Source organism: Protomyctophum parallelum (genome assembly GCF_964188405.1).
Source record: "Protomyctophum parallelum genome assembly, chromosome: 3".
Lineage (NCBI taxonomy): Eukaryota > Metazoa > Chordata > Actinopteri > Myctophiformes > Myctophidae > Protomyctophum > Protomyctophum parallelum.
Genome location: NC_139698.1, coordinates 48,935,630 through 49,007,490, shown reverse-complemented (window position 1 = coordinate 49,007,490; position 71,861 = coordinate 48,935,630). Strand labels below are relative to the sequence as shown.

The 71,861-nt window shown below is 42.5% G+C and overlaps 6 protein-coding genes across 8 annotated transcripts; 2 read left to right on the top strand and 4 right to left on the bottom strand.

Moving 5' to 3' along the window:
• Positions 1-15,570: 15,570 nt before the first annotated feature.
• On the bottom strand, positions 15,571-22,247 carry LOC310855661 (E3 ubiquitin-protein ligase TRIM35-like). Its single transcript, XM_083760760.1, has 6 exons — positions 21,577-22,247; positions 20,671-20,766; positions 19,155-19,385; positions 18,683-18,705; positions 17,995-18,113; positions 15,571-16,952 (listed from the first exon to the last, which is right to left on the bottom strand). The coding sequence occupies exons 1-6, from the start codon at positions 22,030-22,032 to the stop codon at positions 16,408-16,410; spliced, it is 1,470 nt and encodes a 489-aa protein (XP_083616886.1). The 5' UTR covers positions 22,033-22,247; the 3' UTR covers positions 15,571-16,407.
• Positions 22,248-22,784: 537 nt separating this feature from the next.
• On the bottom strand, positions 22,785-27,453 carry trim35-28 (tripartite motif containing 35-28). Of its 2 annotated transcripts, none has more exons than XM_083760351.1 (6): positions 26,748-27,453; positions 26,248-26,393; positions 25,425-25,655; positions 24,902-24,924; positions 24,232-24,350; positions 22,785-24,059 (listed from the first exon to the last, which is right to left on the bottom strand). In XM_083760351.1, the coding sequence occupies exons 1-6, from the start codon at positions 27,217-27,219 to the stop codon at positions 23,515-23,517; spliced, it is 1,536 nt and encodes a 511-aa protein (XP_083616477.1). In that variant the 5' UTR covers positions 27,220-27,453; the 3' UTR covers positions 22,785-23,514. The 2 variants fall into 2 exon arrangements, with proteins under 2 accessions (XP_083616477.1, XP_083616478.1); XM_083760352.1 differs by having other exon boundaries at positions 26,248-26,343; positions 26,788-27,453.
• A 10,360-nt stretch (positions 27,454-37,813) lies between these two features.
• On the top strand, positions 37,814-39,396 carry LOC310855500 (C-X-C chemokine receptor type 3-like; the record flags this gene model as incomplete). The annotated part of the gene is made up of 2 exons (XM_083760524.1): positions 37,814-38,101; positions 38,656-39,396. Exons 1-2 carry the CDS (start codon positions 37,844-37,846, stop codon positions 39,394-39,396), a joined length of 999 nt encoding a protein of 332 aa, XP_083616650.1. The 5' UTR covers positions 37,814-37,843.
• A 9,783-nt stretch (positions 39,397-49,179) lies between these two features.
• LOC310855499 (C-X-C chemokine receptor type 3-like) lies at positions 49,180-50,667 on the top strand (the record flags this gene model as incomplete). The annotated part of the gene is made up of 2 exons (XM_083760523.1): positions 49,180-49,437; positions 49,845-50,667. 2 exons carry the CDS (start codon positions 49,180-49,182, stop codon positions 50,604-50,606), a joined length of 1,020 nt encoding a protein of 339 aa, XP_083616649.1. The 3' UTR covers positions 50,607-50,667.
• A 7,892-nt stretch (positions 50,668-58,559) lies between these two features.
• Positions 58,560-63,167, bottom strand: LOC310855459 (C-X-C chemokine receptor type 3-like). 2 transcript variants are annotated; one of them, XM_083760478.1, is made up of 3 exons: positions 62,728-63,167; positions 61,421-61,777; positions 58,560-60,501 (listed from the first exon to the last, which is right to left on the bottom strand). In XM_083760478.1, the coding sequence occupies exons 1-3, from the start codon at positions 62,746-62,748 to the stop codon at positions 59,710-59,712; spliced, it is 1,170 nt and encodes a 389-aa protein (XP_083616604.1). In that variant the 5' UTR covers positions 62,749-63,167; the 3' UTR covers positions 58,560-59,709. The 2 variants fall into 2 exon arrangements, with proteins under 2 accessions (XP_083616604.1, XP_083616605.1); XM_083760479.1 differs by having other exon boundaries at positions 61,421-61,582.
• Positions 63,168-65,504: 2,337 nt separating this feature from the next.
• On the bottom strand, positions 65,505-68,056 carry cxcr3.2 (chemokine (C-X-C motif) receptor 3, tandem duplicate 2). The gene is made up of 2 exons (XM_083760543.1): positions 67,838-68,056; positions 65,505-67,100 (listed from the first exon to the last, which is right to left on the bottom strand). The coding sequence occupies exons 1-2, from the start codon at positions 67,898-67,900 to the stop codon at positions 66,012-66,014; spliced, it is 1,152 nt and encodes a 383-aa protein (XP_083616669.1). The 5' UTR covers positions 67,901-68,056; the 3' UTR covers positions 65,505-66,011.
• Between the last annotated feature and the right edge of the window lie 3,805 nt (positions 68,057-71,861).

Sequence of the window (71,861 nt, the reverse complement as noted above, 5' to 3'; positions counted from 1 at the left end):
GATGACAACTGAACCATCGAAGTAGGTGTCAATGGTTTCAATTTATCTTGTACTACTTGTAGATGCAGTATACCCACGCGTTCGGGGAGATGTCCTGTACCACACCCCACTCTCCGCTAAGTGGGAGAGGTGTAAAATTCACGGCAGCAGACCTTCTACTGAGGTCAACGCTCAAAAAAGTGCTGTGCCTTGGGGCATTGACAATTATTTAATTAACGAATTAAATAACCTTATTTTATTCTGAAGGCAACCGGATGTCTTAAATTAGCTAGCTCTCAGACAGGAAGTTCTAAATTAGCTCATAAGACGGAGCCAAATATCTGTCTGAGAGTGGAGCCTGCCTGGCAAATGACATGGGGGGTCCTTTTTGTGGGCTTGGCCGAAAGTGGGCGTTACCAAAAGGTGGGCGTGGCCATGGCCGCCAGAAGTCTGTCAGATTTTGACAGCTTCAAATTAGTGTTAAACATAATATAACCCAATTGACTCCAGTCCTCTCTGTTTAATATATCTATAATGAAACTATATAAACTATGCATATACCATGAAGTGCTATGACTACTAGCTCTGGTCCATAGCTCTAATGCGTTTCATTTAGAGCTATGTTACTCTAAACTTCCCAGCTCGCATGAATGCAGACCAGCCTCTACTCTTTGGCGTAAATAAAAAGAACGTTTTTGCTACACATAAAAACAAAGGCGAGTTGTGTCATTAGAAAGCCTACTTTGGTAATTGGTTCTAGTTCTAGTGAACAGAAATAATAAATAAATAGACTTGGTAACCTAACTGTAGGGAGTGCAAACACATTAAAGAACCTGGGGGTTATCATCTATGAAAAGGCAACACAATGAGCAGAAAATAAAAATGAACCATGTAAATACAACAAATTGAGCAGAGCACTGCAGGGAGTTGAACCCCATTCCGGTAAACCAGAAGTACCACAACCAGTGCCTTGGTTTTTGTTTTGTTTTACGAGGTCCATTCGTTGAAATGTAAATTTTGCATTGCAACGGTAAAGTAATTTCACAATTGACATTGTAGGTAATAATTAATAACGGTATGGCACCAGGCCAAAGCCATGGGGATAGAGTATGTTTTGCACTCTGAGTGAGTGTGTGTGTGTGTGTGTCCGTCAGTTTGTTAACAGCTAATCTCCAGCACCATTAACCCGGTCGATGCCAAATTTTGCACACACACTCCCTGGATGCCAACGATGAACCTCTGTCCCAAATTTTCCAGAACGGCCTGTATAGCACCACACATTTTTGTATGCCCTCCGAGACTATGGACTATAGCCTTTCGCTTTTCCGCGATTTAACCTTTTTTCAAATCGTGAACAATGATGAAGAATCGCGCACTATAGCATGCCACTTAATGACCTTGGGGTCGTCAAGGTCATTGATATTGATCAATAACCTTGAGCAGTATAAATGACCTTCAATAAGACTAGTAAATGACCTTGACCAGTATAAATGACCTTGACAAGTACAAATGACCTTGACCAGTATAAATGACCGTGACCAGTATATGACTGACCAGTATAAATTACCTTCATGAGACTAGTAAATGACCTTGACCAGTATAAATGACCTTTAGAAGACTAGTAAATGATCTTCACCAGTATAAATGACCTTTAGAAGACTAGTAAATGATCTTCACCAGTATAAATGACCTTGACCAGTATGCGGTCCGTGACCATGGACTATAGCCTTTTGCTTTTCCTTGATTTTCACCTTTAAAAAATCCTCAACAATGATGAAGAATCGCACACTATAGCGTGCCGCTCAATGACCTGAGACCATGGACCAATGAATGAAATACAACACATTGAGCAGGGCACTGCAGGGAGTTGAACCCCGTTCCGGTAAACCAGAAGTCCGACACCAGTGCCTTAGTTTTTGTGTTGTTGTTCATTTAAAGGTCCAGGTGTGCATACGCATGTGCCCCTGTGTGTGTAGGTGCATGTGTGCATGTGTGTGCACGCTTCAATGACCACTGTTGGACCCAATGGCGATCAAGGACCTCAGGGAGCCACCCATAATTCACAACGGTCACAGCGAACTCTGTTGCATCACAACTGGTGGCCAACAGTCGTAACCAACACCGCCACGACCCACAGGAGAATACCATCGCACAGTGGTATCAGACCAACCACAATCAGCCAGCCCTCAAACCAAACCCTTCGACCTAGAAGAACTCAAAACTGCAATGGGAAAGTTGAAACCCGGAAAAGCAGCAGGGATTGATGACATACTGGCAGAAATTATACAGCACCTGGAACCTAACGCAAAGACCTGGCTCGTGGGGATGCTGAACACATGCATGGCACAGAAAACCATCCCTTCTGGAGAAAAGCCAAAGTGGTTGCAATCCCCAAACCTGGCAAAGACCCATCATCCTCAAAGAGCTACCGACCCATTTCCCTCCTCTGCATCACCTACAAGAGAGGCTGCTACTCCAACGCCTCATACCACTCATAGACACCAAGCTGACTAAAGACCAAGCTGGTTTCCGTCCCGTCCTGTGCTGGACAGAGCTCAACCTCACCCAACACATTGAGGATGGGTTTGAGGGAAAACAAATAACTGGAGCAGCAACTGGAGGGCGAAGCAAGCACGCAGGCAGCTTGTGCCTGCCTGCGTGCCTGCCTGCCTTCCTCATGTGGAAGCTGCATAGTTGAGTTTGTGTGTGTGTTTCTTTTTCTGTCTTTCTTTCTTAGGACGAAGATCAAGGTAGACGCCGTTGGAAGGCTCAACACAAGCCGATGCCCCTAGAGATCCATCCCAAAGCTTCCCTCAGGGAGTCCAGCAAGCCAGCTAGCCAGCAAGCCCGCCCAGTCAGCCAACGCAGCCAGCCAGCTCCGCCAGTCAGCCAGTGTAGAAAGTCAGGCTGCCAAGCCAGCGCACATCAGCCCTTGCAGTCAACCATTGTAGCCATACCAGCCTTGCTCAGTCAGCTCAGCCAGGCCTCTCTCGAGGCCTGGCTCTCTGTCTGCCTGGCCCGGTCTGCCCCGCCCTGCCTTGCAGCAACAGAACCAGCCTTGCTGGCAAGCCAGCCAGCTCAGAATACGAGCTCAGCAAGCCAGCGCAGCTGGCAAGCACGCAGTTAGTCTAAACCAGTTTCAGACTGGCAGGCCAAGGCAGACAGACAGGAAGACCGAGGCGCCTAGGCAGGCAGACAGGCCAGGAAGGCAACAAAGTGCAGGCAGGGGGACTGTCCGGCCTAAGGCTGCGCTGCAAGGGTTGGAGCCTGGCCAGCTCCTGCTGGTCTAGACTGAGTGGCTGTGGCTGCACAGTAAGGCTGCGGTAACCTAGTCTGGGCTTGCTGCTGCACTGGCTTGCTCAGCTCGCATTCTGAGCTGGCTGGCTTTCCAGAAAGGCTGGTTCTGTTGCTGCAAGGCAGGGCAGGGCAGACCGGGCCAGGCAGACAGAGAGCCAGGCCTCAAGAGAGGCCTGGCTGAGCTGACTGAGCAAGGCTGGTATGGCTGCAATGGCTGACTGCAAGGGCTGATATGCTCTGGCTTGGCAGCCTGACTTTCTACACTGGCTGACTGGCGGAGCTGACTGGCTGCGTTGGCTGACTGGGCAGGCTTGCTGGCTAGCTGGCTTGCTGTGCTCCCTGAGGGAAGCTTTGGGATGGATCTCTAGGGGCATCGGCTAGTGTTGAGCCTTCCTATGGCGTCTACCTTGATCTCCGTCCTAAGAAAGAAAGACAGAAAAAGAAAGACACACAAACCCAACTATGCAGCTTCCACCTGAGGAACCGAGACGCGAGAAAAGAACTGAGCGTCACTTGGGATGGTCACAAACTCTCCAACCATACCCACCCCATGTATCTTGGAGTTACACTGGACAGGACACTCCTCTTCAAAAAAACACCTGGAGAACACAAAAGCCACGGTCAACACCCACAATAACATCCTGTGAAAACTAGTGAACTCCCAAGTGGGGCGCAGACCCACAAAGAATCCGTGCAACTGCCATGGCCCTGTCTTTCTCTACAGCTGAGTATTCCTGCTCAAGCTGGAGCCGATCACGTCACACCAAATTGGTCGACACAGCCCTAAATGACACCTGTCGCATCATCACGGGATGGGTCAAGAAAACACCTGTCCCGTCCGTGCCTTTATGCGCTAGCCGGCACCTCCCCCCGCACATCAGACGACTGTGTAACGCTCAAGATGAATGGAAAACACAGGAGATAGACAGTGAAGTCTGGAATGAAATGATAGAGAACACCTCACACACACAGTTTCCTTTCGTGGCTGTTTACATTCGAGGGTCGCCGGTCCTCTCAAACGGAACAGTTTAACGTCATGCCCAGGACGAAAAGATATAGAGAACACCATAATGACAAATGACAAATAACAGCAGGAAGGCATGGGCCACAATCCACCGTCTTGGCAAAGACCACACCACCCATAATTCACAACGGTCACAGCAAATTCTGTTGCATCACAACTAGTGTAGGTATTGGATGGAGCCCGCACACCACAGGTATAAGAAAGACGTGATGCAGAGGAGGGAAATGGGTCGGTAGCTCTTCGGGGATAATGGGTCTTTGCCAGGTTTAGGGATTGCAACCACTTTGGCCTTTTTCCAGACAGAAGGGGTGGTTTTCTGTGCTGTGCATGTGTTCAGCATCCCCACAAGCCAGGGCCTTGAGTTAGGTCCCAGGTGCTGTATCATTTCTGCCAGTAGGTCATCAATCCCTGCTGCTTTTCCGGGTTTCAACTTTCCCATTGCAGTTTCAAGTTCTTCTAGGTCGAAGGGTTTGGTTTGAGTGATGGCTGATTATGGTTGGTCTGATACCACTGTGCGATGGTATTCTATGTGGGTCGGTGGCGGTGTTGGTTACAACTGTTGGCCACCAGTTGTGACCAAGACCGCCACCAACCCACAGGAGAATACCATCGCACAGTGGTATCAGACCAACCACAATCAGCCAGCCTTCAAACCAAACCCTTCGACCTAGAAGAACGTGAAACTGCAATGGGAAAGTTGAAACCCGGAAAAGCAGCAGGGATTGATGACCTACTAGCAGAAATGATACAGCACCTGGGACCTAACGGAAAGACCTGGCTTGTGGGGATGCTGAACACATGCATAGCACAGAAAACCATCCCTTCTGTCTGGAAAAAGGCCAAAGTGGTTGCAATCCCTAAACCTGGCAAAGACCCATTATCCCCAAAGAGCTACCGACCCATTTCCCTCCTCTGCATCACCTACAAGCCTATCCCGTCACACCAAATTGGTCGACACAGCCCTAAATGACACCTGTGGCATCATCATAGGATGCATCAAGACAACACCTGACCCTGTCCCAACACCTGTTTACATTCGAGGGTTGCCGGTCCTCTCGAACGGAACAGTTTAACGTCATGCCCAGGACGAAAAGATATAGAGAACACCAACATGACAAATAACAGCAGGAAGGCATGGGCCACAATCCACCGTCTTGGCAAAGACCACACCACCCATAATTCACAACGGTCACAGCAAACTCTATTGCATCACAACTGGTGTAGTTATTGGATGGAGCCCGCACACCACCAAAAAAAAGAAAAACATACTATAGTATGCCCTCCGTGACCATGGACTTTAGCCTTTCGCTTTTCTGCAATTTAACCTTTTTTCAAATCCTCAACAATGATGAAGAATCGCGCACTATAGCGTGCCACTTAATGACCTTGACCAATATCAATGACCTTGAGCAGTATAAATTACCTTCAATAAGACTAGTAAATGACCTTGACCAGTATAAATGACCTTGACAAGTACAAATGACCTTGACCAGTATAAATGACCTTCACCAGTAGAAATGACCGTGACCAGTATATGACTGTGACCAGTATAAATTACCTTCATGAGACTAGTAATTGACCTTGACCAGTATAAATGACCTTTAGAAGACTAGTAAATGATCTTCACCGGTATAAATGACCTTTAGAAGACTAGTAAATGATCTTCACCAGTATAAATGACCTTGACCAGTATGCGGTCCGTGACCATGGACTATAGCCTTTTGCTTTTCCTTGATTTTCACCTTTAAAAAATCCTCAACAATGATGAAGAATCGCACACTATAGCGCGCCGCTCAATGACCTGAGACCATGGACCAATGAATGAAATACAACACATTGAGCAGGGCACTGCAGGGAGTTGAACCCCGTTCCGGTAAACCAGAAGTCAGACACCAGTGCCTTAGTTTTTGTGTTGTTGTTCATTTAAAGGTCCAGGTGTGCATACGCATGTGCCCCTGTGTGTGTAGGTGCATGTGTGCATGTGTGTGCACGCTTCAATGACCACTGTTGGACCCAATGGCGATCAAGGACCTCAGGGAGCCACCCATAATTCACAACGGTCACAGCGAACTCTGTTGCATCACAACTGGTGGCCAACAGTCGTAACCAACACCGCCACGACCCACAGGAGAATACCATCGCACAGTGGTATCAGACCAACCACAATCAGCCAGCCCTCAAACCAAACCCTTCGACCTAGAAGAACTCAAAACTGCAATGGGAAAGTTGAAACCCGGAAAAGCAGCAGGGATTGATGACATACTGGCAGAAATTATACAGCACCTGGAACCTAACGCAAAGACCTGGCTCGTGGGGATGCTGAACACATGCATGGCACAGAAAACCATCCCTTCTGTCTGGAGAAAAGCCAAAGTGGTTGCAATCCCCAAACCTGGCAAAGACCCATCATCCTCAAAGAGCTACCGACCCATTTCCCTCCTCTGCATCACCTACAAGAGAGGCTGCTACTCCAACGCCTCATACCACTCATAGACACCAAGCTGACTAAAGACCAAGCTGGTTTCCGTCCCGTCCTGTGCTGGACAGAGCTCAACCTCACCCAACACATTGAGGATGGGTTTGAGGGAAAACAAATAACTGGAGCAGCAACTGGAGGGCGAAGCAAGCACGCAGGCAGCTTGTGCCTGCCTGCGTGCCTGCCTGCCTTCCTCATGTGGAAGCTGCATAGTTGAGTTTGTGTGTGTGTTTCTTTTTCTGTCTTTCTTTCTTAGGACGAAGATCAAGGTAGACGCCGTTGGAAGGCTCAACACAAGCCGATGCCCCTAGAGATCCATCCCAAAGCTTCCCTCAGGGAGTCCAGCAAGCCAGCTAGCCAGCAAGCCCGCCCAGTCAGCCAACGCAGCCAGCCAGCTCCGCCAGTCAGCCAGTGTAGAAAGTCAGGCTGCCAAGCCAGCGCACATCAGCCCTTGCAGTCAACCATTGTAGCCATACCAGCCTTGCTCAGTCAGCTCAGCCAGGCCTCTCTCGAGGCCTGGCTCTCTGTCTGCCTGGCCCGGTCTGCCCCGCCCTGCCTTGCAGCAACAGAACCAGCCTTGCTGGCAAGCCAGCCAGCTCAGAATACGAGCTCAGCAAGCCAGCGCAGCTGGCAAGCACGCAGTTAGTCTAAACCAGTTTCAGACTGGCAGGCCAAGGCAGACAGACAGGAAGACCGAGGCGCCTAGGCAGGCAGACAGGCCAGGAAGGCAACAAAGTGCAGGCAGGGGGACTGTCCGGCCTAAGGCTGCGCTGCAAGGGTTGGAGCCTGGCCAGCTCCTGCTGGTCTAGACTGAGTGGCTGTGGCTGCACAGTAAGGCTGCGGTAACCTAGTCTGGGCTTGCTGCTGCACTGGCTTGCTCAGCTCGCATTCTGAGCTGGCTGGCTTTCCAGAAAGGCTGGTTCTGTTGCTGCGAAGCAGGGCAGGGCAGACCGGGCCAGGCAGACAGAGAGCCAGGCCTCAAGAGAGGCCTGGCTGAGCTGACTGAGCAAGGCTGGTATGGCTGCAATGGCTGACTGCAAGGGCTGATATGCTCTGGCTTGGCAGCCTGACTTTCTACACTGGCTGACTGGCGGAGCTGACTGGCTGCGTTGGCTGACTGGGCAGGCTTGCTGGCTAGCTGGCTTGCTGTGCTCCCTGAGGGAAGCTTTGGGATGGATCTCTAGGGGCATCGGCTAGTGTTGAGCCTTCCTATGGCGTCTACCTTGATCTCCGTCCTAAGAAAGAAAGACAGAAAAAGAAAGACACACAAACCCAACTATGCAGCTTCCACCTGAGGAACCGAGACGCGAGAAAAGAACTGAGCGTCACTTGGGATGGTCACAAACTCTCCAACCATACCCACCCCATGTATCTTGGAGTTACACTGGACAGGACACTCTTCTTCAAAAAAACACCTGGAGAACACAAAAGCCACGGTCAACACCCACAATAACATCCTGTGAAAACTAGTGAACTCCCAAGTGGGACGCAGACCCACAAACAATCCGTGCAACTGCCATGGCCCTGTCTTTCTCTACAGCAGAGTATGCCTGCTCAAGCTGGAGCCGATCACGTCACACCAAATTGGTCGACACAGCCCTAAATGACACCTGTCGCATCATCACGGGATGGGTCAAGACAACACCTGTCCCGTCCGTGCCTTTATGCGCTAGCCGGCACCTCCCCCCGCACATCAGACGACTGTGTAACGCCCAAGATGAATGGAAAACACAGGAGATACAGTGAAGTCTGGAATGAAATGATAGAGAACACCTCACACACACAGTTTCCTTTCGTGGCCGTTTACATTCGAGGGTCGCCGGTCCTCTCGAACGGAACAGTTTAACGTCATGCCCAGGACGAAAAGATATAGAGAACACCATAATGACAAATAACAGCAGGAAGGCATGGGCCACAATCCACCGTCTTGGCAAAGACCACACCACCCATAATTCACAACGGTCACAGCAAACTCTGTTGCATCACAACTGGTGTAGGTATTGGATGGAGCCCGCACACCACAGGTATAAGAAAGACGTGATGCAGAGGAGGGAAATGGGTCGGTAGCTCTTCGGGGATAATGGGTCTTTGCCAGGTTTAGGGATTGCAACTACTCCAGCCTTTTTCCAAACAGAAGGGATGGTTTTCTGTGCTATGCATGTGTTCAGCATCCCCACAAGCCAGGTCCTTGCGATAGGTCCCAGGTGCTGTATCATTTCTGCAAGTATGCCATCAATCCCTGCTGCTTTTCCGGGTTTCAACTTTCCCATTGCAGTTTCACGTTCTTCTAAGTCGAAGGGTTTGGTTTGAGGGCTGGCTGATTGTGGTTGGTCTGATACCACTGTGCGATGGTATTCTATGTGGGTCGGTGGCGGTGTTGGTTACAACTGTTGGCCACCAGTTGTGACCAAGACCGCCACCGACCCACAGGAGAATACCATCGCACAGTGGTATCAGACCAACCACAATCAGCCAGCCCTCAAACCAAACCCTTCGACCTAGAAGAACTTGAAACTGCAATGGGAAAGTTGAAACCCGGAAAAGCAGCAGGGATTGATGACCTACTGGCAGAAATGTTACAGCACCTGGGACCCAACGCAAAGACCTGGCTTGTGGGGATGCTGAACACATGCATAGCACAGAAAACCATCCCTTCTGTCTGGGAAAAGGCCAAAGTGGTTGCAATCCCTAAACCTGGCAAAGACCCATTATCCACAAAGAGCTACCGACCCATTTCCCTCTGCATCACCTACAAGGCTATATGAGAAGCTGCTACTCCAACGCCTTGTTGCCACTCATAGATACCAAGCTGACTAAAGACCAAGCTGGTTTCCGTCCCAGCCGCTCCTGTGCTGGACAGAGCTCAACCTCACCCAACACATTGAGGATGGGTTTGAGGGGAAACAAATAACTGGAGCAGCATTCAGAGATCTCTCTGCTGCCTACGACACTGTCCAACACCGCACAATGGTCAGGAAAAGCCTCCTCAACAACAGGCGCTTCTATGTCCAGTTAAATGACCAGAGGAGTAAATGGAAAGCCCAAAAGAACGGCCTCCAACAAGGTAGCGTGCTCGCCCCCCTCCTTTTCAATATCTACACAAACGACCAGCCACTACCCAATGCCTAATGCCAGCGTTTCATCTACGCCGACAACCTCTGCATTACGACCCAACAAGCAGACTTCCAGAAGATTGAGTCTGTCCTTGAAAGTGCCCTCCAAGAAATGTCAAGCTACTACAATACAACCACCTGAAACCCAACCTATAGAGAACACCTCACACACATAATTTCCTTTCGTGGCCGTTTACATTCGAGGGTCGCTGGTCCTCTCGAACGGAACAGTTTAACGTCATGCCCAGGACGAAAAGATATAGAGAACACCAACATGTCAAATAACAGCAGGAAGGCATGGGCCACACCACCCATAATTCACAACGGTCACAGCAAACTCTGTTGCATCACAACTGGTGTAGGTATTGGATGGAGCCCGCACACCACAGGTATAAGAAAGACGTTCTTTGTTGAAATACTGACAGCGTTTCGATCCATTTGATCTTCATCAGGTCATGTGTACACAAAACATACACTTTTATACTAAGGGAGTGCCCCCATTAAACAATCAAAATACCACATTTTGGTGCCCCTCCCATCACTGCAGGTGTGACACGTCAACCCTGAGTGAGTAGGTGGGGACCCAGACATATTGATGTAAATATAGTCTGTTCAGAAATTGTAGTGCCTCTCATAGAGCTTGTAGGTGATGCAGAGGAGGGAAATGGGTCGGTAGCTCTTCGGGGATAATGGGTCTTTGCCAGGTTTAGGGATTGCAACTACTCCAGCCTTTTTCCAAACAGAAGGGATGGTTTTCTGTGCTATGCATGTGTTCAGCATCCCCACAAGCCAGGTCCTTGCGATAGGTCCCAGGTGCTGTATCATTTCTGCCAGTATGCCATCAATCCCTGCTGCTTTTCCGGGTTTCAACTTTCCCATTGCAGTTTCACGTTCTTCTAAGTCGAAGGGTTTGGTTTGAGGGCTGGCTGATTGTGGTTGGTCTGATACCACTGTGCGATGGTATTCTATGTGGGTCGGTGGCGGTGTTGGTTACAACTGTTGGCCACCAGTTGTGACCAAGACCGCCACCGACCCACAGGAGAATACCATCGCACAGTGGTATCAGACCAACCACAATCAGCCAGCCCTCAAACCAAACCCTTCGACCTAGAAGAACTTGAAACTGCAATGGGAAAGTTGAAACCCGGAAAAGCAGCAGGGATTGATGACCTACTGGCAGAAATGTTACAGCACCTGGGACCCAACGCAAAGACCTGGCTTGTGGGGATGCTGAACACATGCATAGCACAGAAAACCATCCCTTCTGTCTGGGAAAAGGCCAACGTGGTTGCAATCCCTAAACCTGGCATAGACCCATTATCCACAAAGAGCTACCGACCCATTTCCCTCTGCATCACCTACAAGGCTATATGAGAAGCTGCTACTCCAACGCCTTGTTGCCACTCATAGATACCAAGCTGACTAAAGACCAAGCTGGTTTCCGTCCCAGCCGCTCCTGTGCTGGACAGAGCTCAACCTCACCCAACACATTGAGGATGGGTTTGAGGGGAAACAAATAACTGGAGCAGCATTCAGAGATCTCTCTGCTGCCTACGACACTGTCCAACACCGCACAATGGTCAGGAAAAGCCTCCTCAACAACAGGCGCTTCTATGTTCAGTTAAATGACCAGAGGAGTAAATGGAAAGCCGAAAAGAACGGCCTCCCACAAGGTAGCGCGCTCGCCCCCCTCCTTTTCAATATCTAAACAAACGACCAGCCACTTGAAACCCAACCCATCAAAAACCCAACTATGCAGCTTCCACCTGAGGAACCGAGACGCAAAAAAAGAACTGAGCATCACAAACTCTCAAACCATACCCACCCCATGTAACTTGGAGTTACACTGGACAGTTTAACGTCATGCCCAGGACGAAAAGTTATAGAGAACACCAACATGACAAACCCTACACTTAAACCCTCTATATTTAATAAAAAACAATTCTGGACAGGAATCCTGTATTGCAGGGGTGCCCAAAAGGTACATCGTGATCTACCAGTAATCACAAAGGCTGTGCAGGTAGACCATATGGCATGCCCCTGTATATAATCTATCACTTGAATTAAGGTGACTTGACACCAGCTCAAATGTTGCACACAAACATCAGTAGCAAAAGTACAAAGTTATTGTGACAGTAATAATTGCTATAGTGTGTGTTCAGTAACAGGAATATTCCTGTCTCTCCAGCTCTTTAATAAATAGAAAAGGGTTTAATCAGGAGTTGTAGTAGCCACAGGATAATCTAAGCGGTGGATATTGCTCTTTTCTTCATGTCTTTATGTATGTAAATTGTCTTGTTGTTTGTGTTATGTCAAATGCGTGTATATGTGTTCTGCATATACTTGGCTGCTGTGTTGCAAGTTACTGAACACACTATAGCAATGATTACTGTCACACTATAGAGCTATTTAACACTGTTACTGAACACACACTATAGCAATGATTACTGTCACAATATAGAGCTATTTAACACTGTTACTGAACACACACACTATAGCAATGATTACTGTCACAATATAGAGCTATTTAACACTGTTACTGAACACACACACTATAGCAATGATTACTGTCACAAAATAGAGCTATTTAACACTGTTACTGAACACACACTATAGCAATGATTACTGTCACACTATAGAGCTATTTAACACTGTTACTGAACACACACTATAGCAATGATTACTGTCACAATACAGAGCAATTTAATTTAGGTAACCAAATTGACCCCAATAGTAGATCTTTACACTCTCAATAGTTCAATTGTTGTTAAGCATCTGCTTAATTTCCAAAAAAAACTACACAATTAGAGAATGTAGAAGATTGCTACTTTTGATCCTTTGATTATATAATGCTGATTGTAGCATAGTGGTTAGTGACTGAGCTTTGTTAACATGAGTGCCGGGATCGTTTCCCACCAATTTCAAAGAATGTTTGTTGCTTCGTGCCAATTTTCACAGAATGTTTGTCCTTTTACCTACCAAACAATACTATTTTCACCTCTAGTCGATTATTTATTCAGCGTTTGAGCCACGGACCACCATTTGAGGCCATCTAGTCTCTCAGACCCATTTGAGCCACTGACCACCATTGTGAGAGTCTATTAATGTGAAATGGTGGTCCGTGGCTCAAACATGTTATCACTTTTGAAGTTACTTGTTGTGTTTAGATATGTAAATACTACTCTTTAAAGCCGTGTTTCGGTAGTCGAGTGGGTACTGTCGACGGTTAGTAAACATTGAGGCCGGGCATAGTTGTTTATAAACCTTCGACACTAACCATTCGGCTACTGAAACACTGTTTTACAGTTTCGTACAAACATCATATATAAACATCATAACAAGTAACTTCAAGTGATAGACGTTTGAACACACAAACAACAACAGCGTTAAGTATTAAATAACATTTAATCACTTACTTGCTCCGAAGACGGACCCGCGATGGTGACGTGGCACGTTCCAAACAAACACTGACCAAACCTACCTCCACGCGTCTCTTCCGTATTTGAGGGCGGCGGCACTTCCTTCCGGTGTGAGGCCACGCCCGCGAGATTTAACCGCGAATCTATTGTAGTCCTCTTACGTTACATCCGGGTCCCTTGGTCCCATCCGCTTCTAATGCTAATTCTAATAGCTACATAGCGTGAATCTTTTTTTTTTTTTTTACAATAACGTTATTTGTCAGAAAGGAAGCCATTGAGGGTTAAAATGGGTCTTAATGCTTCCAACTCATATAACTGTCACCAACAACACTTTTAATGATATTACATGAAGCAGACAGCCCTGTGATGAAACCTTTAGCATTACACTGTGGTTAATAGGTTTTTATTCACAATGGAATGTTATTGTACTCTTAATATATCATGGTGTAGCACAGCACAGTAGATTCATATTTCAATCGATCTGGGATGTTAAAATTGTGCAAAACTCTGTTCAATGAATGGCCTCTTCTGCTACATTAAACATTACTAAACATTAAACGTTACTTATACCCGTTATTGAGACTCCTATAGAGCATGTTGACATGGATAGCTTGGTTAGTAGTATCTCTGTTAGTTAATGCAGTTTGATTGATTAAATTAATAGCCTATTTTATTGGACAAAAATGTAGAACAGTAGTGTCATAGAGTGGAAAATGCCATTTGGTTTAATGTCACAGAATGCAGTGCCACGTAGAGCAGCATGATAAATGGTTAACTTTATACCGTGAAAACTGAAAGAAAAACATATAATACATACATCAAAGATCAATAAACATTGCATCAATAACGTCACATATCAGTACATCATATATATAAGCAGTTTCATATATAAAAGTAAATCATATTTATGCATTGGCATTGCACATTTCCCATATATACACAGCCTACATTTCTAATAATCTACACAAAGCATCCATAATCATAAACCACCAGCCCACCATAACACATTACACAATAGATCAAGACCATAAAACTCAATATAACATTTATAATAAACTTCTAGGGAATTCAACAACAGTACAGACAAACAACAGTACAGAGTAGACATCCAAACAAAATACCTTTTTCCCCCTTCCAGCTAGGCGCTAAATCATTGAGATATGAACTGCTCGTCTCTCTCAAGGTCCATTCTTGTGTTCTCTCAAAGTTACATGTCCATGGGGATCGCACCAAACATGTCTAGTTTGTCATGCGATTCCCCATGCCGTCCGTCCATGCCAAACAATTCCTCTCCCTGCACATGCTAAGCTAGATTTAAATATCCCTCTCTGATGACAGCCGGAAGGAGCTGGCTGGCGCTTCCTGCCATACCCTTCAAAATAAAGTTCAGCCTTCTCGGGGTCCGTTACACGAGCGTATGCGCACAGCACAGACAAACAGTCTGGTGCCTGCTATCCCCCAAGAACACACAAGGCAGAGAGAGTCTCCTGTTAGTTCTGGCATGAGAGAAAGGACAATGGGCTGGTCGGCGGGGGGGTGCCCTGGGCGCGGCGGTCGCTGGGGTGTGGTCAGCACAGGTTTTGTGCACCCGGCTGGCAGGATTCTGCATTCTCTGTTGGCCGGGTGTGGCCAACACTGTAGCTGGTGCTGGTTGCGTCTCTGTGATGGTTGCGCCCAGGGCGCGCCTCCATGGATTCGTCTATAGCTGGAAGCCTGGAGGAGGGGGGCAGTGACTTGGCAAATTACTGCTGACCCGCCAACTGGAATGTAGTGGTTGTTGAGGGTTGAAACACTTTAATGTACGGTATGTAATGTAACACCCAATGTATGATTTAAGCAATATTACACGAGAGGGTTCTTTATCGTCATTAATGCATGCCTGCGCCCTGCGGTGCCGCAGGAGTTCCGAAAGAATGACGATAAAGAACACCCTTGAGTGTAATATTGCAATTATACAAGTTACCCTTAAAAAAAAAAAAAAAGACAGATGTAGCCACTACGACCACAAATGTCCCAAGAAACTAGGTAGCCTAGCCACCGAGTCTGCCGCACTCAGCACAGCTTAATTCTTTGTTTTGATTTAGCCGTTCCAAATTCAATATCGTGGTTAAAGCATGGCTGGAAAGCCGTTTCAACCAATCAGATTCCTTCCTCAAAACCATACAGATTGGACAAAACATTTTATTCACTATAAAAAAAGACATAACAAAGCTTTAAGTAGTGCCATGTTACCCGATTTGACACACTACCAAAAAGATTAGCTGTGATAAAGAAAACAATTTAATAACCTTTTATTAAAGAAAAGAGTCACCTTATACAGTGCACAAAATGTATCCAAAATAATCACAGGGATCAGAGACAAAATCAGCAGTCAACAAATACAGCAAAGGTAATGGAAACTGATTCTAGTTTCTGTCCTGTTCTGTCTGAGTACCTTGAAAAGCATTATATAAAAATTGTATGTTGTATTATTATTATTACTAGTCCTTACCAGCTCTGAATATATGAGCAAATTATGTTCGCTAGATGGGGCAGTAGAGAGTACTCTCTACTGCAGCATCTGGCGGAGTCAGGTTAATAATAAGGAAGTGTAGGCTACAGACAGAATGACTGACTGACAGACAGACATTTTTCGGTGCATTTATAGATACTGTAGATCCTGTTTGTTTTAAACCGTTTTGAAGATTTAATCCAGACCAAAGCTTGTTTTTCCTGTGCATCCTGCATTTTCTTCATGTCTTCCTGGTCAGACGACCTAGCATGGTTTAATGTCCTGAGGTTGTCTAGTGTAGTATTTCCAAAATAAAGTAAAAGTATATGTATGTATGTATGTATGTATGTATGTACGTTCGTTCACTGGCTACAAACAATACTATTTAACTGGAATATAGAAACATGATCCATAATCACCAGATCGGAAAATTAGCTAATTGCAATTAATTTGATTTTTCCATTTATTTGTAATATTCTGTATACACAGCTGGATTAAATTAACAGAAATGAAATATTTCATTATTTATAATATATATTATTCATATATTCAGATGCTCACATCAATATCAGACTCAGGCCCCAACAAACACTGAGCATGATGTTTCTTCATGAGGTATGAATAGAGATCTTTCCTGGTGCCAGAACCATAGGTGTGCTATGGATCCCAGGGCCAAACAGTGGGAATACTTTTTCATTGAACTGACAAGTCAAGGTACACAGATGCTTCGACGTCTCACCATCCCAAAATGACACCTCGCTCTTATCCATATTCAAGCTGACCCGGACACGCTCTGGCGGTTTCTCTACCTTCAGTTCCTTACGCTCTGGGGTCATGATACTGTATATCCCCTCACTGTGGCTGATGGCCCACACACCACGCTTTGTGGACACAGTGAAGGTCTTCTTTCTGATCAGTGACTCTTTGCACACACCAAGGATCCACTTGGGATTGTCGCCAACAATTACATCCCATTTGTGCCTGCCGGCAGTGAAGCCCTCGTTACCCAGGACAAAGGGGATCAAACAGGGATCAAACCGTTCAGGGTTGGCGGGTGCCACTGCCACCTCCTCCTGGATTCCTTTGAGACTAGTCAGGTTAGGGTCCAAAGCCAACCAGGGAGAACTTGTGTTGGGGTCGAACACCACTGGGTCTGTAAAGAATGAAAAAGGTATGAGCATGTTTGGTACCTTTCATGGTTTCATGTGTGTGAATGTAATGGCCGTTTGTATAAAAGGCACTATATGAATGCGCCATTTACCAAGAGAGGAAGGGAAACCCAACACTCACGTTTGGTAAACTTGACTGATAACTACCCCCAGCGCAGTGTAATCTCCAAATTCCATGCAGGTGCTTAAGGAACTATCGGTATCCTTGTCAGAATTGAGATTCCCAAATAAAGGCAGTAACTACATTTAACCGTTATGGTTTTCTTATAACCTTATTCTCAGTAAAACTAAATAAAGAATACAAGAACCGGAGTACCGGGCGGTTGGCGGAAAAAAACGAGGACGAGATGGATTATGGGGCGATGGTACCCGTTACCGTTAGGGATGGGTATCGTTAGGACTTTTGTGAGTCCGGTGCCGATTCCGGTTCTGCTTATCGATTCCGGTTCTTAACGGTTCCCTATTTCGGTTCAAAAATTGTATAAAATAACTTAAATACTGATAACTTAAATACTGATGACAGTCAGGTTCAGAGCCTCAGAACGGAAAGGGCACTTTTCTCCAATGGTCAAAAAGGCAGTGGCTAAAGCGCCCTTTCATAAGCAACACATTGATGAACAACAAAACAAGCTGATGTTTTCAGCAGGAGGAGTAGACAGTAGACACAGGAGAGCAGGTACCAGAATGTTTTTTTTCCCTCCTTTTTGGGAGGGGGGGGGGGGGGCGCGCACCGCCCGCCGCGCGATAATTGTGCTGAAAACCTTGACCCATCCGCCCGCCCTGCCAAGGTTTTCGCGCCCGCGCATCCGCATTCCGGCCCACGCATCACTAGCAGTTAGGCTTCGTATTGTGGGCTAAAACTACTATGTGCAAGTTTGACTAATATAATACATTAGCACCCACTTCAAATGACAACAAATATTACATCTCTCTTCCCCTCTATTTGAGGTACTAAACATTATTTTCAGATCTATGCCCAGCTGTCACAATCTACAAGCTTCACCCTCAACAAAGGACTATACTCACTATAATTGATATGAGTCTGCATGTCCTTCCAGATCTTGAAGCCCAGAGAGCCAACATGTTTTGCCATGTCCAGGAGAGTGTCCTTAGGGTGCTGTGGCTTTTCCCACGTTAATTGTGCCCTAATGCAAGATAAAGTAAAACTTTGTGAAGATGGGGAGTGTATGCAGCACACAGACACACAATTTCCTTTTAATGCACACATTATTGTATTTTATAACCCATGGGGTGCCATTTGATTTAGGAATTTCCTTGAATCGATGTCAAAGTATCTAAGTGTTGTCACTTCTGTACGTGCCAGTCAGTGAGTGTACGTTAAAATGACCTTCTATTAGCCTGGTTCTAGTGTTGCAACCTAAGTTTCCTGTTGCACAATCAAGATTTTAACTGAATTGTACAGAAGTCATGTTTATAAGGAGATCGACGAATCGAAAGATAGGCTACATAAAAACCTGGGAATGGAAGTTTGAATGCATTTGATAGCGTGCATTCCAAAAGGAGCATGGATTGGATATTAGGAACAAGCTTAAATAAGACACTATTTCACCATTTCAGCATCATTGTATATTTCATGTTTCTAATGCCTGTCCAGTAGACTAGACTAGTCTCTAGTCTAGACTAGTGACTATACCAACTACACCACTGTGCAGGGTCTTTTGAAGTGCTATTGTCAATTTTTGTAACTGCTTACCTCATAGTTAAATCCGAATATTTCTGAAATACAGACACACAATTTTAAGTTAGTAGCATATGGTAGAAGAAAAAACTAAGAATGTTTCACATTGCAATGAAAAACAAACAAAATAATCGAATGTCTCTCGTTGCATCATAATAAATAAATGTATTGTGGTTTTGGGGAGTTGTTTAGTCTAATTGTTACAAGTTCACTATGTCACTTTTACATTTTTCAACTGCCTTGAGAGTCCCATTTTCTATGACATTCTAATTCACACTGAAGTTATGTATTAAATGGATAATACAATAGTGCTCATCCTGTTCCAGTTGAATGTGTTGAGCATGTAACTTGCTCTGGCCACTGTTACAACTATTTATGTTCTCTTGCAAATAAAGAGATATTCTCTCTAGAGTAAGAAAGAAACCCTACTACTGGTATTGCAGAACGGCACACAATGTCTTATTCTTACCATTTTTACTGAACTTACCTTTAAGAACAGTATATCCTTATCCCCCATTTCCTTCTTGATGGTGTCGATGTTATCTGACATGGCCTGGATGTCGTTGCTAATTTTTGCTATCATGTTGTCCAAGGCCAAGATCTTCTTCCTCTCCTCGTCAGCCAGGACCTTGAGACGGACGGCCTCTTCTGTCTCAAGGACTTTATGGAGTCTCTCAAACTCTGCCTTGATCATCTTCTCTGCCTCGCTGGCCTGGTGCTGTGGTGGGAGGATAGAGAGAAAAAGCTGAAACAATGCACATAGACTGACTAAGCTTGGCATTTGCTTTGTCATAGCTGTGTTCTGGTTTTTTAGCACATTCCATTCCATAGTTTCCAATAAGTAAAAGGTATCAGAACCGAGCTACAGATGATAAACTTAGGATACGCACATACAATTTTAAGACAGGGGCTTAAATCAGGCTTAATTTTTTTAAATGCCGAGTCAACCCCCGTCCGCATGCACAGTACTGCTTCCGTAAGATTTCATGGGAAAACATGGTACTGGCTGACTTCATAAGCTTTGTAAGTGGTTGTTTCACCCCTATCTTCAGAATTGTACAGTAAGTGCCTATTTTAAGATTATCATCTGTAGCTCAGTTCTGATACCTTTAATTTTCAACCGCCGACAATAGCAGCAACTACTATTCTAGAATGTCTGTGAAGACTGTGATCATTCATATACTTCGTAAATTCTGGTTGCACCCGCTCCTGGTAGAAATGAAACATGCGTGGCATAAATGTGATAAATGCTTCGTTTGTACTCACCCATTAAATAATTCCAAAGACGTGGAGTGAAATATTGTCCTCTAGTTTCATATCCATGTGAAAGTTCTGGCACAAAACCTGTATTTAGTCAAATATCTCCACTTTTTCACGAGCTGCACCCGGACGGCTTTCTCTCCAGGCGAGGGGCCCGGAATGATCGATGGACTGAATTTACCAACAATTACTGTTGATTACCACAAACGCCATCACAAATGTTTGGGGCACACAATTGGCAGGTGGTGTGATTAATTACCCAGCACCTATCGCAAGGCACCTGCCAATTGTGTGCCCCAAACATTTGTGCTTCCCTGGTCAATAGGTGCTGATGTTTGTGATGATCAGAGGAAGTTTTGATTAATTCAGTCCAGCTGTCATTCCGGGCCCCTCGCCCGGAGAGAAAGCCGGGTGCAGCTCGTGAAAAAGTGGTGATATTTTACTAAATACAAGTTTTGTGCCAGAACTTTCACATGGATGTGAAACTAGAGGACAATACCTCACTCCACGTCTTTGGAATTATTTAATGGGTGAGTACAAACGGAGCATTTAAATCACATTATGCCAATGTTCTACCACTGCAACCGAAAGTCATGACACTGATCTATGGCTCCTGTATGTGGAATACAGTACCAACTGTATGTAACAACAAAGGCATTCTAGGGCTACTGCTATTCCTGCCAATAACAATAATGCAATACTATACAAACCATAACCATACAAACTTGACAAGACAACATTACCTTGATGCATTCTACCGTGTTACAGAAATTATTTTTCGTTTTCATGAAAGAATCCAGTTTGCTTTCAAAAACCTGGACTTTATGTCCCAGCTCCTCCTGCAAAGTAGAATAAAAACAGTAATAATCAAAAAGGATTGCAATTTCTTTTTTGCAAAATAAACAGTACAATAATTTCTATTTGTAACTGAGAATCCAATCCAATGTAGGTAGGCTGTAGCCTGTAGTATATTATGTATGTAGGCAAAAAAAATGTAACCAAGTCATAAGTATCTAAGTGTTGTCACTTCTGTACGTGTCAGTCAGTGAGTGTACGTTAAAATGACCTTCTATTAGCCTGGTTCTAGTGTTGCAACCTAAGTTTCCTGTTGCACAATCAAGATTTTAACTGAATTGTACAGAAGTCATAGGTAGGCTGTAGCCTGTAGCCTGTAGTACTAGTATATTATGCATGTAGGCAAAAAAAATGTAACCAAGTCATAGGAAGGAAGAGAGAATTTCAGAGCAAAAACGGCATCTGCGCCAAATGAAAATTCTTCCACGTTTCCGTTGTCTCCTATAGTCCTATAGCAGTTTTATTCATCTTTGAAACATCTCGCCACCGTGCACTTCGGCCTGAACGGAGTGTATGTACAGCTGTCTACCATGGAGAGTGGAAGAAATGCTAAGGGACCCTATGGGTGAACGACGAAAAGAGCTCAACCGAGGGGGTTCCGAGAGGGGCTAGGTCCCAGGGAGAACAACACAAATATTGTATGGGATAATGGGAATCCCTGGCTGGCACAAACTATATTTTCAGACGGGGGGGGGGGGGGGGGGTCCACCGTCCACGTCCATATTTTAGGGACTCCTCGACTGTCGACATGTAAAAGTTTGAGAACCAACCCGTCATAATAACATACGTCTCACCTTACAGAAGGACGCCGCAGTCGGGATCGGCAGGAGCTCGTGTGAGCCGCTGCCATGCTGTGCTACACATTGTACACAGATGGGCTGTGTACAATGTGTCAGACAGAACAGGGTGAGCTTCAGGCGGTGCTGGGGACAGTCCTCGGCGGTTTCCAACGGTTGTTTGGGCGCTGGTTTATACAAGACCTTCTCCTTCAGGAAGGACTCACAGGCATAGTTGAGCGCCCTGTTGGTGATGGGCTGCTGTTCTATGCAGTCCACCCTGCATACAGGACACTTCTGCCTCTGCTGCAAGCTTCTCTCCAGACATTCTCGGCAGAAGCTGTGACTGCAAGGCAGGAGCACCGGATCCCTAAAGACGTCTTTGCAGATGGGACAAGTTAAGTCCTCCTGGAGCGGAAAATTCCCCTCTGACATAGTGTCATCGAAATCAGAAGTGTCCATGCGCTCAGCCATGATGGCTCTAGTCAGAAGTCAGGAAATGCCTGTTTACTTTCGCTCTCTTAACAAAATGGCTAACTTCTCGAAGAGAAAACTGTGACAAAGTATACGCGCACCCAGCCACCGGTCTCATTGATTTCCTAGACTATGTTCCTTGTCAAGACAAATCTAAATATGAATTTGTTTGCCAAAACGCAACGTTTTGGAGAGCGCTACCTTGCTATAAGTAGTAAGTACTACTGTACTCCTCTACTCTAGTAGTTCCCCGTACGACGTGTTTGTTATGTATGAGCTATGAGTCACGTGACTCGCTTCCGGCCCGGTGGTCGCAGAAGTTTTGAAAATCGAGACAAACGAGAAATACAAGCAAAGTGATTATCAACTGCGCAGACTTGGTTGTAGCCTTAAATCTCGGCGACTCGCTCACCCAGACTCGCTCACTCCAGCATGGTGGTTACGGTGAAATATGTGACCCTCTTGCGGAGTTCACAAAACTTACATGGAGGTCTTAAGGGGCGCGTTCGGAAATAGCGCACTGGTGCTCCGGACCGGTGCGGTATTTCCGAACGCGCCCTAAATATGTGGCCTAATTACCGCTAGGTAGAACTCTGAACAAACCAATTATTTACACTCTCTCTGACTGACGTTATGGGACGCCCCTGGAGTCAGAGGACAAAGGAATACTTGCTGTCACAATACTAGATAGTTAATAGCAGGTAATAACAGGTTTACCAAACAAGAAATAAATACACCAAAACACCAGACAATGCCATATACAACCCATTGTGCTTTATTTCCAAACAAATTATATATGTTAATCCATAAATATTTCATGAGATCAATTGATGATGATTACATATGTATGTACACAACAGCATTGAGTAATTTATTTTATTTGATGACAGAGAATACCTTTTAAGGGATTATAGACTTTGCTTTCATCTAGAACCTTTCAAAACCCTTGATATCCTCAAGATTTAGTTTTTGAGTGACCAGATTTTCTTTTCATGTCAGTAGAATTTGTGTTCATGGAATAGTTACATATGTTTGGGGGTTACAAGATGTCCTGATAGAACCTTTCAAAACCCTTGATATCCTCAAGATTTAGTTTTTGAGTGACCAGATTTTCTTTTCATGTCAGTAGAATTTGTGTTCATGGAATAGTTACATATGTTTGGGGGTTACAAGATGTCCTGATACTATGTCAAATCAATCATGTTGATCTAGAAAACAAACAATACATTTCATATGCATTATTTTGGGGTGCATCTTATTTAGGAGAAACATGGGGAAGCCTGATTTAAACCTATGCTTTTGGAAATAGATTTTATTTCACAAAACCATCCCTTGACTCCGTCCACACACACACACACGCGTGTATGTTGTATATGACATAGTCTAAGAGACTCGAAAGAGTATAGTTAACTAGAGTCCCTTTCAAGAATATATACAATATCTGGCTCAGACACAACTAACACTGAGCACTATGCTTCCCTTTCATACGTGGTGGACATGCATCTTTCCTGGTGCCAGAACCATGGGTGTGCTATAGAGACCTGGGCCAAAAAGAGGAAATATTTTGCCATCAAACTGATTGGTCAAGGTAGTCAAGGAACACAGATGTTTTGCCGTCCCACCGTCCCAAAATGACACCTCTCCCTTCTCCATATCTAGCTTGATCCTGATGCGCTCTGGCCGCCTCTCCAGCTTTAGTTGCATCCGCTCTGGGGTCATGACGTTGTAGACACCCTTGCTCAGGCTGATGGCCCAAACGCCACGCCTTGTGGAAACCGTAAACTTCTTCTTTCTGATCAGTGACTCTGCACACACACCCAGGATCCACTTGGGATTGTCACCGACAATTATATCCCATTTGTGCCTGCCAGTAGTGTAACCCTCATGACCCATGATGAAGACACAGGGATCAAATCTCTCAGGGTTAGCAGGTGCCACCTGCCTCTCCTGGCTTTCTTTGAGGCTAGTCAGGTCATGGGCCAAAGACAACCAGGGAGAAGCCGTGTTGGGGTCGAATATCACTGGGTCTGGAGTGAAAGTAATTGGAGAAATAGGAAGATGGAGCAAAAAAGAGACAGATATAGAAGAATGGGTAGGGAAGAAGAGAACCACCATGTATTATAAAGGTGCTAAACATTATTTTGTGATACAAATCACAATTTTCGCTTCAACCACAATCTGACAAGGGACTACACTCACTATATTTGATATTCATCTGCATTTTCGTCCATATCTTGAAGCCCAGAGAGCCAACATGCTTTCCCATGTCCAGGAGAATGTCATTGGGGAGTTCAGGGTCATCCGCTGTCCACTGGGCCCTAATGCAAGGTGGCAAACAGTAAAAACTGCAGTCAAGCTGGGGAGATTGAAAAGTGTACTGGTGTAAACCAGGCACAATTAACCACTTAAACCCTATTCACTGTGTTGCACGTCCAATAGTGAAATTAGCTGATCTACAAGCTAACACGTTGCATGGTGAAGTGAGCTTGTAGATCTGCCATTTCAGCATAATGTTCAATTATAATGACATGACTAAAATAGAGGGATGCAAGGCATAGTGAGAAACATGAAGCCCCTTGGATGAGTTTAAAACAATGCTCTCTGGATGCTACAGTGCTTACACTACATTAAATTATTCATAATTGTGAGTCTTTATGACAACTCTTAGTTTTGCCCTCAGTAATGTCTGCCTTTACTTGAGTGTAAAGTAAAGGCTTATCACTTTCCATTGTGGCATCTTTATTTAAAATCACTTTGCAATTGAAGTTTCCTGTGTATTTAAATTGAATTGTTGTACAGACATTTACAATAGCAGATTCTACATGCTCACAATGTTTCACGTGGCAATGCGTTGTGAGCTTGAACTTACCGAACTTTTAAATCTCGAAATTTCTGAAAAACAGACATAAATAATAGTTACTGAATGGTAGCAGAAAAGAAAACAAGTTTTACATAGCAATTTCTGAAATATAAATGGATTTAGCAAGCAAAAATGTATTGGACAGTATTATGAAACATTTAGTGTTGGTAGAGTATTTGTGTAGGTAAGTGTAGATAGTCAATTAACTAACAATACACCAGACCAGGTAATACCTTATTCATGTATATCCTATATTAATTTGTATTTGCTACTGGGAGGGCTGGCAAGCAGACCACGGCGCTGACATAACCATTCTTACAATGTACTTGCTGTATATAATATTTAGAACCAATGAACACATCACCTAATAAAAGGCACTTCTCAGTGTGCAATTGTTATTACTCATCATTATGGTACTATATATATTAGTCATTTCTACTTACTATTATACTTGTATATGGAATGTAAGAAATACAAATCTGTCATGCAGGATGTAAGAAATACAAATCTCTGGAATGCAAACTGAATTTACTTTCAAGAATGACAGATTCTCATTTTCCATTTGCCTCTTGAAGTCTGTAATTTCCTTCGACAGAAAGGTGATGTCATCATTCAAGTGTTCTAACATGCGCTCCATGGTGGCGAGCTTCTCCTGCTCCTCGTGAGCCAGGACCCTGAGACGGAGGACCTCCTCTGTGACGAGCACCTCGTGGAGCCTCTTGAATTCCGCCTTAATCATCTTCTCTGCATGGCTGGCCTGGTGCTGTGATAACAGGATAGAAAGAAAGAATGACAGGGATGCAGACAAAGTGAGTGCATAAAATAAGGATTTAGGTTACGTTACAGAACATTGTTATACCCATTTCGATATGTTAGGCGATATGTTAGGCGTTTCAGTGTGTGTGCCACATTGCTTCTCTAGCACATTTCAAAGTCACTCCTAACTGCCATGTCTGACCAGACAGGTTTTTCAAAAGACTGTGGGCGGCAAACCACTCCCTGTACTCTCTTAGTGAGTAGACAGTTCCTGGGATCAATTCGCTTTGCAGGTTGCTGATCCGATCTGGGTCTAGGACAAGAGCGGATACAGAAATGGTGCATCCATGTGTGTGTAAATTACCAGATACAGTAGCGTAGGCAAGCTCTAGACCGGATCAGAGCACTGTATTAAATACAAGCCTGCTGCGGAAAGCAGCAGGCAGGCAGCAGTTAGCATGAGCTAACCTCATGCCACAAATGTGGCATGAGGTTAGCTACAGGAAGGAGGTTTACGACAGTTTAGATTAGATGAATGAACCTTGTGAAATTCATCCAAGGTGCTACGAGACAACCCATCAACACTATATATTCATTACCTTGATGTACTCTACAGTGTTGTTGTAGTTAATTTCCGTGTTCTGGAACGTCTTCAATTTGCCTTCAAAAATCTTGACTTTAAACTCCAACTCCGCCTGCAGTGTAAAGAAAACACAAAGTGAGGGGGGGGTCACACACACACACGCTCACTGTCCTGACATTATAGCCTACCTTCTGGAGACCAAATACATTTATTCATGACACACACACACACACACACACACACACACACACACACACACACACACACACACACACACACACACACACACACACACACACACACACACACACACACACACACACACACACACACACACACACACACACACACACACACACACACACACACACACACACACACACACAAACAAAAGAATCAACAACAAAAACCCAGTGCTATTTAAACGGGTTCATTAGGAGCAGGTGTAGCTCACTGTCCTGACATTATAGCCTACCTTCTGGAGACCAAATACATTTATTCATGACACACACAGACACACACAGACACACACACACACACACACACACACACACACCTTGCAGTAGGGCGCCCCCTCGGGGATAGTCAGCAACCCGTGTCCACGGTGGAGAGCCACACATTCAACACAGATCGGCGTCTCGTCCTTCAGGCAGAAGAGGTTGAGATCCAGGCGGTGCAAGGGACAGTGGTTCTCTCCCAGTTCGGTGTTGGGTGGTCGCCAGCCCCGATCCTTCAGGAAGGTCTCACAGGCGCCGTTGAGCGCACGGTTGGGAATGAGCGGCTCGTCCCCCGCCTCCTTCCTGCATAGTGGACACCTCTTGTTCCGCAGCTGCCAACTCTTGTTCAAGCAGTCTCGGCAAAAGCTGTGGGTGCATGACAGCAGTATGGGATCACGAAAGATCCCTGCGCAGACGGGACAGGTTAATTCCTCCTGCAGAAGACTCACGCCGTCGAGAAACGCAGGGGACGTGTCCATGCTCCCAGCCATGACTCCGCGCGACTGTCACAGGCGGCCCTTCCAGGAAGTGCGTTTTTTACTTTCGCTTTTAACAAAACAAAACCTAAGCTTCGTCGAGGAATGTCAGGAGGTCGTGTTCTCAAGCTTGTGCTTTCCAAATATAACCAGGTTTTCTTCAAACACACTTTTAAGATCAGATGCAGGGAGAGGCGCACGAAGTTGAGTTAAACCGCTCCAAGTTCCTCTTCTTCAAACTCAAAACCGTGTATAGCCTACTATAAAAAATAGTCTAGCAATCTCGCGATCTATTCGCTTGACGCTTCCAGACGCTTCAACAGGCTGATGCTATTGGTCAGCGGGTCAGACCGGCCCGACCTATGAGCATTGAACACGGGAAGAGAAGATATGCTGTATGTTATTATTTTCCACAGGGGAAGTATATTAAAAGTGTGTACACTGTCTGGACATTGGACAACATAGCTGCATTTTTATAGACTAGTTCCTCTCTATAATAACGTTATAATGTTTGATATTTCTTTAGTTTTTGTACTCCTCGGCTCCAGCCCAGGTGAATGGGATTGGATGCAAATTTGAGAGATACTGAAACAATGAAAGCACAATGACAGCCTCTGCTCCCCAATTATATTGGTATTACAGTCAGGTTAGGTTAGGATTTATCAGTGGTGGAAAATGTACTAAATTGTTTTACTTAAGTAAAAGTACCAATACTGCAATTTAGAACTACTTTGTAAAGTAAAAGTACGGAATTGAAAATGTACAGACAGAGTAAAAGTACAAAAGTATCGGCATCAAAATGTACTTAAAGTACTAAAAGTACTCATTGTGCAGAATGTGCCTTTTCACAAGTTCAAAATGTATAGAAAATCTATTGAAAATAGCAGATCTACAAGCTCACAATGTGTCGCATTGCGACGCATTGTGAGCTTGTGAATCGTCTATTTTCAATTTGCCAAAATGTATAGCGTTGAAGTGGTTAATGTATGTTTTCTAATCAAAATAAAAAATAAATAAAAATCTCCAAAGTAACTAGTAACTAAAAATTTCAAATATTGTAGTGAAGTAAAAGTACAAATTTTGGCTCTGAGATGTAGTGAAGTAAAAGTACTGGAAATTGGAAATACTCAAGTAAAGTACAAATACCTCAACATTGTACTTAAGTACAGTACTTAAGTAAAAGTACTTGGTTACTTTCCATCACTGGGATTTATGTTCTGTCAATGCAGGCTCCGAATCTGCAGCTACAAGGTTGAATTATAGTAGTAGCACATAACCATCCAGATGTCACACATTTGAATCTGACAACAGAGGGAGCCAGAGCAGTATTCTTTATTGACCAGTTCCTTGTGATGCTTCCAGGAACACACACCATCTCCACCTCCAGGAGCAGGACTGGGTGGAGGCTTATGACAACTGGAAGACATCACATGTTGCTCCCCAAGTGTACCCTGATACCAAGCTTGTGTGTGAGGCCTTTGTAGTTTAAACACAGAAAGAAATGTGTAGTTGTACCAATGACAAGAAATTCATTTATGACCTTTACTTAATTCTAGGGCAATTCCTCTCACTACTACTTCACCCTTCTTAACTGAAGAGGATTGTGTGCGTTTGTGAATCAGAATGCTTACCAGGGGGCCAACTCTTTGGGTGGTGCAACGAAAGTTCCTATCAGTTCCCTTTTCTTTGAAAAACAAAACGATAGAGTTGAATATAGTTCTTAAAAAAACCCACATTAGCTACTGTTTTCACAATTATTGTCATTTCTGAATTCGTTTTTTACATGTATATTCTAAATTTCAACACAGCAACACATTGATAGGCCTAAATGTAAAATGTTGGTTTGTTGAATATTTACTTGAGTACCGGTATATATACTTTGTCCACCACTTCCTCTGATACGCTTGTTGTCAAATCCGCTTCTTTTCACCTGATAGTGAGGATTTATTTTCACCCAGAGAATGTAACACATGTGGTAGAACATGCTATTTTTTCTTTTTAAGCCAAAATGACCTAAAATTCATTCTGCTTTCAGTAGCATGTGACGTGTCAAACTAGCACAAGATAAAACTTGATTGATCCCCTCATACCCAGAGGAAAATGTGTCAAGGCTCATACATAGTCTGGACTTTCGGTGGTGAGGTGACCACCGAACTACAATGACGTCACGAGCCGCGGTGAAGAGCAAACCACCGCCACCACCCCAGCCCTTCTCTCTGTTTTTACTCACCACCGCTCAGTTATTTCAGCTCCGGTGGTCAGCTCACCACAGGAGCGGTGGTCACCTCACCACCGAAAATCCAATACTATGAATGAGCCTTCAGTGTGTCAGGTGGTGTCAAAGCAGCAACAGCAGTAGAATGAAAGACAGGAGGGGTATATGAATGAATCTATAGTCTAATAGTAATGACTTGTATACAGCATGACGATGAATTTCCATTCACAAGTTCACAACAATTGAAAGAATATGCAGATCATGTATCAGGGTACATTGGGTTTGACTATGATCAAACGAATACTGTAGAAAGCACACATACCGTAGTCCAATATTATATGTATTGACTTGACAACATTTCAAGCCTCAGCTCTTTGTCACACCAAACCTGAGAACTGGGCCTATGTTTTCACACACCATTATTAACCCAACTTCCAAAGAAGAAAGTATGTTGTACAACTTAAATACAGCTCACATCCAAAACCACCGTATGTTCTCACATACGGTGAGCAGGACATAATCAAACTGTTGTTTGATCATCAACTTTTATGAATATTTTATAATAGGGAGGCTTGCATTTTTAGCACATTTAAATGTGTAGCACTGTCTGTTCTGACGTGAACTGGGTTGGATTGGGAGGTCAAATCAACTAATCAAATGATTCCCAAGCACGGCACAGCTGCAGCTCACCGCTCCAAGAGATGGGTCAAATGCGGAGAACAAATTTCACTGCGGTAACGTGTGTGACAAATCGTACGACTTTGACTTTGACTTTGAACTGGCAGAAAAAGACTCGCTCTCGCAAGACTCCTTAGACAGAGAATAAATAGTATTTTATTTTAACATGCTCATAAAGTGCTCTGCTCAAAGTGTGGGGTGCAAAAAAGTAGCAGACAGTTCGGTCCTAGAACCTTCAGTGCAATATGACACTGAGGTTCTGAGGTGAAATTTCAGATTTCAGATTTTTATTGAAGGGACAGCCCCTTGAGATGCAGCATCTCATTTTCAAGAGGGACCCATAAAAAACAAAATACAGAAAAGCATACTGTACACAAATACACAAAATATGCAGTACACAGATACATACAGATATACAAATACATACATATATACACAAATAGCTTGCTCACCATCTTCCACCTACACCACCAACCACCACATAATACACAGTGTAGATAAGGTCACAGCGCAAATATTTCAAGGTCATTAAAGGTTACAGTCAGGTTAGAAGCATAGACAAGTTGAGTCTAGATGTGAATGTAAGGAGGTCCTGAAGCTACTATATGATGAGATGGATCTAAGATATAGAGGGAGGTTGTTCCAATCGAATGGGGCTTTGTAGCAGAAAGACCTCCGCCCAACCACATTGGATTAGTGGATAGGATGAGGTAGACTGAGTCAGGTACTGTTTTAAGTAAGCAGGGCATCTAAAATAAATGCATTTATAAGTGAAGAGATACCAGTGTAGTTGCCGTCTTGATTTAGGCTGCAGCCAATTTAGTGATTTGTACATGAGACAGTGGTGGGTATCATCAGTGTTGGCAAGTAACTTAAGTAATATACTACTTTCAGTAATATTATTACTTTTTTCCAGTAATATGTAACTTAACTAGTTACTTTCACATTTTGAGTAATAATATTACATTTACTTTTTTTCAAAAGTAATATTATTACTATTTTCACGAGCCTTGGTGGAACTGTGGGTTTGAGTGTTTATTTATAATGGTAGACTGGGTTGGGGTGGAGTTGCTTTGCAGACTGCTGATCCGCTCTAGATCTAGACTCTAGAGCGGATACGGAAACGATGCACACTCGTCGGTACGTATGTGTGAAGTATCGGATGCAGAAGGGCGGGCCTTAAACCGTCCGGAACACGGAACAACAACCTAAACTAGTGTGTGTAACTCGTTAGACTGCACTGTTAGAGAGAAGAGATGTAAATAAACTAACAATGGAGGAGGTGGAGGAGACAGAAACACCGGCACAACAAAGCGTTATAACATTCAATACTTGGAAGTATTCACATTATTTTGAGTATGTCCGTGATCAAGACGAGATGAACATTATTGTCCACTGCAAGTTGTGCATACGGAAGAAGCTATATTCCACGTCGAAATCTACTTCTAATCTATGTGTACAAATGGATCCGTCATCATGAGTTAAATAAACACTGCAGAATAGGGGAGGGGGGACTGCTAATGTTGAAAATGCAAAGTAAGACTTTTGGTGACAAAATATGCAATTACTGGGGGCGAGAGAAAAAGTAATAAGTAAAGTAATAAGTAACTAGTTACTTTTCTCAGGGAGTAATAAGTAGTGTAACTTTATTACTTTTTTTTAAAGTAATAAGTAATAAGTAGTATATTAGTGTTAAAGTAATATTTTGCCAACACTGGGTATCATATGGGCATCTCAATACAAACCTGCACAGGGAGTTGTATAAAACATTTAGAGGTTTAAGATGAGAGTCAGTCGTGTTCAGATACACAACATCTGCGTAGTCAATCATGGGAAGTATCACTTGAGCATAATTATTTTCCTAACATCAAAGGAGAAGCAATTAATAGAATGGTAAAGTGAGCTTAGGCAACCATAGGTTTTTTTAGTAACGTAGTCTATGTGTGGTTTGAAGGTAAGCTCTGGGTCGAGCCACACTCCAAGATATTTAAAGGAGTCAACTTTCTCAAGTTGAGAGCCATTTGAAAAATGAATGTCTATTCCAAGTGTGCTTGCTTGACTGTGTCGTGTGCCAAACACCATGCTGCAGGACTTCCTCTTATTCAACAGTAATTTGTTATTGTGGAGCCAGTTCTGAACAAGGTTGAAATCGGATTGTAAGGATGATTGAATATGAGTTAAGTCAGAGCCAGAATAATATATAACAGTGTCATCAGCATAGAGCTGAACTTGACTGTGTGAGCAAATGTCGGGTAAATCATTAATAAAAATAGAAAAAAGGAGTGGACCCAAGGTGGAACCTTGTGGGACACCTTTATCAATAATTGAATAATCGGATTGGGTACCTTGTGAAACAACATACTGGCGCCTATTATGGAGATAAGCATTAAACCAGAGAATGGCATTTCGCTGTAAGCCAATGGCATGGAGCTTGTCAAGAAGTAGATAATGGTCAACCACACCAAAGGCTTTGGATAAATCTATAAATATTGCTCCAGTAAGGAGGCCTTTACTGGAGGATAGGAGTACGTCACTGGTGAATTTTAGCAAGGCTGTAGTGATGGAAAAATGTGGTCTGAAACCTGATTGGACTGGGGACAGGATGTTGTGGAGACTCAGATAATGTGAGAGCTGATTATAGATTAGTTTTTAAAATATTCTTGCAGTGGTACAGATAATGGAAATGGGACGATAGTTATTGGGTTCAGCTTTTAAATGTTGCATGCTGCTATAGGTGCAAATGGTGATGTGAAAATGTGACAGGAAAAAGACAGGAAACCCACAAAGGTACAAGGGGGGAGGGGGGGTTGTACATTGATCCCCTTTACATAGTTGAGCCAAGTTCAACAAATGGTTGCATGATTCATACAGCATTTTTCAATAATTTGACTGCTAATGAATCTTTGAAAGATTGTTTTTTTCTAATTTGAGATTTGAGGTTTAAAACAACTGCTCATTCATAGTTTAAAGAGAATTGTACAGTACATCAGACATAATATGACATTGGCGGAATTTGTCAGAAAAAAACATTTAGCGCTGCACTCCAAAATAGCCATGACTTTGAGTTGCACCTTATGCACAAATTAATTGTTGCCATTAAAATAAAGCTGACATTTGAATATGATCAAGATTATTTATTTTGACTCCCTTTTGACCACCCTTTATTCTTATTAAAAAAGACCTGAGTTGCAACTGTACTTGGACCACTTTTTTCTGTCCATAAAACCAAATCCGATATATATATATATATATTTGTACACACGTTCAGTTATGGTCGGCCCATGTACGTTTGATGGTGTGGCTGTAGGTTGAGATTGTACAAATCTTCGCTATTGTGATGTTTCCAACTTTCCACTGTACCCATACAGGTCCCAGAACTGTAAGGAATCATTCAAGAAGGTGTGTGCTATTATACACATACGCAAACGTAATGGTGTACATTGTGTTATGTATGTTACCATTTAGCTACTTGTGTTGTTTTGGCCAAAGGCTTGTGCTGAATATGAGTTGTTTGGTTATACTGTAAACTGTGTGTGTTGTAATATAGCCTAAAATTGTGATGGTGAAGATACAGTAGTTGTTAAGATATTTGTGATAGTGACGATAGTTGTTGCCATGACTTATTCTGAGAATTACAATCATTAGTGATTATAATAGGATGTTTTGGTTGTTTCACTTCACCAAGACCAAGAAATGGAGAACATAGAGTTCCCAAAATAAACAGTAATTGGCTTGTGTGAAACTCTGTAGTTCCTATGGTGACATAAAAGAAAACATGCATTGGGGAAATAATATAATGAATAGCCTACAATTACCTGGCCATGCAAGAATATAACATTTCCATTTCCATTGTTCTTTTGTTGAAATAAAATATGAATACAAAGAGTATCCCAGAGCACCATGGCTGCCTTCAATTTCCAAGGATCTTTTTTATAACCTCTGAAAGGGGGCGGCAGTGACTCAGGGGTAGAGTGGCCGGTAGAGCAGCCGGATGTGAACCGTGAGGCTCCCAGTTCGATCCCGGGCTACCCCAGAATTAGTGTCGAAGTGTCCTTGAGTAAGGTGCAGGTTGGTGCCTTGCATGGTTTCCTCCGCCATTAGTGTGTCAAATGGGCAAATGTAATGCACAATCTATGTAAAGCGCTTTGGATAAAAAGCGCTATATAAATGCACCATTTACCACTACAACAGATAAATGCCAATTTTGTACTAATAATTTAGCACTGAAACAGTATTGATTGTAGGACAATCTAAATAAGATAAGGAATTATATGTGAATAACTATTCCCCAGACAGGGGAACTGTGTAGAGATTAGAGAATATATTTACAATGTGCACAGAAGTCCATTGTGAGGTCATTGCCAACTACTGTACCAGTAATAAGGTACAGTAGGGAAATCAACTAGAAGTGGCTCATGTAGCTTAGCAGCTGGGGCACACACATGCACTGAAACTCTTGTTTTTCAAGTGTCTGAACCTTTCATAAACCCTTCTGTGTTCTTTCTAAGACATATTTTTTGTATCTTCCTGCTATGTTTTCCAATAACAACAATGTGTGCTTGGGCGTATATGCACAAAGATGCGCATGTGCGTGTGCGTGTGCGCGCGCGTGTGTGTGTGTGTGTGTGTGATGGCTGATGACTAAAGGTGGAGCATGAAGGTGGCTCGTGGTTTCAACTCTTAAACATGCACGTGCTATTGCAAGCAATATTCAGGAAATGTGCCCACGCATGCACACGTGTGTCTTTTCTACTAAAGCATGGGTTTTGTTTTCAGTCAATAATGACATCTTTCTTGTATTTTGTATTTGTTATGTAATTTATTTGGTCGGTATTTATTTTATTTATTGTAGGACCACATTGGAAATAAAGTGTTTCATTACACTTTGCAATATATGGACATCCTGTTACTGTACCTATCCAATTTGTACCTTAAATGTGGCATAAGGCCTTATGTGTAATTCCTGGGTTGAAGTTAATTATGTTGAATTAACTTGTATTTCTATTTCTACCTAAATCAAATCAAATAAGCTTAATTATATATATTTATTTTTTTACGTTTTGCTTGCGTGTCGATGTTGATTTGTTCTTCCATCAGGGTTCTCATGCACCCTCGCTACAGACTGCATCTGCACCGGACGCTGCAGAGACACAAAAAAAGGTGTGAAGACAAAATAGTTACAGCGAAACTCAACTGAGGAAACAGCCACAGCCCACAGGTGTTTGAAAAACAGTCGGCTCTGTTTTTATAGCCCCCTCAATGTGGGACCCAAATTTGTGATAGTTCGGACATTGCATTCACCATTCATCATTTGTGTCATTTTTTGTAAAACCTCAGATAACTTATGTTAAGTAAGTGTGGGACCCAAATTTGTGATAATTCGGACATTCATTCATTCATAATTTAGGGTGCATATCTTTGGTCCGACATCCTAACAGTCTGACACGCAATAGTCTGACACCCTAACCTAGCCCTAACCTAACCATAACCGCACACGGAAGCCACGGGTGAGTCTTAACCGGCCACGTACTGTATGTGTCTTAACTGGCCACATATGTCGGTGCCACGGGTGAGTCTTAACCGGCCACGTATGTGTCTTAACCGGCCATGTATGTTGGTCATTGTCTCATGACTCACGTGTCCATTTATGCTTATTGTGATTGACAAAATGTTTTTATAACAAAAAGACATTATTGTAACATAAACATTAGTTTCACCAATGGGTGGAAGTGAAATTCAGATTTAGATTCAGATTCAGTTTATTTGTCACTTAGATGCACTTTGAAAATCTTAAGGCGGAAAGCTCCACTTAGGGGTCCCTTCAATGTGTGATGCAAATGTAGGGCAGATTGGACGCTGCCTACCTGTGGCATTTTGTTATACACTAAATGGGTCCTTCCCGTAAACTTTAGAAGGAACAGAAAATGAAACATTTTGATCCCATCGATCTTTGATCAAGAGATGTATACAGCAATTTGAGTACGTTTTGAAGTGTGTTGTGAAAAAAACATGGAAAGGACAGAAATCTAGTCAAGCAAGTGTAGTCTATATGGAGAGTTGCATAATGATCCAAGGAATCCAGTGGATGTTTATTTATTTATTACAAGCATTGGTTCAATAGTTATAGCCTTTTGTTATTAATTATTATAATTATTATTAAAAAATTGCTGGCATTTCAAGCTGTTGAGAAGGGTATTTAAGGATACTGTGCTGTGCATGTGTGCAGCTCATGCACATTTCCTTTTGGGGCTTTGTTCTGCTATCATATGTCATAAACGTCAGTTAATCTCTGTGCGGTACAGCTGCAACACCATGGACAAGGGAGCGATTGATTGGGTAAATCAGCACTTTTAAAACTTTGATTGGCTACCATATATAATCCATTGGTTTGAGTAGTAGAATTTGGTCCGAAATATTGGATTTGAGTCTTTTCTCATTTGTGTATGATATGTTATAAATGTTGATTCAAAGAGTGGTGTTGTTGATGATGAGGTTTTTATTTATTTAGCAGTATGCCATTTATTTTGCCAGGACAAAAAGGGGCAAATAGGGCTGGGACTCGATTATGTTTTTATATAGAGGCTTTGTAATGAATTAATCGTAATTAATCGCATATCAATATTTGACCTGAGAAGCTTTTATTTTTTCTGCTTCTTTTTCCCCATTCACTAGGCCTAGCAAAACGTTCTGAACAGCTTCTTCTCTCAATTCGTGCACTGGTTGTCTTCGGTGCGACTGAAACTGTAATTAATCCAAATGATTCGAGTCCCAGCCCTAAATAAATATATAAATGAAAGTATAACTTAAAATGGAATTTGCCAAAATGATAACATGCTTTTAACACTGTACCACAGTTTTAACACTGTCACCATTATAAGGACTCGAAAATATTCATAAAGCTTTATAACAACAATCATATAATACATCAATCACATTATAATAATGACTTATAAGGTCATGTATCAATTAATTACTCGCTCTCTCCATGTCTCTCTGTCTTCCACCCAGTTGTCGTGCTATGTGATTTCATGCCTTCTATGGGAATAACCAATTTGTATTTCATTTTTTTTAATGTTTTTATTTTGTGGCTTTCGCCTTTATTTTAGGGACAGACAGTAGGCTGACAGGAAATGGGGGAGAGAGATGGGGGAGTGACACGCAGTAAAGGCTGTCGGGATCGGGAGTCGAACCCGCGGCACACTGCCAGACTCAGAATACCGGCCAAGACATGTATTTTTTAGATTAGTTTTTTTCTCTTTCCATCTCGTTTGGATCTATCAGCCATCAGATACCAGAGCAATGATTAGTGCAGAGTGGATCGGATTTTGGGATGTATGGCTCGGGTCTCAGTTATTTTGACAGCACTAATTATAATACTTTCCTGACTTTCCTTTTGAACAGGATCATATAGTGTATTATAATTCTCATCGTTGTAATACATTATAATGATTTTATAATGCATTATAATCACTGTTATAATGCAATGTAGTGTGATTATAATTCACTATAAATATCTTTACTTAAAATAGACTGTACCATAATTTGACTGAACACTGAATGAACACATGCAGAAGGAAAATTAATTTGCAGCTTTGTTTTATTTTGGATTTGTTTTTGCAGAGTGAGCATACAGTGGCTGAAGACTTCTTTGATGAATACAATGAGAACAGTACTTTTAATTCTAGTGACACTGACATGGGATCTTATTATGGTGACCTTGGGACGGTATGTGACAGTAATGAGACCATGCATTTTGAGGCGGTGTTCATCCCAGTGCTGTACTACCTGGCTCTGGTAGTCGGTCTGCTGGGGAACGGACTGCTCCTGTGGGTTCTGGTAAAGCGGAGGCGGGACTGGAGCGTGACGGACACCTTCATTCTCCACCTGGCCGTGGCCGATACCCTGCTGCTGGTGACACTTCCCTTCTGGGCTGCGCAGTCCGCTCAGGAAAAGGGGTGGAGCTTTGGGACGCCCCTGTGCAAGGTCATCGGAGCAATATTCACGGTAATTGTATTGTACAAGTACAATGTACTGCTGCATATAACAGAAACAAGGCAGTTATGTGACAGAGATTATGAGATTGTTCAACGATGTCGATCATCGTCCACTGCGCCCCAACCCCCTCACTCTTCTATACACTTGATTCAATTTATATAATGGTGTCAACTGTTTAGCTGTGGGGAGAGTTCCTGTTTTAAGGGGTACAGTATATCCAATTATTTCCTAGTTAATTGGTGTGAGAGAAGAGGCGGCAGAGGACATGGTGAGATGGAGGCAGATGATTTGCTGTGGTGACCCCTGAAGGGAACAGCCAAAAAGAAAAGAAGATGTTATTATTTCCTGTCAAATCACAAGATAAACAGTAGACCAGGGTCCATGCACTTTATATGGTGATCTGTTAAGAGTTCACCACTGTAAAGATTATCTTTCCAACATGTGCACCTACATACTGTAGATGACTTTTCCACAATGAGCAATGCGCTTTGGTTTTGAAACACACCATAATATTTATCTTTATTTCACTACTCTGGTCTTTCTCTTCCTCATTTTTCCCCTAGATCAACTTCTACTGTGGGATCTTCCTTCTGGCCTGTATCAGTCTGGACCGCTACCTGTCCATCGTCCACGCTGCCCAGATGTTCTCTCGCAGGAAGGCCTGGTTGGTTCATTCCAGCTGCCTGTCGGTCTGGCTCCTCTCCCTGCTCCTCAGCATCCCCGACTGGGTCTTCCTGCGGGCCGTTGAAGATGATAGACGAGGAAACAGGATTGAGTGCATTCGCGACTACCAGCGCTTCTCTCAGTCACCGACTGAATGGCGTCTGAGCTCCCGTCTGCTCTACCACATCGTGGGCTTCCTGCTGCCATCAGCTGTCCTGATCTTCTGCTACACCAGAATCCTGCTGCAACTGCAGCGAGGCTCCCAGGGCCTCCAGAAACAGAGGGCTGTCAGGGTCATCCTGGCCCTGGTGGTGGTCTTCTTCCTCTGCTGGACACCATACAACATCACCCTCATGATGGACACACTTCAGTCCAACATCTCCTTGTCCACATTGACCTGCAGCAGCAGGACTTCTCTCGAAAAAGCAGTGACTGTTACTTCCACCCTGGGTTACATCCACTGCAGCCTCAACCCCGTGCTCTATGCCTTTGTGGGCATCAAGTTCCGCCGTCAGCTGCTGGGCATCCTGAGGTCTCTGGGCTGCAGGCTGAAAAGTAGTGTCACATTCCAGTCTACTGCCGGAAGGAGAAACTCCCTCTGGTCTGAGTCTGGGGACACCTCCAACTCCATCGCTATCTGAGACTGTGGAGTGGAGGGAAGGATGCTTATAGATACGCATGCAGACAGATGTGGACAATGACATGTAGACATGTGGACATGTAGACAGCAAGTAAGTCAGACAGACAATCATGGGAAGGCAGACCAACAGAAAGACAGACAGACCAACAGACTAGCGGACAGATGGCAGGCAAGCAGGCAGGCAGGCAGATCATCAGACAGAAATATATCAGGAATCAGGATCAAAAAGCTTCAACCCTTTTTTTTGGCGAGGAGAGCTGTGTGTCTTTTGTGTGTTTCTCTGAGGGATGCAGGGATATCATCTGCATTTGCGTCATCATGGAGCACGCAACATGGAGTGCAGTGGTGATCTAATCGCCTTCATCATGTGGCCGTTTCTGCATCTTGCAAGGGACTGGGGTGCATCAGGTGTCTCTTGCTACGTAGCGTCGATGAGTGGTCTTCTCACATTGGAGCAGTGCGATTTGGGGTCAGGATCAGCAAGGTGTCCCTTTAATCTTCCTGAGATCATTGATGTAAATGCACTTAAAGTTGGTTACTATATTTTAATTCATGAATTAATTTAAAGCAATCATGAATGCTACTCTTGGTACACATTTCATTTATATACCTATGTGTGGGGTTTGTTTTAATTTTAATTAGATTTTTTTGTAATTCTTGTTCAGTTCAGTCTAGTTTTAGTTAGTTTCCAGAGTGGGCGTGCTCATTTCAGTTTGGATTGGTTTTCAGTATTATTTTTTATTATTTTTATTATGTGAGGTAGTAAGCATGTGTGTCAGGGGCAAGATTTCAGAAGTTCAGAAAATAGATGACTCACCGTCATGTAGAAATCCCAGTCTCAATAAAAAACAATATGCTACAATGCCTCCTCATGCATGCTTAATTGTAACACACACACACACACACACACACACACACACACACACACACACACACACACACACACACACACACACACACACACACACACACACACACACACACACACACACACACACACACACACACACACACACACACACACACACACACACACACACACAGGCATAAAAGAATCAACAACAAAAACCCAGTGCTATTGAAACGGGTTCATTAGGAGCAGGTGTAGCTCACTGTCCTGAGATTATAGCCTACCTTCTGGAGACCAAATACATTTATTCATGAAATAAGTTTATCTTTCTATTATATATATAATATAAAATTGCTGTCTAATTTATAATGTTTACTTGCCCACAATTTCCCATTGCAGTACATTGAAAGGACATAAGAAATAACCAGGAGCGTCAAGACAATTTCAAGTGTTCCCGACAACACAATTACAACTCAGTTTTAAAATATGCCCACGCCTACGAGTAGTTTCAGTGGAACTATTATCTTCAACCATAACGGTCTGGCAGGAAATTAAGATAACATCTGTCGATGCCTCAAACACACGTGTTTAGGGCGTAGGCAACACAGTGTTAGGTAATACCAGAAGAGTTGAGTGCTAACAATAGTAACATATCTGTTATCTGTACATGATCATAATAAACATACAACCTCTTTAACCCAATATGGGATTGAATTACTGACCTGAGATGCATTCAGTTTACTTTAAGGACCAAAGGAATGTTTTATCCATTTAACAGATATCATATCTGTCAACTGTCAACTCAAAAGGATAAAACATGTCATCATGCATCATATGTATATTTGTACATATCTGAGATATGTACAAAATGTATGCTTATATGCATTTTGTCAATAAAGATGTAAAATGTCAACTCTGTTGGTTACATTCCAACTATGACAGATACAAAATAACCATAACATGATTAATCTGATAGGAACGCAGTGAGAGGAAGAGATAGAGGTGGTGGTAATAATGTCGTTAATGTCGTTAAAGGAAAGAAACAAAATGTTCTGAGATGTGTTGGTGAAAAATTACTGGCTAAAATAGACGATAAAACATAAAAACAACACATACATTAGGGTAACATTACACTCAAAGATAAACTAGAAAAAGTGCCCTTCTGGGCACAGGTCTCCACCAGGAGAATAGGAATGTTTAGGAGTAATATAAACATGTTTTTTGTTTGTTTGTTTGTTCCAATCTTTGCCAATGAGGATGGAATATGGGAAATGGTGCAGATCCGTGTTGATCGCACGCATGCACAATCCACCTGTTGGTGGCGCTATAACAGGCCAATGTGAAATGGGTGGGCTATATTCCTCAGCCTAGTAGGAAAGTGCGTGAAAGATTTCATAGGATGGAATATGAAATATCAGACACATCCGTCTTGAGCACATGACTATGGAGATACTGTGTAACGATTTGCGGGATTTTTGGACAAAATCTGTAGGTGTACTGTGCAAAAACTTGTTTTGCACAAAGCGGCCTCCTGGTGGCGCTATAACAGGCCGTTCTGGAAATTTTGGGGCAGAGGTTCATCGTTGGCATCCAGGGAGTGTGTGTGCAAAATGTGGCATCGACCGGGTTAACGGTGCCGGAGATTAGCTGCTCACGGACACACGGACGGACGGACGGACGGAGTGCAAAACATACTCTCCCCCCATGCCTTCGGCCTGGTGGAGACAATAATGGCGCTTCAGCAGACAGATAGTTGATAGTGTTGATTACCAAAAACACTGACCGTCTAAATTTATTTTTTTAAGTATTGTCACATGGGGTAGCTTAAATTCTGAACAATAATGTACATGGGTGTTTTACATAAGTACATAGATTAATTTATGCAGAAAGAAACATGCTAAACTAGACAAAGTGCCAATCGGCACAGGTCTCCACCAGGGCAGGTCAGGTTGTGGCCTCATGGTGGCGCTATAACAGGCCGTTGAGGAAGATTTGGGCCGGAGGTTCGTGTTCGAGGGATGCAGGTACAATGTTTTTCCATGTGTGCATACATAAGTTGTATACAGATCGATGCAGTTATAGCTAAAAACAGGAATTTGCCTGTTATAGCGCCACCGTGAGGCTGATTTTGAGGAAAAAATTGTGGCATGTCGTCCTCGGCCTAGTGAAAATGTGCGTGTATAATTTAACGGAAATTGCACACTGTGTTTGTGATTTGTGGCCTTTTTTCGAAATGGACGAATCGTGTGAGCTTTGGAAGCCAATCTTAGCCAATCAGGATGGAAGATGGGAAATGGTGCCGCTCCGTGTTGATCACATGACTATGGAGATAGTGTATACGGATTTGCGTGAAATGTGGATAAAATCTGAAGGAGTAATAATAGAAAATGTGTTTTACATATGTCGGCCTCCTGGTGGCGCTATAAAGAGCAGATGTGAAAAATTCCAGGCAAAGGTTTTTCCTTGGCCTCTAGGGAGTTGGCATACAAAGTTATCCACAGATCCGTGCAGTTAGAGGTAAAAACACTTTTCGGCCAGTTATAGCGCCACCTTGAGTCTGAGTTGAAATTGTTCATGTGGCATTTCGTCCTGGGCCTAGTGGGAATGTGGGTGCACAATTTCAGGGAAATCACGCGATGTGTTCATGATTTGCAGCATTTTGTTTGAAACTGAGCACTCCTGTGAACTTTGGAAGCCAATGTTAACCAATCAGGATGGAGTCTGAGAAATCTGAAAGACCGGTTTCGTTGAATGGCTCTAGAGAGACTGTGTACCAATTTGCGTGATGTTTGGACAAAATCTGTAGGTGTACTGTGCAAAAACTTGTTTTGCACAAAGCGGCCTCCTGGTGGCGCTATAACAGGCCGTCCTGGAAAGTTTGGGGCAGAGGTTCATCGTTGGCATCCAGGGAGTGTGTGTGCAAAATTTGGCATCGACCGGGTTAACGGTGGCCGAGATTAGCTGCTCACGGACACACGGACGGACGGACGGACGGACACACGGACGGACGGAGTGCAAAACATACTCTCCCCACATGCCTTCGGCCTGGTGGAGACAAAAACTAGTAAAGATCATATCTTCATCTCTTAAATGGTAAAGAAAGATGCATTTCCCTGTATGTAGAAATAATGACAAAGCTGGTCTTGTTCCCTCAAGTATCACAAGCTGATCAGAGATCTCATCTCTCTTCCCTCTCTGTACACTGAAGCCAGTAAATTCTAAACTGTTAGCCAACCTTCCTCTTTGCACAATTAATAGACAGCTCTCTTAAGAGTATTAACTACATTCAACTCATGGTCTACCTATTTTGGGCATGTCATGACAATCATGGGCAAAAATGACTACACATTGTGTCGGAACTTGGAAGTCAAACATTTTGGACTTAAGACTTAAGTATCCATTGCCAGAATTACAATAGCAGGACAATTCTCTGGTGAATAAGGCCTGATTTTGTCTATGCCAGCTGAAGGACAAAAACACTTGACACTAATGGGTCACTGATGTGATGTCCCCCTACAATGTAAATCCTTATTTTGAGTGCAGGTGTTGACTTATTTGTGCCTGATGTTTCTGCCCATGTGTGTTTTCTACTTTTCTTCTTAAAGAATTAATGTACGTAAACGTACAGTAACTGCCGCTATGTGGACCTAATGATGAGTTACCACTTTTGCATCAGATTTTTTTTAATTGCAGCCGCCCGTTTTACATTGACTTTGTATTCAGCGTAGTTATAGGGCAGTTGTAGAAAGAACATAAAGTACATAATTATGCGTTTTCCAGCTTTTTTCCTACATACAAATAATACAGACAAATAATCATAATTGAACTGGGTTCATAATTGAACCCCCACCCTGACAAGCACTTGGAATGGTAGGCATTACGTTTAGTTTGACATTGAGAATAAATTATGTTGTGTCTTGTCTTGTCTTGTCTTGTCTTGTTTTTGTTTCAAACTTGATTCAGGTTATGTGGTTTGTAACTATTAGTGTCATTTCCCTGTTAGCATAGGTCTATACAATTTATTTTTCTTTTATGCTACCACAATATTTTGCATATAGTGGTCATAACATTTATATGTACATCTCTTTGGTATGTTCCGTATGGGTGTGTCACATATATACTGTCATATTATTTGATTTACTGTATACCCTGAACTCTTGAATAAACAAAACTGTGAAAAGAAAAAGAAAGACATTGAGAATAAATGGTAAATAGTAAATGGTGCATTTATATAGCGCCTTTACCCAAGGCGCTTTACATAGATTGTGCATTACATTCACCCATTCACACACCGATGACAGCGGAAACCATGCAAGGCACCAACCAGCACATCGGGAGCAATTAGGGGTTCAGTGTCTTGCTCAAGGACACTTCGACAGTAACTCTGGAGGAGCCCGGGTTCGAACTGGCAACCTTGCGGTTCCCATCCAGGCTCTCTACCACTGAACCACCGCCGCCCCCAAGAGCTTGTAGATTGGCTATTTTCACAATGTTTGCCGCTTTCTTACATAATATGACAATTTGGCCAATCTAAAAGTCCTTAGATTGTACCCTTTGTTGCGACCCCAGGTCACATTACTATGAAAACGTGCATTTCCCATCAGTTAGTTAGTTAGTCCGTCACCCCCAGGCATGACCATACAGGTATATGGTCATCACAAAAACTAGAGTTGTCAAAAGGCCTGAAAATTAAAGCCTGGCCCTACCTGGGCCCTCATCAAACGCTGTACACTCAAGACACTGCGCCAGCTGCCACCCTTAGATCTCCATATATGGAGCTGACCTGTTCTGAGTGACATTCCATATGTTGATCTGACCTCATCAAACCCTGTACACTTAAGACATGCTCCATATATGGCCAGTACAGAATTCATTCCATATGTTGATCTGACCCCCACATGGCCAAAGCGGCCAGCACGCGCCCAACAGTCTGCTGTCACCCAGGCAGATGCGTGCACGCGACCTCACCCTTTAGGGCGAGGTCGCTTCTCGCCCTCAGGCGTCTTACTGGTTTACTGTTGAGTGAGAAAACAATGTTGCACGTTAAGCTAATCATCTGATGATCCGAAATCCTTTGGGGACCCACCTCAGTTTTGGGAACCACTGCCCGATAAGTATGACATTTCACACAAAAAAGGGAAAGAAAGAAAGAAAGAAAGAAAGAAAGAAAGAAAGAAAGAAAGAAAGAAATCCCAAAGTGCAGGAACTAGGAATGTTTTCCTAGTTGGCTGATATTGGGTTTAAAAGTGTTTCAACTGGTCAGCCAAATGAGATATCGGCAAATAGGTGATATTATACCAATTGTAAATATGTTCTTGAGGTAATTGCTTATCCGCCAAAATCATGAAGCCTAATTTGACCTTTGGGGTACACAAATAAGTTGGTGTGTCCAAAAACATAGTTACTGCACTTTGTAGGGCAGAATACCTGTACACCATGTCCTCTCTCAAATATCTCCCGTGTTCACTCAAAGGCACAACATGATCCATACTATGTCATATGTGTGAAAGCAGATTAAAGCTCATTTCCTCTTGGGGCTTTGCTCTGCTTTGACGTCCGTCATACATTTTAATTAATCTCTGTGCTGTACAGCTACAACACCATGGCTACCGATAAGGTAAATCAGCACTTTATATCATCCATTAGCAATATTAACAATATCATTTGGTCATATACTGTACATTTTGGATCTTTCATTTAGATTTTTCTCTGTAATAATAGTGTCTATGCACTTTCCAATAGCTTATTGGCGCTAGGGGTTTCACAACTACAGATTCTTACTAGTTGGCAACTTTTTCAGAATAGTTGTAGATTTGTCGACTAGTCATCAGATTCAACTTTTTCTTTTCTTTTTTAACCGAATGGGTTCCCGATTAGTAATGATTAGTACTAAAGATGCAGGGAGAGGAGTACTATGTATTAGGTAACACATTTTTGTCACACTATGTAGGACCATAGTTTATAGTCATATAACATATACAAAAAAAAGAAGAAAAAAAAAGAAAATGTTATTGAATGAACAAAATAAGAAAAGTCACAAAGATATGCATGTTCTGTTTGTAATACATTTCAAAGGGGAATGTGCACAGTGGTGAGTCGTGACTGCAATCTAATACTTAAAGATAAATTGACTTATCTGTCCACGACTAGTTTCTGGAATGATTGTCTCTTGAAATAGCTGATGTTTTTATGGTATAGGGTGTTTTTATATATATATAGTGTTTTTTTAATTCATGTTGTTTTTTAATGGATTCCTGAGTCTACACTAATAAAGTTGATTGATTGATTGATATACTGTAACTATAAAGCTCTGATGCAGATCGAAGCAATGTCTTTCTAAAGTATATTCAGTAGAAAAAAAGAGCCACAGTTGTTACCACTGACAAACTCAGTATGTAACAACACCGTTTATAACATGATCAATATGACATTATGTTATCAACCAAATTAATTCGTTTATTTATTGATGCCTAAAATAGTAAATTAATATGCAAAATGTTATTTCATATTTAATCATGTTGTAGCTATGTGTAAAACCTTTAACGGTGGTAGCAGTGTCTGGAGAAGTGGATAGTCAAGTTCTACCTCAATTACCCAATGCTATCGATTCATATGGTGTTTAAAACAGCATTTCCTATGTGAAGGAAAACAAACCACCATTATTATTAAAAATATATAAAATAGCCCAAATCATGTATTTTAGTGGATGTTCAGATACATTTGAGCTTTTCTATTTTTGCTGCTAATTATTATTATCTTGTCTGTGAGCACTGAGCATACAGTGCCACCATGTGGCATAGGTAAAATTAAAGGAATATGGATGGATTTGTTTTGTCTAATCAGGAGACTTGTTTCCCACAACCCACAACCTTCCATTATGAAAGGCACATGTCGAGTCTAAACAGTAAACACTACACTAGGGCAGCCCCTTAGGAAAATTAAAGGAATATATACACAAACCCACAAACCCCGTAATGGCTAATGGCTTGAATATAAATTTATTTTGTATCCCATTCTCTTACGGTTCGCTGGGTTTAATTGATTGATTGTGACTGCAACTTGTTCCTGTTCGCAGATGACTCGGCACTGCTAGTCTCGGACAGGAACAAACTGCAGGTTGAAAAGGCCCTCAGCTCTAAACTCGGTAGAATCTGCACCTGGCTCGCTGATAACAAACTATCTTTACACCTGGGAAAAACTGAATCCATTCTCTTTGGATCTAATAGTAATCTCAGCAAGGCAAATGGCTTCTTGGTTAGAGTGGGTGACAATGTTATCACACGTAAAGATGAAATTACCATAGGTTCCATCCTGGAGGCCAATCTTTCCGGTGATAAAATGGCCACCAACGTAATCAAAAAAGTCAACCAAAGAACAAGATTCCTTTACAGGACTGGTCAACAAAAACACCTTGAAGACGTTAACAATACAAGGTTTCTTTGACTATGCATGCACCTCCTCCTGGTACCACAGCACCTCAAAGGCCTTTAAAACTAGGCTCCAGACTTCCCAAAATAAATTGGTCAGGTTCCTACTTGGCCTCACCCCCCGAACCCACCTCACCCCTGCCCACTTTGACAGGCTGGAATGGCTTAGGGTCTACGACAGAGTACAGCATCTTGCAATGGGTCTGGTCCACAAGATTCGATACACCACCAAGATACCCATGTACCTGTCTAGATACTTCCTTAATGTTAACGAAGTCCACACCCACAACACCAGAGGGAGTGCAACGAACCATGTACAACCCAGATTCGGCACAAACAAGGGACTAAATTCTCTCCTATGCCACCAAAATGTGGAACGCCCTACCAACAGTCATTAAGACATCCCTTCACTCCTTCAAAACTATATCAAAGGGCTCCTACGGACGGCTGCAATTCGAAACTGGCCCCCGTAAAATCTGAATCCCCCCCCACCACACACTCCTTTTTCCCCTCACTGTATAGGTTTCTTTTCCATTTTACCTCCTTTATGATGAATTCGTGTTCTGTTCTTTGACTATATAGAAGTGTCTATTTGTACGTCTCTAAATGTTTTGATGAATTGAACAAGGTGCACCCTCTTGTAAACAAGTGTAATGCTTAATTGGGTCGTCCACTCACAGTTAACAGTCTTTGTATTGAGTTTGTGCTTGAAATGTACTGTATTTCTGCAAACTGTTAATAAATATTTCAATCAATCAATCAATCAAATTGAATACTATATTAGTCAGAATTGTAAACAGCACGTGGTACAGTGAGACATTACGGATAAAAGGATAACACAAAAGGTCCTGGAGTCCATAGTAGGGTATATATATTAGCGGTTAGAGGTCACAGGGCCAGGCTATGGGAGCAAACAGTGCCAACTTGTGGCTTAACGAAAACATACAGACTGGATAGGCCTACTGGAAAAATGAACATGCAGCTTTGTTTCCTTTTGTTTTTGTAGGATGGAAAGTAAACCGTGTTTCTGGGACAAATTTACATAGTTATACGTGGATTAATTAATTTAACAAATTAATTAATTTAACAAATTAATTAATTCAGTTAACTCAGCACTAATCATAATACTTTCCTGACTCTCCTTTTGAACAGGATCATATAGGCTAGTGTATTATAATTATAATTATCATCGTTGTAATAATTATAAAAAAATTATAATGTATTATAATCACTGTTATAATGCAATGTAGTGTGATTATAAGTCACTATGAATATTTTACTTAAAATGGACTGTATAGCATCATTTGACTGAACACTGAATGAAAACATGCAGGGAGGGAAAATTAATTAGCAGCTTTGTTTTCTTTTGGATTTGTTTTTGCAGAGTGATGGAATGCATACAGTGGCTGAACTTGAAGACTTCTGGGATGACTACAACAACAGTACTTTTAATTCTAGTGACACTGACATGGGATCTTATGGTGACGTATGTGACAGTAATGAGACCATGCATTTTGAGGCGGTGTTCATCCCAGTTCTGTACTACCTGGCTCTGGTAGTCGGTCTGCTGGGGAACGGACTGCTCCTGTGGGTTCTGGTAAAGCGGAGGCGGGACTGGAGCGTGACGGACACCTTCATTCTCCACCTGGCCGTGGCCGATACCCTGCTGCTGGTGACACTTCCCTTCTGGGCTGCGCAGTCCGCTCAGGAAAAGGGGTGGAGCTTCGGAACCCCCATGTGCAAGGTCATCGGAGCAATATTCACGGTAATGACTGCTGTAAATGACAGGAAAGAGGTAGGACAGGCCTGAGAGCATAGTTAAACCGGTTGAATTACCACTGCTCCCCAACTCCCCAACTATGCACTCCTCTACTCTACACTTTCACAATTACCGGTAGTTTAAAATACCAGGAGATACGTCAGCAACACGCGTGAAAATAGAAGGGGCTAATTTCTGTTTAGTTATTGGGGAGAGTTTTGTTATGGTTGTATATAGGCTATTATCTATTGTCAAATTACAAGACAAACAGTAGACCAAGGTTAATGCACTTTGCATGTAATCTATTAAGTGTGCATCAAATTATGGCTGCCATATAAACCTTTCTGAGAAAAGGAGAAGGCATGCAGTTGACTTTGTTCCTCTGGTCTTTCTCTTCCTCATTTTCCCCCTAGATCAACTTCTACTGTGGGATCTTCCTTCTGGCCTGTATCAGTCTGGACCGCTACCTGTCCATCGTCCACGCTGCCCAGATGTTCTCTCGCAGGAAGGCCTGGTTGGTTCATTCCAGCTGCCTGTCGGTCTGGCTCCTCTCCCTGCTCCTCAGCATCCCCGACTGGGTCTTCCTGCGGGCCGTTGAAGATGATAGACGAGGAAACAGGATGGAGTGCATTCGCGACTACCAGCGCTTCTCTCAGTCAACGACTGAATGGCGTCTGGGCTCCCGTCTGCTCTACCACATCGTGGGCTTCCTGCTGCCATCAGCTGTCCTGATCTTCTGCTACACCAGAATCCTGCTGCAACTGCAGCGAGGCTCCCAGGGCCTCCAGAAACAGAGGGCTGTCAGGATCATCCTGGCCCTGGTGGTGGTCTTCTTCCTCTGCTGGACACCATACAACATCACCCTCATGATGGACACTATGGGGGTCCAACAGTCCAACATCTCCTTGTCCAGTGACAATAACCTGACGTGCAGAAGCAGGTCTTCTCTGGAAAAAGCCATTACTGTCACCTCCACCCTGGGTTACATCCACTGCAGCCTCAACCCTGTGCTCTACGCCTTTGTCGGTGTGAAGTTCCGCCGTCAGCTGCTGGACATTTTGAGGTCTCTGGGCTGCAGGCTGAAGAGTAGTGTCAAATTCCAGTCTGCTGCCGGAAGCAGGCAAAGCTCCCTCTGGTCGGAGTCTGGGGACACCTCTAACTCCATCGCTATCTGAGACTGTGGCCTGAGTGGCAGACAGACAGATGCAGACACATGGACAGACAGCAAGACAGAGACAAACCAGATGGGAGGGCAGACCGACAGAAAGACAAGGGCTGTTCAAACCAAGCACCTTAACTGCAACTATAACTATAAGTAACACCACAACTATACAGCCCTTAAATGAACAGCAAACAGGTAATGACGTGATGTTGTGCAATGTAGATCGGTGCTTGTAGATCAACGAGCAACACCATCATACAACAAGTATAGTATATGTCAAGATTTATTGACAGCTACGTGGCATTTAAAACTTTTCGTTTATTTATTTTTATTTTTCGTCATTTTTCAGATGAGACAACCTTATCAATGGGGGACTGCCAGCTTCCCAGCTTCTAACAGGGTTAGGTCAAAGCTGCTTAAGATAGATGTGTCGCCCAGGCCGTAGCGTAACGGTCTGGGCACCGGACTGGTAATCCAGTCGCAGTGTGCCGCGGGTTCGACTCCCGGACCCGACACGGCCTTTACTGCATGTCATCCCCCCATCTCTCTCCCGTTTCCTGTCAGCCTACTGTCTGTCCCTTCAAAAACAAATCAATAAAAGGCGTAAGCCGCAAAAAAATATCTTTAAAAAAAAAAGATAGATGTGTCATTAATTAGTTCTATTCATTATTCTCTGTATTAGTTCTTGGTGTTTTTTATGATTACTTCTTTTCAGCTTGGGTCACACACAAATTCAACAGGTTATGGTGTTTTCAAATATTGTTGTGCCCTTTGTGAACTTTCGCAAATTCCCACACCCTCCAGTGTTCTCTGCACAGCCCTGGCACTGAAAAGCTTAACCCATTTAGGACTGAGCCGAGACTGAATAACTGGTTCAGTTATTTCTGGTTATTAGTCCATGAGCCAGAGCTCCAAAATCCGTGGAGAAAACTAGACCTATATTAAATTGTTTATAGGATCAATACAAGTATAAATGTATGCATGATAACCCTTCCACAGTATAGCTTTTTCATATTTTCTATTATTTTGCATATTTTCCTACATAATGGATATATAATGCATATTTAAAAATGTGTAATACAATTAAATCATTGTCTTCGTGTAAGTACTCAATTGGAGGAGTTTCATGGTGATAACAATCTAATATAGGTATGGTTTTCCCCACTCAATTCATAATTAACGTTCCAATTTTGGAGCTCTGGCTCATGGACTAAGAACCAAAAAGAACTGAACCGGTGGAAAAGGGGCCATACTGTAGCAACAAGAACCCCAAAAGGGGTTCCCGTCCTGAATGGGTTTTTTGTTCTCTCAGCAAGTTCTTCATGTGAGCTTTATCAATGCTAGATTTAGATGATCTAATATGACCCCAGATTGTCACCAGGATAGGAAGGTTGAGACTTGTGAGTATAGAAGAGAATGGTTCTACGCATTGTGGTTCTCAACACTTGACTCCAGGGATCCAGACTGCTGCAGGCTGCTATATTTCTGTTTTACCAGGTAGTTGCATTTCCAGGTCAAACGTTTCCCCAGGTGACTTAAATACAAACCAGCAGTAGTCTAGTGTAGCCTAGTCTGCACCAGGACAGAGTTGAGAACCATGCACTTGTCTATGCTCGATTCTGTTTGTCTATTTGTGTATTCTCTATCGTGATATTGTGTGTTTCCAGATAAACCTTGAGCTATGCCTATGCTCAACAAAATACTTTTTTCTCCATCCATATTAGGCCTACTCACTCAATATTAACATTCAAGTCCTCACAGTGACTCTAATGAACTATTTTCCATCATGGAAGCAATTAAATCCATTTTAAATCCACAAAGAGAAATTGTTGTCAAACGAAGCTGGACATATCTGCACCTGCTGCTGTTTATTTGCATAGTTTATGTACTACTTCTGTTTTATTTTTACATAGGCCTATAGTAGTATTATTATTATCATTATCAAAAACCTTTAAACCCTACTCTTCTTTCCAGTCCTATTCTTCTTCACTTTCCTGAAAACGGTAAATGATGGAGCTCATATAAAAACATATTCTCCTTCTCCTTCTTTATACCTGTAAACCTGGGTTGTAGCCTACTGTGTATAAATAAAATTGTAAAAAGACTAAAAATAAATAAAACATTGATGAAACATGTTATTCTCATTATATTTAGTTGGCTTATGAAATATATTTACTTTTTGTAAAATATCTCTCAGTCCCGACATAGTAGTTCCGGAGTGGTATCCAACGGATTGTGTGGCCCTGGTCTTCCCCTAGTGGGTCTGATCGAGGGTAGCTACTGGGACCTAAGTTGGGACTTGATCACCCCGGCTGGGTCACCCGAGTGAGGGGTATGATGTTCGCGAGACCCGAAACCCCGATGACCTACAGTGATACATCATTGAGGATACGTCCCAGTTGCATCCATGCGATGGATTTTCGTTCTTTCGTTCTTGCACACACCTCATTTATATCTTTCATCAAATCAAGATCAAATCTGTCAATGCCGCAAACATATGAGTGTTACTGATACTGCACTACCAGAAAGAAGACAGACTACCTCTTTCATTTTTAATATAAGCTTTTGGTCTTCAGGCAGAGGCTCCGAGCTGAGCTGCTATATCCACAAACTGAATTATGTACACTATACTCCAAGGACAGATGCAAATATATGTTTATATTATATTTTGTCAACATGTCAAATGTCAAATCTGTAGGCTATATTGCAACTCTGACAGACACAAAGTAACCTTTAATCTGATACTAACGCAGTGAGAGGTAGCGGTGGAGACGGCATTAGTACAAACATTGATGGTTATCATCAAAGAGGAAGGAAACAAAGTGCTCTGGGATGTGTTACAGTGAGTAGTGGGGTGTTTACATTCATTCTAAGAAGTAAGAATACTGTACGAATAATTTGTACAGAGAGAATAAAATGTGAGGTTAGGTTACGACATGACATCTGTCATAAACTTCAAATCATCAGGTGCTTTCACAGCTACAACACCATGGGTATTGATCAGGCAAATTAGCACTATTAAAACTTTGGTTCACTGTCATATAAATGTCATATATGCTCCTTCTGGCAACCAAGCCTCTGTTTAACAGAATATAGAATGAACGTCTTTCTAATTAATACATTTAAATAACATAAACCTGATATAATATAACATGATCAAATATGATAGATAAATTAAGATAATGAATCAATATGCAAAATCTTATTTTATAGCAAGTAGGCCTACTGTTTAAATATGTGTAAAACCTTTATTGGTCATGTGTACTGTTGAAGCTATGACCAATGATAGCCTACATCAATTAAATTAAAATAAAATTACTTTTCACAGGCCCAGGCTATCTCGTCAACAGTGAGCATACAGTGCCACCATGTGGATGAAAATAAAACTTTGTTCACCCGGGCCGTGATGTCTTGGAATATTCAAGACAAAGACCTTCTGCAAACAGTGCCAGAAAATGTAATTCATATGGAGCTTTGTTTTCTTTTCGCTTGGTTTGCCATGGAAAGACTGAAGTGAAAGAAAACGTCTTCAGTGAATGTGATGAACACTATTTCCTTGTTGTATGACCTTGGGTTTGTTGTGTGTGAAAGTCAAGAGACCATGCATTTTGCATTTTGAGGCGGTAACCGTTCACTGTAGGCCTACATCGCAGTTCTGAAGCTGTACTCACGAAAAGCTCTGGTTGTCTGGACTGGTAGTTGGTCTGCTCTGCTGTCTGGGGAACGGACTGCTCCTGTGGATTCTGTTCTGTTTAATGGTTCTGTTTCAAACTTTCAGGCAGGAGTCAGGACTTTATCCTCCACGTGGGCATGCCTGATACAGTTACCTCGAGAGTTGAGAGCTGTTTCTGAGTGGCACTCCAAAGAACAGCAATGTCCGTGTCAACCGTGTGTTCATGTTTGTTTGTGTGACTATGAGCACCAGTACCAATGAGTACCAAAAGTGGCGCTGTTGTGCCAGAAACAGAGAGAGAGATAGTGCTTGCTTGCTAATGAGAGAGGGGGGGGGGGGGGATTTTCACCACTCAGTTCACACGGGTGTGATTTTTCCTTTATTTGCCGATGGGTTATTTTTTTGCCCTGCTGCTGCTACACTTGACACAATTTGTTTAAAATATATCTGGTGCGCAAGTGTTAGAAGGCTATTTCTATTATTTTGAGGGGCTTTCAGAAATTATGTCAGGCTGCTCGCATAATCGCATTGATTGATTGATGATTGATTGATTGATTGAAGTATAACAGTTTGCAGAACAGTAGCCTACTACATTTCAAGCACAACTCAATACAAAAACTGTTAACTGTGTGAGTGGACGACCCAATAAAGCATTACACTTGTCTACAAGAGGGTCCACCTTGTTCAATTCATCAACATTCATCACAAAAATGCCGTGCGCAGGCCGCAGCACATGCACACACACTGTCTGATCAATGATCAATAAGCTTAAAGCAATTGGTTTTAACTTTTGGTATAGCACATCAGTGAGCTGGATGCAATCCTACCTGGAGGGGAGAGAACAGATGGTGGAGGACTGGAGGTGAACAGAACACCCCCCCCGTCCCCATGACATCAGCAACAAACTGCAGGTTGAAAAGGCCCTCAGCTCTGAACTCAGTGAACTCGGTAGAATCTGCACCTGGCTTGCTGTCTGATAACAAATTATCATTACACCTGGTAAAAACGGAATCCATTCTCTTTGGATCAAATAGTAATCTTAGCTTATCTCACTTTAATCTCTCGGTTAAAGTGGGTGACAATATTATCATACGAAAAGAGGACATTTTAATTACCTGGAGGCAAATGTTTCCTGGCTGTCAGGCCCGGATTGGACAGTCTGGCAATTGTGGCAAATGCTAGAAGGGCTGGGGGGTCAAGGGGCCGGGGCTGAGCCAAAACAAAAAGAAAAACTAATAAAGAAGACATGGTAGCGTCTTTGGGCCGGTGTAGACCACAAATGCCAGGGCCGATTTTCTGTGCCAGTCCGTACCTGATAAAATGCCACCAATGTAATAGAAAAGTCAACCAAAGAACAAGATTCCTGTACACTGTACAGGAATCTTGTTCTTTGGTTTTTCTGTACAGTGTACAGGATCTCCTCCCTGTTCAACAAAAATACATTTAATACCCTAACACTAACAGGAGCCTCATACAACCTCATGGTACCACAGCACCTCAAAGGCCCTTAAAACAAGGCTCCAATTTCCAAACTCAAACTGGTCAGGCTACTATTTGGCCTTACTAGCAGATCCCACCTCACCCCTGCCCTTCCTCCATTTTGATAGGCTGGAATGGCTTAGGGTTGACGACAGAGTACAGCAACTTGCAATGGGCCTGGTCTACAAGATTCACTACACCAATAAGATACCCATGTATGATGTAGCTGTCAAAATACTTCCTTAATGTCAACGAAGTCCACAATTACAACACCAGAGAGAGAGTTCAACAAACCACGTTCAACCCAGATGTCTCAAACAAGGTATTAAATTAATTTAGCTCCTATATGCCACTAAAATGTGGAATACCCTACCAACAGCCATTAAGAAATGTGAATCCCTATTCCCTACTCCTTCAAAACCACTCTCAAAGAGCACTTACGGACGGCTGCAATTCGAAACTGCCCCTTATCCATACTGTACATGTTTTCCCCTTTTTTACTTTCTTTAACTGTATGATTTCCTTTTTTCATAGATGGATATATTTAAAGTTCTGATGAATTGAAAATGGAGGACCCTTGTTGTAAACGTCTAAAGTGATTTTTCTGGAGATCAAGACAGGAAATTAAAAGTTTGAGTGCTTTTACCTCAAAAACCATTACATGGGTTTTTATTCTCAGGATGTTTCTGCTATTCAATACAAAATAATACAATACAAATAATGTTCCGGTGCAGTTCAGTGAAAGGAATGAACACCAAACATTGTAAAATAACCACAATTTAAAGAAATACATGACCTGGAGTCCGAACTAAAACCTCTAGAATAGCCCAGAGACAGTGATCACAAATCAGCCCCATTTTACACATACCTATAGTGGTTTCAGTGGAACTGAATTCCTGGCAGGAAATACAAGAAAAATAAAATCTGGCAATGTCTCAAACACATGTTTTTTAGGGCGTATAGGCAACAGTACAACAAGTATATACAATAATGGTATATCTGTACATGATCACCATACACTATCTACAGTACCTTTTTCAGCACATAATGGAATTATATTCTTTTATTGTTGACCTGAGATTTTCAAACACAAACAGCTCTTCCTGCACGAACTGAATTTTATGTGCTCATAACAGTTTGTGTACACCTTTTTTTTTTTTGCACATTGCATTTTGTACATAAATTGCATTTCTCAAACATGAAACCCCCCGAGGGGGTCCCCAGTTAGGATCACACCCATTGTAACCACTTTATCCATATTTTATTTTATAAAATATAAATTTTATACGTTGTTTAACGCAAGTTTTTTGTCACTCAATACCTTCTGGGTATGATGATGTCACACACAGTGACACACGCATACCCTCTATTCCGGACTTTCACTTGTAACAGAGAGTATTTCTTGCAATATTGATACTTAAGTGAAACATGTACTTTTTCCATCACTGGAACTTGAGCACAACCACTGATACCTTATCAACACAGGTCCGCTATATAAAAAGGGTCTACCTTGTTCTTTGAACATTTGTTTAACAAATGAGATTTGCGGCAATCTTATTCACATAGAACATTTGCCTCTCCACTGACAACACTGACTTGGTGCATTTGAATACCAAGCCTGTGTAACAGCCTGTATCTGTGGCAGCGGTGGCCGAGTGGATTGCGGAGCGGGCTAGATATCGGAAGGTCGCCAGTTCGAATCAGCGGTCCGACACGTTAAAATTACCACCGTTGAAGTGCCCTTGGACAAGGCATTGAACCACTTGTATGAAATGCTCCATGTGGGCCTGGCTGTAAAGAAGTATCTGATGCTTAGTCCAGTTACCCTTGGTAAACTTGATTTACCAGAACGCATTTCTTCTTCTTCTTCTGTGGGTACAGGCTTTAGTTTAGGGGTACAGGCTTTAGTTTAGACATACTATTGGTCGGACTGTCATTAGACCAACAACCTACCCACAAACCCAAACCTAATCGCAAGCATGGGAGCAGCGCATGCCATGTTTTAATCTGCGTGTGCATCCCGTATCAGTAGGCTATATTTCAACTCTTACTAGATACAAAGTAACCATTGACTTGATGCTAATCATACAGGAAGCTGACTCAAGATGGTGTATGCGACTAACACTGAAAGTGGTTATCAAAGAGGAAGGAAACTGCACTCTTACAAGTATTGGTCTTCTTTAGGTTTGAAAAGTAACGTTTTTACAGTGCAAAATAATAATAATACTAAAACTACATGTTTATATGACATTTTACCCCATTCACATGATCACTTTTGAACCAAAGGTAAAAACAAAAAAAGGGGGAAGAAAAGAAAACACAGGGTTTTTCCTTTGTGTCACAACCTGCATGGCGAGTTGGTGACATGTGAATGAAAACAAAGCGATTAGTGGCAAGTGCACCATGTGATCTTCAATAATTGTTTCGCCATTATCTACGTCTTTCCCCCGTCATGTCTTCACATCCGCCCCCTTCTCCTGTACTTCTGCACTCTCTACTGTCTGCACCTCCCACCGCAGGGCCTGGTGCACAAAGCACACCAGTTTTCTTTCTCCATCTACACACAACAGAGGAGTGTTCACTGTTCAGACACCAGACACCACACATGCACACGCATGCACGCACACACAAAGCTTATAAAAGGGCACAGCACAAATACGAAGAAAGTCACCTGACCGATGGCATCACACCCTGTTTTTGCTGTTTGTGTCATCCTGCCTGCCATGGGACAAGCACGATATTGTGACAACTAAGTCTGACCCCAAACATTACGCACTCTGTTTTGCTACCATTCCCTGTGAGACACACTTTCTTCCAACATCCAGGAAAATGAAGCTATGACAACACGATGAATGAAAAGTGAAAGATATCCAGCCATTATCACAAACACATTTACGACCATCAAGACTGCATAATGAAAGTCACAGTAACACTTGCGGACAACAGAAATAGCTTATATTCCTGACCATTCCAAATGTAACAATGTTTTATGATGAACAATGAACGTCATGTTATATATATACCAACTGACACTCATCCAACAGTCCTTCCTTTGCCTTGCAGTGGATCATTCAATAATTCATGATATGATTTAGCAGTACATAAAATATAATAACAATGTAAATTGCAAACACAATGATGCATGTCATTCACAACTATATTTACAATGGGATATATAATACAGAGATTAAACTGTTAAAGCTGTATCAAGGTGAAAAGTACAATTGACTTTTTTGAGCCATTTTGGTATAGTTGTGTAATTACTTCGTCCTTCAGTTGATAGTGATTAAGGCTCTGACACTGCTCTGTAGACTGCTCTCTGATTCTGCTCTGTAGTGTAGCAGAATCATTCCAGTGAGACAACATGCCCAATAGCACCACCCTCACTCCATTTGACCTAAATAGCAACCTACATTGGTATTATTTGTAACACTAAAAAAGTAATATTACACTACTACTCACAATAATTATAAATATAATTTGGCCCCCACTTTTTGTAGGGTATTTTTGTCAATATGGCTGCTCTAAGAAATACCAATTAGCTCATCATGACATGGCACTAAAACCTCCCCTCTAAAGACTCTATACCCTCGACCACTGTTCCCCAAACAATAGATCTGCTAATTTCACTAGTTTGGGTGCAGGGGAGACATCAAATCTCTCTTCTAGGTCACGGGCTAAAACGTTTGGGAACCACAGCCCTAGACACATCCCCACAGTTATATTTTATATAAATGGGGGCGGGACATAATTAAAAACGCAATAAAATTGACATTGTCTTGAATTAACTTACATTTCGTCAAAGGTTTTCTTTTTTGTTTGTTTTTGGCAAATACCGGTAAGTGAATGCTGGGATTTTTCATTATGACACAGTGGACCTTCACCCTTCAGCCTCATGACCCACACATGAACTTTTCTCTTTGGAACAGACCGAGTGGCAGACAGTTCACTTGCGAGAACCCTCTCAACTCTGGGTTGACTGTGCCTGTTGCTCAGTGTTTATCTGATTTAAAACAACCTTCTCGGAAGCCTGGCCAGGCAGCAGTTCTTTACCTAGACCTAGCTCCCACAGAGACTGGCTGGAGTCAACATCGCACCCTGTTGCACACCTCAGCATCTCAACTGCGCGTTCTCTGAAGTTCCTGCACAAGGCGAAATAGAGCATTGGATTAAGGCAGCTGTGGATGCAGGCCAGAGCATGTGTGACCAACAGACCCGTCTCCAAGCAGCTCCTCGTCTTCTGACAACCGCCAACAGTGGCAGGGTCTTGTGGCATTTTTGGTGCGTTAGAGATTGTATCCACCATAAGGGTTATGTTGTAGGGTGCCCAGCAAATAAAGAAGACCACCACCAGGGCAAGGATGACCCTGTCAGCCCTCTGCTTCTGGAGGCCCTGGGAGCCTCGCTGCAGTTGCAGCAGGATGCTGGCGTAGCAGAAGATCAGGACAGCTGAGGGCAGCAGGAAGCCGATGATGTGGTAGAGAAAACGGGATCCCAGACGCCATTCAGTCGTTCCGAAGAGCAGGTAGGTGTGAATACACTCCATCTTGTTTCCGTCTTGTTTCTCATCTTTCACGGCCTGCAGGAAGACCCAGTCGGGGATGCTGAGGAGAATGGAGAGGAGCCAGACTGACAAGCAGCTGAAACGAACAAACCAGGCCTTCCAGCGGGAGAACATCTGGGCAGCGTGGACGATGGACAGGTAGCGGTCCAGACTGATACAGGCCAGAAGGAAGATCCCACAGTAGAAGTTGATCTGGAAGATCCAAGAGGTTTTATTTGCCACTCACTCATACAAGTACGTGCAGTGACATGTTGCTGAGACATGTGCTAAGAACATATTATGTAATATTAAACAAGCTAAAATAACAGGGTAATACAAGCTAAGAAAAAGCATACTAAAAATGAACATGGGGAAGTTTGGGGGGTTACAGAGTTAAGTAATAGATGAAAGAGAGAAAGTGAAATCAAAATGAAAAGAGAAAGTGAGAGTTATGCACAATATCCAGTGTTACCAAAGACAGTTCTTCTCATATTGAATTTTAGGCTTAAGGTAATTATGGTATCTGTGCATTCCTGCCAGTCCTCCCCAAACTCTAAAGTGAAAGGAACGCACAGCATACTTGAGCATGCTCCAGCATGCTCAATTCACCAGCTGTGTGTGTGTGTGTGTGTGTGTGAGAGTGTGTGTGTGGGGGGGAGGGGGGGTTGGGGGGCAACACCTCGGATTTCTTGCCTCTTTCTTACATCATTTGACAATTTGGCCAATGTTTGACCAGTATTTATAGTATCGTTTTGGAGGCCCTCCTAGGCTCCTATATACAAGTTTATTGTTTGTTTTTAGTTCAATGTTTGTTTTAAAAATGCCATTGACAATGAAGGGGAAATCTAATGTTTGTTTTTAGTTCAATGTTTGTTTTAAAAACACGTTTGACAATAAAGCGAATTTAATGTTTGTTTTGTCACTGTTTGTTTGACTTTATTACTATTTTGAAACAGTAATGCGTGGCCTTTTTTCCTTTTCTTTCAGGTATTAAAAAGTCCTTAAATTGTCACTTCACTGACCCACAGGTTGAGACCACTGCATTATACCACCTGTATGAGTTGTAAACAGAAAGATTTAGCAAGGCAGTGCATCGTATCAGTATGTGGTATATAGGCTGAGTCGTTATTACCGTGAACATGGCTCCGATGATCTTACACAGGGGGGTACCGAAGCTCCATCCCTGACTCTTTGTGGCCTGATCTGCCCAGAAAGGCAGTGTCACCAGCAACAAACTATCAGCTATACCCAGGTGGAGCACGAAGGTGTCTGTCACACTCCAGGCCCTTCTCTTCTGAAACAACACCACCGACAGCAGCCCATTTCCCAGCAGACCTACTATCATGGCCAGAGAGTACAGAACCGGAATGAAAATGGCCTCGAAACGATAAATTCCCTCTGGCTTGCACTCATCCACATAAGCATAGTCAACGTCATCATAAGTGACGTTCTCTTCAAATATCCCTCGGAGGTCCAGATCCATCTTGGTCTGTAGAAAAGGTATAAGTCTCAAATTAAAAATGCTATATTATGGTGATTTCTCTATGACTATAGATACAATGCCTATAGTAGCAGCTCGTACAGCTAAAATCCTGTCTTGAGTGGTGCTCAAGCTGTTGAGCTGTTGAGAGCAGTATGCTGCCGTGAGAATCTCTACTCTCAATGACCAGCTCAGAGTCAGACTTCTATAAACACAGTGAGAAAGCCCCACATATCTCACATGGTGCTGATGTCAACAGATGAAGCAATTCTGGAATAGAGGTCCCTGCAAGGCCTACAGTTAATTTGAAGACCCATGAAATGACATTTACATTTGCTGTCATGTGACACCTTGCTCCATTTGTGCTGGTGAATTCAATAACCATTGATTGATTGATTGATTGAAATATTTATTAACAGTTTGCAGAATTACAGTACACTTCAAGCACAAACTCAATACAAAGACTGTTAACTGTGAGTGGACGACCCAATTAAGCATTACACTTGTATACAACAGGGTTAAATGGTCAATCAATCAATCGATCAAAACAATTCATCAAAACAAACCATAATGATAATGACGGTAATAATAATAATATCCTAGTAGGATAATAATAATAACAACAACAACAATGTTATACTAATACCTTTGTGTGTAGGAGACACTACACACAAAGAAGACTCGTATGGCAATAAGCAAGCATATGTTAATGTTATGTAGTAGGCACTAGGCAACGACATCGCGCGCGCGCGCGCACACACACACACACACACACACACACACACACACACACACACACACACACACACACACACACACACACACACTTCACTTAAAAGTAAAACAGCACAACAACAACAACAGATATTATTATATTAAAAGTCCCGTGGAAGGACTGTTATCTAGGACCGTAGGACAGTACTATGATACTATCTACTGGAATGAAGACAGTCACTTACAGTGTTCATGATGTTAGTCATGTCGTCCAAGTTACTTCCATTGAAAACCAGAGCGTGTGATCGCTGCCTGCTGCTGTGCTGACACACTATATATAGAGATGGAAAGCTAAACCAAGTAACAAACCTTCCCCCAATGCATGGGTTCGTACTTGTACGAAGAAGAAAGTCCACGTGTGGTCTTTCTCTACTTCTAGATTTGTAGCTCGGCTGTCTTTCACACACAAAAGAAATCACACCTCGATGAAGCTCCCTCTCTTTTTTTTGCGAACACACATGAAACGTTTAATTGAATCAACTAAAACCACACGCAGACAGAGGAAGCCGGGTCACAAGGCTCAAGATGATCGGCCGCCACAGCCACACCACCACAAGCAGAGGATTGTCCTGCAGGGTCAAGGACTGAGGAGCAACTGGATGAGTTTTTTGTATCAAACGTCAACTCAAACGGTCCGACTCCGAAGTGGTTCACTGAAAGCGGTGGCCCATCGAATTGTGTGACTCCGCGTGTCGCTGCCTGGCAGTCACTCTCGTGCAAAGCCCTTTTTTCTAAACATCCACGACAGCAGACAAGTACAAATATAATTTATGAAAAGGCTACCACAGTGAAGTCTGTTCACGGAACTTCGGAAGTTGTTGTAACTTGTATGGCTTGTTGGGATTATCTGACGAGGTACCATTTGAGTGGGCAAAACCTTACATATGCTAAATTATACTAAATTGTTTAGGTCAATATAAGTAAAATAATATAGCTTTTCCATAGGAGTATCTTTTTATATTTTTCCAAACAGAATACAAGCTATTTACAAGTTATATAACATTCCCATCGGTCGCGTACCTACAGGTTACTTTTCCCCATAGGCTACACATTACCCAGTCCCCAGCCCAGACACTAACATTATTCTGATGCTCCTTTTAACATGATTGATTGATTGATTGATTGATTGATTAAGTGATTTATTAACAGATTGGAGAATGACAGGATACCGGTTTACTTAAGATTTATTTATGATATTTATGATGACGACATATCATGACAGGATGAATGGCATTATAATTGCAGTCTGTCGTTATTTCTCATCTGACTGTCACTGATTGTGGCCAGTGGGTCATCATGGCCCTCTTGTGTATCATGAACGTAGTTGTAGGCCTACTGTAGGGTAGGGGTCTGCCATCAGAATATCCACTAGGGGCCACGTATGGCCCGGGTGCCCAGGCCCAGGGCCATTGTTGGGGGCCCCCATGCAGGGGGGGGGGCACAAGCTGTTTGTTGCTGCACCAAACTTGACACGAACACTGTTCTGGGGTCTGCCATTACGAAAGTCACACAGGGGCCATAGGCACACCGTTTACACAAATGATTGGGGTGTGCCATGATTCATTGAATGATGAGAATAGTCAAACCAAAAAAGAAAACGAAATTGCACACATAATATTAGGGGCACTACAGCATACAGCAGTTGTCTGATGGTCACATTTACATAACTCAGAACGGTGACCATTGCTCTGATCATCGCAATATACATTTTGAAGGCCCGTGTAATCTTGAGGCTAGTCTGTCTCTGACTGATTGACTAAAGCAGGGGTTTTCAACAGGTGGTCCGTGGACCACTGGTGGTCCCTGGAAGTATTGCATGTGGTGGTCCCTGGCCATGCATTTAGTAATGTAAGGGTTGTAGTAGTAGTAGTAGTAGTAGTAAAAATGTTCTTTCCACTAGTTGAGAAACAGTGAACTGAATGACCCGGTGACCTATGATGACCGTCCATGTGGTCATTTACTGACAAGTTGGAGGTCAAGAAATTCAAAAGAAAAAGGGAGTAAGAATCTCAAGAGCGGAAAGTGCAGCGGATTGTCTGGTTGAGTCATTATTATTAGGAAATGATACTTAGTCAGTGGACAATTGGTTGAGAAACTGTGGAATGTATACACATGGGATGCATAGCAAGTGTTACAAAAGCATTAATCTTAGCCCTTAGCCCATATCCCCAACCCAACACAACAGTGGTCCCCAGGTTGATTCTAAGTCAGGGTGGTGGTCCCTGGTTCTCAATCAGTTGAAAACCCCTGGACTAAAGGACATTTTTTGACGATGGGTTCTACTTCTCACTTCTCAGATGAGATGAGTCTATTTAGGTCTTTATCGAAATAGCAAAACAACGACCACTGGAGCTGCACAAATCTCTAGTCAACACAGTTCGGTGTAACACTCAATACGCCTCTTGAGTTCACTGACACACACACACAATGTGGACACATTTTCTGTCGGGCAACCAGTTGGATTCTACGAGAGATCACATGTCAATGTGACTCGTCACTCATCACTTCATTAGAATAACAAATGAACGGCCGGGCCACCGCTGTCTCCTGTCTCCTGTCCTCCACACGGTCAGCTGGACTCAAAAGCAGCGTTAGTTGGAACAATAGCGAGCACAGACTGTGAGACGTCCATTGTCCACTAGATGGCAACATGACGGTGTTGTGCTTGAGCCAAAATAAAACGGTTGAGAAATCATGATTGATATTTGACATTGTTTTATATTTATGGACTGAGTGTGACTTGACTCGTACGTGATTTATCATAGTAATAAGTTATCCTAGTAAGTTTCCTAGCGTGTGTGCGTGTATGTGTATATAAGGCTATATTATTTAAAATACATTTAACTTAATAGTTAAAAGCAGATCTAAAAGGTCACAATGCATCGCATTACGACTTGTGACCTTGTGGATTGGATAATTGTATTAATTAATTCATAATGTATTTATGTACGTTTGTAAAATTGTATACACATAAAGAGAAAACTTTCAAGGCATAACAAAAAGAAAAACAGACATTCATGAAGAGAGTGAATCAAACCACTAAACATCTGCCAAACCCCTGCAATGGTGTATTGAACTTATGGAACTTCACAAAATGTTTTAGAGAAATGAAAGTTGCTTAATACTTTGCAGGTTTGAAATATGTCCATCTATCTTTGTTAACCTTAAAACCTAAAGCCACTCATTTACTGTAAATACTTGTGTTTGTACTAGTAGTTTATAGGCTATATACAACATAAATCAATAGGTTGATTTATAGGTTTGTATTTTGCATACATCACAAAAGCATAGGCTACACAAAATGGACAACATAAAATGAGCTGCACTATACTGTTATCATGTTAGGTCTGGATTGGATCTTTTTTTCTTTCTCCTTCCCCCTCGGACCATCTTTCCTATATACACATGAATGCATTTGTACATTCACACAAGTACACACTTTGTAATAATTTTGTCTTCATATGAGGGCTCACACCATGACAGAGTAAGAAGTGTTCTCGCTTTCCGCTGAGCTGCATGACGGTGCGCGTCTCCTTGGCGTCGTCTGTCCCCATCGCTCCATCCCCGCCCATCCCCTCTGCCCCAGCAGCCCTTTACACATCCTGCTCAGCTCCCTCCTGAACTTCACCCCTACAAAGCCATACAGCAGGGGGTTGAGTGCACAGTGAGACAGCCCCATACTCTCTGAGATCAAGGTCCCAATGTCCACTGTGCTGCCAAACTGGCATCCGCCACTGATCACGCCCAGTTTGTGCAGACTGTCAGCCAGCTGGAAGCAGTTGTAGGGTGCCCAGCAGAGAATGAAGACAGACACCAGGGAGATGATGAGGCGGAGGGACTTGCGTTTCTGCCGACGTGTGGCGTTGCACAGTGATCTGAAGATTCTGATGTAGCAATAGAGCATGATTAGCAGGGGAATCCCAAAGCCCAGAACAAAGTTGACTAACTGTAGCCCAACCTTCCAATGCTTGGAGTAATGCTTGGTAAATGAGGCCTGGCAAACCAGCTGGTCCTGATCCTGATCCAGCATCATCACCTCCTTGAAGGCAATGTCTACACTGCTAAGCCCCAGGCACACCGTCCAGATGATGCCACTGACAATTTGGGCATGGCAGGAGTTCCGCTTCCAGCCGGAGCTGACTGCATGGACGATTGCCAGATAGCGGTCGAAACTAATGCAGGCCAAGAAGAGAATGCCACTGTAACGGTTCAGGGAGAAGAGTGCACCAGAGATCTTGCAGATGGTCAGGCCAAACACCCACTGGTGCGCCCACTGGACGGCAAACAGGGGCAAGGTGAGGGCCAGCAACAGGTCAGAGATGGCGAGGTGGAGGAGGAAAGTGTCAGTCAAGGAGAAGGCACAGACTCCACTGCTCTGGGAGCTTCGGTAGCGGCGAATTACGCAGAGCACCATCACATTCCCCACCATGGCCAGGACAAACACCAGGCTGTACACCACAGGAGAGTAGCTACGCGTAAAGCCATAGATATCATCCTTGGGGCATGGGGACACATTGGTGTCATCAAATGTGGCATTGTCGTCGTAGTCTGGCTCTGGCTGTAAAGATAATAAAACAATCTGGTAACCTGAATAAAAAACTTTCATTGCAACTTTCTTTAATAGCAAAAACTTAATTATAGTTTTAAAGAATTGTGGATTGGGATTGACCCTGAAAATAACATAACAATGAATATATACTGTATAAATTATAAGTAACAATTTTAATCATAGCGATCTTGGGATCGTTGCCACGTTGTGGCACGTTGTGGCTTCGATGTGTATCTCAGACTTCATGTGTCAAGTATAAAACATAATTCTGTTAAATGTGGAGGTACATATTGGCCAGCATAGTGTACAAGACATTTGGCACTGGATTGTGAGATTAGCTCTGGACATTCACAGTACACACACAGAGACAACCCTCGTATAATAGCTACATATAGGCCCTTGCGGAACCATGCTGTAAAAAAGTCCACTTCTAAATCCCAAATCACAATTTACATAATTGAAGTTTCAATCATATGGGCCTTTGCCCAGATAAATAACTTCATCCTGTGCATTTGAACAATGATGCAGACCAATCTACTTTTGCTGTTTTTTTGTCCAGTACGGAACAATAAGACATCTTTTCTATGGATGTGAAAATCAAATAACGTAGTCGTAGACTATTATTTAACTACTGTCCTTGTTCCAAATAATAAACCATGCAGGTTGTTTGTATTGTTTTAGTTGTAGGACCTCAATTACATTCTGTTTGCGCTTGTGTGCAGAGATTCACATGAAAGGTAACTCACCGTGTAGTCCCAGTAGTCTTCTGTGGTCCATATGACCTGGTCCATAGAATTATTTATGGACATTATGAAACACCTGCAATCGCCAGAAATTAAGAGTGCACACCCTGTTTATACACACACTCAGCACCTCTTCTAGGCTAATCCCTACCACGTTTGGCCAGGCAAGGAAGGATGAGAAAGGAGAAGTTGTCGTCTCAGGAACTGAAACTTCTCATATTCTTTTGGAAGAGCTAACAAACATAATGGATGAAATTGTGAAATACTATTAAAAACAATGTCTGTGGCCAGATGCGTAACTTCTCAGACGGACACAGACAGACATCACATGACTGATGAATACAATCTAAAAGTATTTCACGTATACCGTATCTTGCATTGTGTGAAAACAGCGAGTCTGCAGATTGCAAAGCTCCCTTGCTATTACACTGCAAAATCCCAAGGGTTAATTTAACGGTACATACATTTTTTGCAACGGCCTAGTTAAATTAACCCTCTTGAATTTGTAAGTGATGTTTTCAATACGGAGGCATGTCTTCAAACATGAACACAGAACAGCTTTAAATACAAAAATAAGATGCTGAATAAAATGCTGCATTATAAGTATGTAAGTGCTGACTTTCTGTTGCCCTGAAAGTCATCACTTTATACTTGTATTCAGCATTATGAATAATTATATACACTGGTACTGGTAGTCAATACAATTAAACAACCATTACCTTATGTAAAACAAACACGGCCAACAATATCTTCATAATGTGGATATCGAACTTAATAAATGAATACATTTGTGATGTGGCCTGGGCTCAGCGGTCCAGGCACCTTGGCCGGTAGCCCGAGTCTGGCAGTGTGCCGCGGGTTCGACTCCCGATCCCGACGGCCTTCACTGCATGTCACTCCCCCATTTCCTGTCAGCCTACTGCCTGTCCCTTTATAGTCTCTCAGGCCGCTGTTTTCCCGAAAATTTGACGATGGGATTCTCAGATTGGTACCTTTATAAACAAATATGAAATAAAGGCGAAAGCCAAAAGAAAATTGTGATGTACGACTCCAAATGTGGGCAAGGTTTCAACCCGAACCGAGCCCCACTGACTTTATATATATATATATATATATATATATATATATATAATATTTTAAGTATAACACATGTAGGTAATTTTGTGGCCTACTGCAAGTAGGCAGTAGGCCTCGTGCTAGGAGGACTTATCAGGAGTGGAAAACAAACAGAGCCCCACTGACTTTAATTATATATAGAATTTAAGTTAAATATTTTAAGTATAACACATCTAGGTAATTTTGTGGCCTACTGCAAGTAGGCAGTAGGCCTCGTGCTAGGAGGACTTATCAGGAGTGGAAAACAAACAGAGCCCCACTGACTTTAATTATATAGAATTGAAGTTAAATATTTTAAGTATAACACATTTTGTGGCCTACTGCAAGTAGGCAGTAGGCCTCGTGCTAGGAGGACTTATCAGGATCGAGTGGAAAACAAAACTAGAAAAGTATGCTCGTAAGAGAGAAAAGCGTCAGAGTAGACAGTGGGTTGCTATTAATACAGCTTAAATCAAATACCACTGTTGAACAGATGCAATTTCTCGTTTATTGAGAAATGCTACAAATGTCAGTGTTGGAGATTTTTTTCTTTTCTCTATGGGTTCAGTACACATTAGTAGCCTACACTTGTCATAAGTATGTGTTAGGCATGGGTTGTTGTCATTTAAAGAGGGAGTATTGTATTTTTCCAGTTTTTCATGTGTCTATGAGGTGACAGTACTTCAGACACCCTGGAGTCATTTTTATGTGCAATGGTGTATTAACTTTGTATTTAGGGTTCCTTCCTGGAGGCTGAACCCTTGACAGTCAAACGGGCCAATGAAATAAACAGTATTATAGTGACATCACACTATCAGCCCCTCCCCCTTATCATACAACTACGGCTTCAGTTCAGGTGGATCACCACCCATCACCACCCACCAGGCAAACCAGGCATACTTAATGAACTGGTGGGCGTGTCCACATAAAAGCATGATTTTAACAAATACTGTACACTTTATTATGGAAAGAGTTCTTCCTCCTTATATTATAATAATACATGATGATCATGTTTTCGGGTGGAAAAGAATTGTGGCACTCCATCTTTAAACATCCACGATGAGGGGGAAACATTTCCTAAAATGTGAACTGGATATAAACTGGGCTGGTGCATGGGGCCCCAACAGCCTTATGATGATTTTGATATTATACCAGTCCTGTGAATTATTAGACAATTATTTTGAATGAATACCCTACACTGTATGTCATGTATTTAACAATGCAGTCCCTTTTGTTCTACTTTCATGGATTATGTATCAGTAAGTAGCACATACTGCATTGTCAAATCATGTAATTTCGATGCTATATATAGCTATAGCTTTCATTTCGTAAGGGTTGGGTTTAAACTATTAAATTATATTTGAGAAACGGACATAATTAAATAAATAAATAAAACGGTAAGGTTAGGTTAGATAAGGCGCATGAGCATAGCAGCAGATGTATACTCTGCACTATAGGCCTATACTTAAAGATGTATAGTTAAGCAAGAATAAAACAAATTATAGGATCTTGCAGGAACAAGAAGAAACACTGATAGCCAAGTGCCAAATAATTTATGATTATTTATTTTTAATATCATCAAGTCAAGTTGTGCATGGGATAACGTGCAAAATGTCAGTGCGTGTCAACCGCATAATCTACATAAAGACTGGTATAATCCACAAGTATCTAATATCTGATGTCACGGACAGTTTGGATTGGTCTGACCTAAATGTAGCCTCGGAAACCCAGACGTTTCTTTTATAACCTAAATGTGACCTTGATATAATAGTGGTTGCATTAGCACATGTGAAGGCTGTTGAATACTTTATTTCTGTTTTTATTCTCTTCAGAATTTATGCGATTTAAGACACCATATGTACTGTATACTCGCCCCTGGGCTTTTACTTCCATTCCAAACCATCCATCTTCATCATCCATGATCTAATTTTCTCAAAACATTATAATATTTTCCTAAAGTGGATTCAAGCTCTTAAAACAGCTAAATGGGTTGAACTCTGAGTCTGACTGTTTCTTGGGATCATGACACAAAACAAAGATGTGAGAATTGTCAGCATTATGGCTTCACAATTACCGTTGGATTTGTGCAGAGGAACCGAATATCTTGTTCTTGTGGTTTGGTCTGTATATTGGCAAAGTCTAGAAAATCATGTTATTGTGAAAAGCAGTTTCACTTCCTTCTGCTAATCCACATTGGTTTGATGATCTGTACGTATACATAGTATAAACCATGTCCATGTAATGTTGGTAAAAGAAAAGGTCACAACATGAGAAAACTCACAAATGCCCAAGGATTTGCATCTTGCAAGAACCATCTCTTCTGTGTCTCCCTTTAATCTGCCTATCAGTATAACTACCATGTTTTTTGAGAGGCACTATAGCCCCTCCAACATCAGGCTTTTGAAATTATATCACATGGCAGCCAAGTCTATGGACCTTTAATGTTGTTTAGAGAACTTAAAACAAACATTACCAGGCAGGCGCCCCTCACTTCACACAAGTGTAATTTTGTTTTTAACCAGTAGACTGATGTAGAGGACCTCCCTTTCACCAAACATTTTGTGTTGTGTTGTGCATTTATTACTACTATACTACTACTACTACTACTATACTAATAGTAATCATCACCATCATCATCATCACCATCATAATCTCACAGTAACTGTCTGTATGCTGTCTTAATTTGGTTGCACATATTCAGGGGGAGATGTTGAACTGTGGCTTTGAGTGCTTATGTGATTCACACGTGTATGACTGTCAGGCACATGAATTACATGCAAATAATACCAAGCATTAATCATCCCATTCATGTTAACTCTGTGTTTACTTTGCTTGCCTTGGAATGGGGACTATATGTATAGTTTGTGTACATAGTAAATCCTGATTGTCACTCTATATAATTAAATATGGACCTAAATGGGTTCCTTTTTGG

What these genes read in the sequence shown, in the direction of transcription:
- LOC310855661 (XM_083760760.1), bottom strand. Translation starts at nt 22,032, where the DNA reads ATGGCTGAGCGCATGGACACTTCTGATTTCGATGACACTATGTCAGAG. An exon ending in ACACGGTAGAATGCATCAAG is followed by an intron (nt 19,386 to 20,670) that starts GTAATGTTGTCT and finishes CTCCCACCACAG; the next exon opens with CACCAGGCCAGCGAGGCAGA. An exon ending in AGGATATACTGTTCTTAAAG is followed by an intron (nt 18,706 to 19,154) that starts GTAAGTTCAGTA and finishes TCTGTATTTCAG; the next exon opens with AAATATTCGGATTTAACTAT.
- cxcr3.2 (XM_083760543.1), bottom strand. Translation starts at nt 67,900, where the DNA reads ATGTCCATAAATAATTCTATGGACCAGGTCATATGGACCACAGAAGAC. An exon ending in AAGACTACTGGGACTACACG is followed by an intron (nt 67,101 to 67,837) that starts GTGAGTTACCTT and finishes TTATCTTTACAG; the next exon opens with CCAGAGCCAGACTACGACGA.
- LOC310855459 (XM_083760478.1), bottom strand. Translation starts at nt 62,748, where the DNA reads ATGACTAACATCATGAACACT. An exon ending in TGACTAACATCATGAACACT is followed by an intron (nt 61,778 to 62,727) that starts GTAAGTGACTGT and finishes CCTTTTCTACAG; the next exon opens with ACCAAGATGGATCTGGACCT. An exon ending in TCATCGGAGCCATGTTCACG is followed by an intron (nt 60,502 to 61,420) that starts GTAATAACGACT and finishes TGGATCTTCCAG; the next exon opens with ATCAACTTCTACTGTGGGAT.
- trim35-28 (XM_083760351.1), bottom strand. Translation starts at nt 27,219, where the DNA reads ATGGCTGGGAGCATGGACACGTCCCCTGCGTTTCTCGACGGCGTGAGT. An exon ending in AGAATCTGTCATTCTTGAAA is followed by an intron (nt 24,925 to 25,424) that starts GTAAATTCAGTT and finishes TCTGTTTTTCAG; the next exon opens with AAATTTCGAGATTTAAAAGT. An exon ending in TTTCGAGATTTAAAAGTTCG is followed by an intron (nt 24,351 to 24,901) that starts GTAAGTTCAAGC and finishes ACCTTGCATTAG; the next exon opens with GGCCCAGTGGACAGCGGATG.